The sequence below is a fragment of the Lampetra planeri genome, chromosome 33, assembly GCF_965212315.1.
Source record: "Lampetra planeri chromosome 33, kcLamPlan1.2.h2, whole genome shotgun sequence".
NCBI classification, from domain to species: domain Eukaryota; kingdom Metazoa; phylum Chordata; class Hyperoartia; order Petromyzontiformes; family Petromyzontidae; genus Lampetra; species Lampetra planeri.
Genome location: NC_136139.1, coordinates 63,999 through 124,946, shown reverse-complemented (window position 1 = coordinate 124,946; position 60,948 = coordinate 63,999). Strand labels below are relative to the sequence as shown.

Here is a 60,948-nt window from a genome sequence, read left to right as displayed (position 1 = left end):
GCTTGGGGCGCTCACCTATTGGCTCATTTGCCTCAATTCAAGTGCGTTTGCCTTAAACACATTCTTGTGGAGGGAGCTGGTAGGAACGTTGGGTTGCTCGGTCAATGGCAAGGGTCAACGGCGGCGTGGTGTATTCCGCAAATATGCCCGACTGTAAGGGCGGGCACAAGCCGGCGTGAGTAGGTTAAACGTTGAGTTTTATAAGGGCACCACAGGGTGACCAGCCCCTCCCCACCCCTCCCACCCTCCCCTCTTCACCCAGCCCACCCCTCCCTTTTTTGGATTCACGACGGACGGACACAATAATCCCCTGTGGGCTGGTGTAACCAGGAGGTTCCTACCAGTATATTATATATTTATGTTAAAAGGGAAAGGTGGAATTCCTCCTCCAGTCGCTCGCTCACGCCTCTGCCACAGCCTCCACGAGAGAGCGCTCTGGGGATATTTGGTCGACTTGCACACTGAACAGACGTCTTGGAAGCGGGCCCGGCCACACTTTACCCCTCCCGGTGCGCCCATTGACAGTGCTGGGCGGATAGAGGCACGAAAACTTCAAATCTAGAAAGAGGCAGGGAGGGTTCTTGGTGCGAGGAAGATCCGCGTGGGCGCTCTCCCCACCTAAGATGGCGTCACTCGGCACACGCCTATCACGTGGGCCGGCTTCTCGTCACGTGGGCTGCCTGCTCGTCACGTGGGCTGGCTGCTCGTCACGTGGGCTGACTGCTGCTCATCACGTGGGCGCGGATCGGTTGGTCACGTGGGGCTGAGAGCTGCAGACGGCGCTCGACTCGCGCTGCAAGGTAATCATGGCGCGCACCACCACCAACAACAACAACAACCATTAAACAACAACTACACATTACACACCAACAACTAGAACTACACAACAACAAGCATGAAACAACAACTACACAACAACAACCATAAAACATTTCGATTTAAAGCTTTCGTGACTGCAGGGATTCATCTTCTTGGTTCTTTCGGTAAAGTCACGTAGAATTGTTTTATTATGTTTTATTTTTATTATTTTATTACTTCCCTTCTACGTGACTTTACCGAAATAACCAAGAAGATGAACCATAAAACAACAACTACACAACAACAACTTCACATTACACACCAACTACTAGGACATGTGAAGGAATGACACAAATGCACACCGCGTATTCTCATTGAAAATAGGTCAATTTCAAAATATCACTGTCCTGGTCACAAAGCAAAGTTTGTGGGGAATAATATAAATTTTCTGTACTTTTGAGGCAAAAGCAATTAGGAAATAACACTACCCAGGAACAAAAAAATAACACATTTGTTACGCAGTGTAATTAATGGAGTGGATTATTAACGTTACTTTTGTGACCTGTAGGTATCCGGGCGCAGTGGTACGGGTACCCGGAGATGAGCTCACGGAGCACCACAATCCGTGCATTGACGGGAGTTGAACTATGACCCCCACTTATCGCACTGTTCTGAGGCAAAGTTCAAGGGAAAGTTTAACTTGCGAAATGTAATTACAACAGGGTCGCTGACAGTATATATATATTTAATCAGCACTGTACCATAGACGCGGCGATCTAAGTTCTATCCCTGGCCACGGCTAAGATAAGTGGCAAGTTAATTTCCTGAACCGGCTCTGGGTTCCACCCACGATGTATTGAGCAGCTGCATTGCACATTGCGGTGTGCAGGTGAAAGACATGGCGGCTGGCGTTGTGGTGGCGGTCGTGCTGGTTGCACTGGTGTTCATTGGGTTGTGGAAGTTGCTGGGAGATGCTAAGGGAGACAAAGACTTCCTCCCAGAGGGAGATGGATGGTGGGGTAAAGGCGAGCCATCTCAGACTCCTGCTGACGAGACAATCAGGCCCTTCAAGGTCCCATACTCACCTGAGACCATGCAGGTAATGCATTCGTGGTATATTTTGCTGATTCGGGTTGTTGATTAGTTCTGGTTTGGTAAGACACTTTGTACAATACTTTATTAAACTGGATTTAGCAGTTATGATTTTAAATGTTTTTTTATTACAAAATAAGTTATCCGCAGAGGTGTTGGTGAATCATAATGTGATGGTGAGATTGTTTAAAATCAGGAATTTTCTAAATAATGCAAAATCAACAATTTGCAAAGGGAGTATACACTGCCCTTGCCAACACCATGGCAGTGGGGAATGTAAATGTGAACACTTGAATGACAGGTATTCAGTGATTATCGGTTATGCTAGTTTGCCCAACAGCTTGTGTTTAGGTGAATGTGTGAGCTCTGAGTAACCTGCAGGATGTTCGTCGTCGCCTGGCATCGGTCCGTCTGGCTGAGCCTCTGGAGGGGAGTCGCTTCCACTATGGCTTTAACTCCACGTACCTGCAGCGAGTGCTTAAGTACTGGGCTGAAGAGTTTGACTGGGAGCGCACGGTAGCAGTGCTGAACAAGTACCCCCAGTATATCACCAATATTGAAGGTACAGTGTGATTGTGGTAATACTGGCCTTGGAGGCACTGAATTGTGAGGGGTGATTATTGTGAGTGCTTGCCATTTATTTTAGTCTTGCGAATCGAGGAAAACCGTCGCCTTCCTATTCATCAGGACCTCAATGGTGTCCCTCGCCATCACTTGAAGTCACGCAAGCACATTTGCACCCGTGTGCTTAAACAATGAGAGTTCAACCCCGATGAAGCTTGGAGAGCTGATTGGAGTTAAAAATAACTCGTGGACAAACACCTTATTGTGCAAGATCTCCGGTTTTGATCTTCCACAAATATGGTTCACTCTAAACCGCATTTGCACAAACTATGGCAGATACCTGATGCACAAATGGAAAATTAAAAACTCTAACATGCAACTGTGGTCACCCAGAACAGACCATACAAAAAAACGACGCAATGCCCGATCCACAAATACGTAGGAGACATCACAGCGATACACTCCACTGCTCCTGCCACGGTTATCTGGCTTGACCACCCGAATGTGAAATTGTAGTTGTTGCTATGCACTTACATCAGCTGCACGAAAGAAAAAGTAGATGTATGTTATTAAAGCTTTCAAGCACTTGTATATGTTTACAATCAAAAGTAAAAGTGCCTCCATGCTTTAATGGTTGTTGGACATTGGTCATCTCCTCTGGTGACATCTAATTGTGAAAATCGTACATTCTTTTAGTGGAGGCCAGTGTTTCCAAAGGACCACTCGCTATTGGTAGAGGGTCGGTTTGGTTATTACCAAAAGGAATATTTTTTGGTTCACAGGAGCATGCCTTGTCGATGCAAATTTTTATTGAGAATGAAGTTGCTTTCAGGTTTTGTGGCCAGGAAAGCCTCCACAGTATGAATCAACTTATCCTTGGGTGGCCCTGAAATAACAGAGACATGCCCCACAATCTCCCAAGCCCCTATGCAGTCTCCAGTAGTTGTATTGTCCGTGCTACAGGTTTGCAACATGAGTCACATTGGTAAATGCAAATACAGCATAATTACAATTGCGAAGAGATGTGGATAATTCAGCGCTCAGTGCTATATTTTAGTGATACATTTAATTAGCACCCTCTACTTGACTGGGATCACCCAAGCCCATGTAGTCAATTCTGCCTATTTCAACGTTTAACTGTGATGACCCATGACTCGTCTGTGTGGTGCACATGGTCAAATGCACGGAGCTTCGAGACATATCAGATGTGTTATCATGGTTGTAATTAGGTTTGGCATTTCCAACCGTCTGTAGAATTGCCAGTGCTCTTAAAATAAGAGTGACATTCTTCTGGCTTGGCTCTTAATACAATCATATACAGCATACAAGAAGACATTGTTGGCCTTCATTATGATGCTTCATTTCATTTGTATGAATGCTTCATTGTGACAGTGTTTCATGCGAATGTTAGGTTGAAGAATTTATCATTTTTTTGTTTAACTGAGCATTTTATTTGAAAGGAGCCTCACAAATAGGTATTGATTGCACAAAAAACAAGCATTGCTGGCAGTGTCAGGACTTGGCTTCTGAGGAAGAGGCTGCTTGACAAATTCTGAGAGGCCAAGGTGCCTTGCATTATTTAATGCATAACGAGTGGCTCAGATGCAGCAGATGGGTTTAGAGGGGATCTATAGTCGTCAAGGTTAACTCAGCCACCGTTTTATCCTGTTAAGATAATGATTGCTTGCATGAAACACTATTCTCCATGGCAGAATGTCTTAACAAGAGATGTGGTTTTTTTGCATGCATACCCAGGGATTGACGTGCATTTTGTACACATACGTCCTTTGGGAGTCCCTGAAAGTACAAAACCCAAAGTGCTCCTCATGGCACATGGCTGGCCCGGCTCCTTCTATGAATTCTACAAGATCATGCCACTGCTGGTTGAGCCGCAGGGCCCCGGTGCCACCGAGGCATTTGAGGTCATCTGCCCTTCCATCCCTGGCTACAGCTTCTCAGAGGCCCCTCATAAACAAGGTAACTTGTGTTTTTTATATTGCTGTTCAAATTAAATATGTAATAGTATTCCTCGGCTGTTAACACTACCAGTTGCTTTTAAGTTATGTTTAAAACTCCTATAACTCAACTCTCCCTGACCATCTTCTTGGTTCTTTCGGTAAAGTCACGTAGAAGGGAAGTAATAAAATAATAAAAATAAAACATAATAAAATAAAATAATTCTCACGACGTTTCGGCTACAACGCAAGCAGCCGTCTTCAGGTGAAGAATGAGACACTACCAAGCTAGGAGCTTATATATAAGCTGGGTTGGAGGTGGAAGAGCGCCTTAACAAAAAGAATGTGCATATGAAGAGGAATTTAGCATATTCATGGGAAATGCGTAGGAGGTGGGCGGGGGGGTTTAAAAGTCATTATGCCCATGCATTATGCAGGATCAACAGCACCAAGGGGGGGTGCAGGGAGTAGCATTAACAAAGGAAAGGAATGTTAATGATATGTAGCTGCAGTTACTAAACAACCACGTAGAAAACTAAAGTATAAACTACATAAAAAACTAAAGTATAAACTGCATAGCACTATCAGTATACTTACTATACTCTACAATAAGCTGAGTTACTAACAGCAAGTAATACATTACAATTCTACGTCGTAAAAATTATATAATATGCTTCCATCTAAACTTTATTCTCTTACATCACACGAGCATATACCGTACTATATACTGCCATAGATAAACCCAACATTAAATTATATACTGTATTGCTATAAACCACCCTATACCTTATACATTTTAATATAACACTATATATTATTCTACTCACCCTAATGTGTATCACACTGCTATATGTTTACTATACAATTACGATACTATATATTACTTTGTACATTGTATTAAGCATATAAATGTTATACTATTTGTTATTATACGTTCTACCATTGACCGTCGTGTCAATGGGTGAGTCGTGGTGGTTTATAGCAATACAGTATATAATTTAATGTTGGGTTTATCTATGGCAGTATATAGTACGGTGTATGCTCGTGTGATGTAAGAGAATAAAGTTTAGATGGAAGCATATTATATAATTTTTACGACGTAGAATTGTAATGTATTACTTGCTGTTAGTAACTCAGCTTATTGTAGAGTATAGTAAGTATACTGATGGTGCTATGCAGTTTATACTTTAGTTTTTTATGTAGTTTATACTTTAGTTTTCTACGTGGTTGTTTAGTAACTGCAGCTACATACTATTAACATTCCTTTCCTTTGTTAATGCTACTCCCTGCACCCCCCTTGGTGCTGTTGATCCTGCATAATGCATGGGCATAATGAATATGAAACCCCCCCACCCACCTCCTACGCATTTGCCATGAATATGCTAAATTCCTCTTCATATGCACATTCTTTTTGTTAAGGCGCTCTTCCACCTCCAACCCAGCTTATATATAAGCTCCTAGCTTGGTAGTGTCTCATTCTTCACCTGAAGACGGCTGCTTGCGTTGTAGCCGAAACGTCGTGAGAATTATTTTATTTTATTATGTTTTATTTTTATTATTTTATTACTTCCCTTCTACGTGACTTTACCGAAAGAACCAAGAAGATGAATCCCTGCAGTCACGAAAGCTTTAAATAAAAATCTCACTGACCATTGTTACATTATCTGTGTTAAATGTTATAAGGCACTTGAGTGTTTTTCTGTTTCAGCTATCTGCATTGAACTTTGCATTGTAAACACTCTCCCCTGTGTGCATGGAACTTTGTTGCTCCTGGTTCTGTTCTACATCAAAATTGTTTAATAGAGCTTACAATGCATGAATAATGCTTACTTGTGATAACCTAGGTTATAAGAGTTGTGTTTTTATAAACGTACTTACATCAGTGCTGCATGTGACACTTGATTCTGTTGTTTATTTCACCGTCATTCACTCTGTTGGTGTCAGTGTCACTCGTGGGGCCGTTCCCACCTTTCATCCTGCATTTTTACAATTCTCTCGTGTCCCATTATGCCGTTTGCTTGGCCAACCCATTCCATGTATGAACAATTTACAACTGGTAGATTGTAAAATAAATTAGCAAAACACAACGGGTTCGTTAAAACAATTGGAGATATTTCAGAGGGATGCAACTGCAAAATACTGCAGTGCATGTGTAGTGTCAGCGGAGCGGGAGACGAGATTTTTCAGGAGCACCTTATTTATCAACACCTTCAGATTCACAGGTCCACCCTCGCGCTCTCCTTAGTCCTCTAGCCTAGCCTTAACATAACCCTGACCGTGTAACACCGACGGCGCCGACCGAGACAGCCAACAACTATTTAGCGAAGACGGCAGCCACGAGCTCCCGCTCAGCTACCCGGCGCGGCCTGGCTCCGCCCTGGCCGTGCCTCCCTTGTCGAACCCACTCGCAGGTTCCAGGGGCTTCCAGATGGTCTCCCATGACCCTTGCCCCAGTTCCTTCGCCCTGCCGCCACACCCGCGTATATGTCCACCGCAGTTGTCGTTGCTGGAGAACAGACAGTGCTATCACACTACAAATGTATCTGAGACCGCTACTGAAGGCAGCTGGGCATCAAATGGATAGAGGTGGACAAGAGCATATTGGACTGCTTTTGAAAGTAAAGGGGGGGGGGGGGGGGATGTACGAGCCTGCTTTGGATATTAATGTGGTGGTGGTGGTGATGTGCAATGCTATCCCATATTGCCAGGATGGAAACTGTCGCTGTATCTTGTGATTGTGAACTATTTGTGTCGTTTGGTGTGGATGTGCAGGGTTTAACGCGTTGTGTGCAGCACGGTTGTTCTGTAAGCTGATGGAGAGATTGGGACATGACAAGTACTATGTGCAGGGTGGAGATTGGGGCTCCTTAATTGGCACCAACATGGCAATCATGCGACCTTGGTGAGCATCCAACATTTTATGATCATTTTGTGTACTCGGGCCCCCTCGTCTCAATAAGATTTTACCTGGTCTTAAATCGTGGAATGAGCGAGCGTGCTTGTGGCATGTATTAGTGCCGTTCCTTCATTCTTGTGGGGTGTACGGATACAGGTGCGTGAAAGGTCTCCACCTGAACTTCGTGACAGTCACAGGAGGCTTGGGACGTTTGCTGCCATCTGCTGTGCTGGGGCCTTGGATGCCTGGGCTTTTTGGCCTCACCCCTACTGACATCAAGAGAGTGTTTCCTTGCACGCAGTTGTTGAAAAACGTCCTCCTTGAAAGCGGATACATGCACATCCAGGGCACTAAACCGGACACTGTTGGTGGGTTGCCCCTTGTTTTTACTTTCATAGTTTCTGTAATTGTGCACGTTAATTTGTTGAATGGCATCCCAGTTTCTATTAAAACATTTGTATTACTTTGCAGAGTCCAATTCTTATGTTGCTTAATCGGTGATTGCAAGACAAACACCATTAGCCATGCACTTGTTGATTAATTAAACATCCAACTACCAGATTTGAAGTTTTCGTGACTGCAAGGATTCACTCAGTTTTTTTCGGTAAAGTCACGTAGGTAGAAAAATTAAAATAAATGAAAACTAAATTAAATCACGTTTCGGGCGCAAGAACTCTTGTGTTGCGCCCGAAACGTCGTGATTTAGTTTAGTTTTCATTTATTTTTTTAACTACGTGACTTTACCGAAAAAAACAAAGAATATGAATCAACTACCACTTTGGCAGTCGTGTTGAATGGTTTTGGAAGAGGTTTGCGATCAATATTTGGTTGTTAGAGGGAGGCCTTATCAAGCCCTGAATACAATAGTGCAACATGCCTTAGGCTGTATGGCATGGAGATACAGGATGGCTAATCACTATAACATGTCAAACCCAAAGGATTCAAATCGGTGAGATTCATAATGGAAGGCTTGGGAAAAAACCCAAGAAAATCAAGAAACGTAATATTGTGCATCAGCAATAGTTGTCACCACAATGTCGCAACTTAATAAACACCCCCATAGTAAATAAAAGAATAACTGTGGATAGTTGAGTTTTCTACTTGTTTCGCATAGGATTTAAAGTACGTAACCTTTGGAGCTGATGCTTACATGAGACCTGAACCAGGTGTAGAAGCTGCTGGTGAGACTGCAGTAAAGAGTGCCGAGTGTATTTTTTTCAGGTAAACAATAACTTGAGAATGCATTGCAGGACCATGAGACACTCAACATTGTGAAAAACTGTATCAAGGTTATCCTTAAGACTTGAAATGTGTGCTATAAGCAATGCTTGGCAGTTTGATGTAAACTAACATGGTTGTGCTGTCGTGAATTTTCATGTCCAAGTGTCTAACCAAATGTCATGGGTATTGTTACCATATAATTGTCATTCGTTTTCTGTGCCATTTCTATTTATCGTCTCGGTGTTTGATTTGAGGGGTTGCGCTCAGCGATTCCCCTGCTGGTCTGGCTGCTTATATGCTGGAGAAGTTCAGCACCTGGACCAAAAGAGAAAACATGGATCAGGAGGACGGGGGCCTTGAAACGTACGTGCAGACACAGGATGCGAGACCATTCACCATGTTCGGCATTGTTCTTGGAATCTGACTACAGATGTTATCATTTGAGGGCAGAATCAAATCCCGAACAGCTGCTATGGATCGAATTAAATTATTTAACATTTATGCTTCATATGGATTGAAATTCAGAAGCCACTGTCCATGTGGGCGTTGATGGGGTGTGGGCGTTGATGGGGTACGTCTGTTGTGGCACAGTTTGTTTGAGCTGGATGAGCTCCTGTGCATGGTGATGATCTACTGGGCGAGTGGCTGCATCACATCGTCCATGCGCTTCTACAAGGAGAACTTTAGCCGCAACATGTTCAAAAGTAAAGGCACACAGTAAGTCAACGCGTAGGTTTTCGCAACTAGTATTGATTCACAATTGCTTTTGTATTAGGCCACTAAATGATCTAATCAAATGTGTGCCATAACAATTCTCGTCTAATTACATTTGGTGGTAAGGGTTCTTCTTAAGCTTACTGGTGAGTGTAATTGGCATAACGCTGGTACACAATTTGGTCAGCTGTCAGGTGAAGGGTTCCTAATGGCACAGGTTTTTGTGGTGTTCAAGTGTGAAGTTTTTTCTCTTACTCCACATGGGCTTCCTCTTGGTTCTTCGGGTTTCTGTCTTTACTAAAAAAAACACACAATCTAGCTGGGATTGACCAAACATCATAAAGCGGGAAAATTACCTGCAAATTATACTCACTTGGGATTACACATAGCAGCATCACCATCTACTGCAGACATTTTTTTGCAGGACCCTCCTGAAAAGAGTTGACTCATTGAGGTTTTCCTGTAGAAATAAATGGTTTTGGACACATTTAATGCTTAATAACGTTTCTCAATTGCATACGTGCTTTATTATACAGAGCTATGTTCTTTCGCAATATACGTAGCCATCCGTGCTAATTAATAAATATTGCTATGGTGTTAACTGCATATTAGATGCTATGGTTTTGGTATAAATACCATGATATTTGATCACATTGGATAACTCCAATGTTGATTGCATTGACAATTGCAGGAGTCACTACGGTCCATATCAATGGCTCGTAGAATTCGAGTTTCGGGGAAGCGCTTTGCGGTGATGACGTGGTTGTTGTGCCCGACAGGATGCCCGTGTGGGTTCCCACGGGGGTGGCCGCCTTCCCCAACGAGCTCTTGCATGCCCCGCGCGCATGGCTGGCCTCCAAGTACCGCAGCATTGTATCCTACGAGTACATGCCGCGCGGCGGCCACTTTGCCGCCTTCGAGCAGCCGCTGCTGCTGGCGGAGGACGTGCGGAGCTTTGTCAAGAAGGTGGAGGAGCTTGCCGTGCCGCTATGAGTGGCATGGGAAGGCAGAGCCGCACGATGGCCCCCACCCTCTGGCAGTGCCACGAGACCCACATAGTGCCTTGGTGGAAATGGTATAATTAAATTGGCTTTCGTCTGCACACACTAATTACTTATGAACGCGGAGTAAGAGTTAAGGCTGCCAATCAAAATAATGTATTTTGTTTAGTATCAATGTTTAACATCTTTGTGAGTGCGCTTTAAAATACAAACGGAAAATGAGAATATTATATCAGAGCACACCTGTTAAATGATACTCTGCGGCAGCAAATATTGAATTTTGAGAAAGCATGTCTGTATTGAAGGTCACCATTGCCTCGCATGAGAGCCACAGGCCAGAAATATTACAATCCATCCTTTAATTATACATAACCTATATTAAGAATCGTATTAACCTATCCTGCATACTCTACACGTTATTTCTATAACATCTATATATTAGTGAAACTTATCAATGGGGATACAGTGTAACTCGATTCAATTCGTGAAAGTAACTCGTGCGCAAGGACACCCACTGATAAACGTGGATTACAGGAGGGCTCAATCGGCAGTTTCTTCCCTTTTATCTGTGCTGTTTTGGTGAGATGATCAGTAGCAGGCAAATGTGTGCCTTGGTCAGAATCGTTCCTCTCCATGGAATATCACCACTGGAAGGTAATGATGCGGTTCTCATCATCCGTGTCTCCAACTATCCCTCGCACGCTGCACTGGTTACCACTGATACATATTGCTTGCACGATTTGACAGCAGAATTTTGCTCGTTAATTGTTGAAACCACACTAACATGCAGGACTTACATGTGGTCTAATGTAACATTATTTTTTGGTGTTGTGCATCCCAGACTGCTCTGGACTTTTGGTTATTTAGCCATGAAGCTTAATTGAATAAAATGGAAAAAGTTACATTGTGGAAGTCATTTTAATTCCAAAGCATTTATATTTTTCAGGTGACAGATTAGTAACTGGTAATCCATGTGGCAGTCCTACAAAGAGATGTAACTACAAAGATGCAGATGGGGGCACTTGTGTAAAGTGGCTCTTACAGTAGACTGAGCAGCCTCTTGTGAACCCACCGAAGCTCAAACCACCAATGATTTTGTACATTTACAGTTGGCTTCTTGGGGACACTCTGCATTGTCCAGCCAAACTTTGATTCTCTAGAAATATTAACGTCATTTGCAGAAGACTGCAAGCAAACCTCAGTGATGCGGTTCATAACCAAACGTGCCAATCACACCTCCGATTAGCACGGTTAGCTATGTACGGTGCGAAAGAAGTTCAACAGTCAATAGAGCAACAGGGTTGTGGCGCAGTGGTAACACTCACACCTCACAGCAAAAAGGGCCTGGGTTCAATTCCCGACTCAGGCACCCTTCTGTGTAGAGTTTGTATGTTCTCCCTTTGGTCTGCATGGGTTTTCTCCCAAATATCTAAAAAGCACACTGTCACTGGAATTTGGTGACAGAGCAATGTTGCTCCCTGCTGCAAAAAACTTGACTGGACCCTCCTGAATAGAGTTGGAGACTTTCCTGGATAAAGGAGCTTAATAGTTTTGGCCATGCCTCAGCCCCTTTCACAGATGACTTCGATGACGCTGGTCTCCATGGGGATGGGCTGGATGCAGCGCTGCAGAGTGCTGGCCAGCACCTCGTCGAGAAGGGCATGAACCAGTGCCTCCTCGCTCACGAAGCGCCACAAGTAGAGCTGCAGGTAGTGGCAATCCACCTGGATCTGCTGCAGCCCAAACCGGCCAAACGTGCGCAGACGCACGCATTCCAGAAAGGTCTTCAGGCTGATTTTGATGATGCCTGTCAGCACTGAAACCTAGGTACAGCAGACAAAGTGCCGTTAAACCATGCTTTGTTGAAACACCGTGCGTCCGTATACAGTTTGCAGAATACGATTCTGATTGTCGATATAATTACAACACGAGATTTGTCTCTACACTTATTGAAAAAAGTAATTTTTCACAGGGCACCCGTGAGCATCAACATGATGACTCTCCACTTAGTCACTCGATGAAAACACATCCCATTGCTCTGCGAGCTTCACAAAATAGCAGCAGCACGGACTTGGCTTGGTTGGTCCTTAATCTGTGGCTGCCTCACGGCTATCACAGCCTCGGAACTGGCGAACCACCCTCCCTGTAGAGCAGAGTCTGGGCTAAGCCAGATCTTCCCATCCAGTAGGGCCTGCGCTAGGGACCATTCAAGGTCACTCCTTTGAGGTGCTCCACTGTCATGGTGGCCCACCACCCAACAGCACCACTGCACCACCCACCCCCTTCCGAGAGGAGCTGGAGCCGTGGATGCCCTCTGAGCGTTCCTAACGATCCGATTGTCGCACGTGCAGAGTGTGGCTGACAGCACCACTCCCTCAACAGTTTACAGTTTCCCACGAATTTTAAGACTCAAACAAATCTACCTCGGAGCAACATTGCCAGAAGTTGAACCATCAACTGATCTGCCACTTCATCACAAACACGTTTTATATCCCGATTGTAGCGAGTGCACTAATTTGGAAATTATGACGTGTATTTGATAAGAGTGCAATTTATGCCGAGGCATCTCAAGAGGACTTTACATGTGATCAGAGATTAACAAACGTTTCTAAGGCACCCCCAATGGCAGCTGCCCCTGTGGTTAAAAGGGGACTAGGCACCTGGCCTGCAAGTGTGCATTAGTCTGCTCGTTAGGAGTAATGATTGCTGTGTAATGCCGTTTGAGTAATCAAGGCAAATTAGACCCCGATGCCAGCACACACTGGGCTGTTTCAAAGATATCAAGGGATCTTTAACGTCCACTCTGACGCAGACAGCATGTATTATTATTAATTGGTTATGACCAATAAATATTAACCAGCGCAGCCGCTGGACATGAACTGCGACCCTTTGCAACAAATGGCGAATGTGCTACCACTCGGCTGTTGCTGTCGTTCAGAGCTGTTGCCATATCCGATCCTTGTTCAATACATCTCAATCATCTTTCCACCCTCAGGACAGATGTGTGCGGGTGCCACCATTTACAGAGAAATATCTGCCATCTTGCAGTAAAATCTTTAAAATAAGATTGCACATGAGTGCCTAGGTCGTGCCCCCATTAACTAGGCTAATGCTCACATTTATGTTGCAGGCTACGGAAACCCTCTTTAAACCCCCTTGTATTTCGCTTGGACACGTGTCTCTCATGCCGTAGAAATTTCAGAGAAATAAGTACAATGCTGCAAATCTCACCTTTGAGAACTCTACGGGACTGAAGATGTCCACACGTTCGGAAAACAACTTCTGAATGTTGCTTAGGAGGCTTGTGTCCATGGGTGCACTGAGACAGACAGGGAGGCACAGACAGGGAGACAGATAGGGCAGAGAGACAAGCAGGTACACCTTTATCTCTCCATGTAATCAAAATACAGTAGGCAAAGATCCAAACCGAGATCGTAGTGTGTGGGTATCGGGGAGTGTGTGTGCATACCTTGGTGTATAGCTGGGCGCGTAGCGAGGGGGTGGTTGCTGTAGTTGCCGGGAGCTGCTGTGAGCGGAGAATGCGCGCTTGCTGGAGTCGCTGCTGTGAGCCTTGCGCACGCCCTCTTCAAACAGCAACCCGACCTAGACCCATGGCACGGCTCCCTTCAACTTCAACGCTAATGACATTAATCCTATGGGTCTCTCAATGGACCCTCTGACGTTAGTTCTCTATTATTCAGCGTGTTTACCCAGCAAAGTCTCAAAAACACTTTTTTAGGAGGATCCTGCCAAATTTTTAGCAGTAGGGGGTTGCTGACGTAATCCCAATTGAGTGATTTGCAGGTAATTTGTTAGCAGTGGGATATTTGGCCAACACCAGTTTCATAATATGATTTTAGCTTTGGGAAGAATTTTGAGAACCCAGAGAAAACCAATGCAGAACAGGGGAAGAACATATAAACTCTTCACAGACAGGCACCCGAGTCAGGAATTGAACCCAGGCCTCCTTTCTGCGAGGCACAAATGTCACCACTGCACCATCATCCTGACTCCGACCTGCACATCGATGGCCGTGATGTCCTCAACCACGCGCTTCATGACGGCACGCACGTTCCGCGGCTCGATGGAGTGGACCCAGTCGCGTGTCTCCACGCTCTTGCGCAGCATCTGGGACAGCGTGAGGCCTTGCACGCGCACGTAGTGCGTGAGCAGCCGCGTGGCCGCTTCGCGCGCCCGCACGCACAGCGCCGACACCGACGTCATCGGGGACTCGTCCTGCGCCACCACAACCATAACACCGTGGACGGCCGCATTCAAAATCACTTGAGCTTGGCGGCACTCTGCACACAGTGCTGCCGGGGTCCTGGGCGCCCCGACTGGAACAGCTATGGCACAGCTGTTAGCAGCAGTGGAGACGTTTCCTCTTTACGCTTATTCCATGTTACAACACAAGAGGGTGTGCAGCATTGCGCATACAAAAGCTCTTGGCCTTATCCAGACCACCAGCTCAAAATAAATTGGCCACGTTCCGTTCTTTGCATTGGTGATCGGGATAAGGGCGAAAGCTTTGATACATGCTGCAAACCCTGTTTAATCTATTTGTTTCTGTCCATTAACTTTTGTGTTGTGATGGGTTCTCTAGTCAATTATAGATTTGAATTACATCTATTAGCAGATTACAGCAACGAGTTGCGTCCGTGACTAAAGAAGCCATGGCGTGTTGACTCCGTCGCACCTCCCCTTGCAGAGGGTCGAGCGGGCAGTGCCCCCACTCCCGCGCCGCACTACGGACAGCCCGACGCAAGTCCCTGTTTATCACACGGCAGCAAGGTCTCCGACGTCTCATCGCGGATTTCAGGCAAACGACACCGAAGGACCGAGCAAATGATGCAGGTCGGGCACAGCATGCGAGTCGGCGCTTCGGCTACGCGAGAGAAGCCCGGGTGGTACCTGCACGAGGAACTGCTCGTCCGTCAGCGTGAGGATGTAACTGATGGTGGACGTCTCGTAGTCAAGGCAGAGGCGCGACAGCAGCAACAGGAGAGCTGGAGGGGTGGCCCCACGCTCCCCGGGGCCCCCAGGGCTCCCCTCGCTGTAGTGCTTCCCCAGGGCACAGACGTGCTGTATGAAGCCCACGACCAACCCCTCCCGCACTCCCTGGCTGCAGAACTCGCCCTAGCACAGCACACAGCGGAGTCATCAGATGATCAAATAATCAGGATAACAGGGAAAAAACTAAAATCGAATTTTGCCTGACGATGGTCTTTTTGTGCTCGTTACACAATGTCGACATATAAAAAATAATCTTCAAATCACATCAAGACTGAGCGAGCGGTATTCTCATTCGGTTCAGGAGATGAACAAAGAGCGTCTCTGCAACGCGGTTCACGTGAGCTCACCTTGAAGTACGGTTTGACCGAGAACGTGATGTCCTTGGCACAGAACAGCTGCACCTCAGCCAGCACGGCCTTAATCTTGTTGAGAGTGGCACAGGAGAGCTGGGCCAGCAGCTCGGGCAGGCTGGGGCTGTCCTTTCCCACGAGGCGTGGGGCAGCCAGCGCCTGCCGTGCATCCGTCAAACAGTCCGCCAGGAACTCCTGCTCGTCGGTGCCACAGGGTCACAGCAGTGTCACAGCAGCGCTCCCACCGCTCCCCTTCTGGCAATGCGTGCCCAGTGCGGTTGTGTTGTGGGAGACGACAACTCCTAAAACTAGAATGTGCCACAAAATATTAACAAACCGTGAAGATGTTAACCTCAACTGCAAGTTGATGGGATAGCACAAGGCTTGACATCTCCTTTCATCACATTACATTTTTTCAGCTCAGTTGCTGAACACCAGGCCAATAGCCAACATTTTCAAGCAGCCAGCAACACATCGTACTATTACAGTTGTAATAGACGAAAAACATGCAAAACTTTCTTGAAGTGAGCTGAGTTTTAAGAGCTTTGAGAAAAGAGATGAGGGGGAATTTCAGTCAAGCAGCCTGGGAGAAAAACCAGAAAGAGAAGTGTGACTTGCAGTGTGGTGTGACTTGTGGTTGAACAGTAATGAGATGAAACGGTGTCAGGTAGAGCATCCTCAACATGGGTGGACGAATCAATGAGTGGGAAGAGTAAGGATGGTAACTGACTATGGGTGAACGAGTGACTGGAGTGAATTGGTGAGCGCCGAATCGTCAATCACCGACTGCTTTACATTGTTTCTATCAGATGAAGTGAGGTAGGAACTGGGTACTCAACCCAGATGTGACAGCAGGATTCCAACTTGAGTCAAGTTGTGCTTTGTATAACAGCAGCAATAATTGCTCAGAATTAGAGGCTTTGGCTCGGAGAATAAAATCAGGATTCTTCGATGCCTCCTTAGCCAGAATGGTAACAGTTCTTCTACGAGAGCTCAGATGAGACTGTTGTGCCAAGCAGAGAAATTGTGTTACAATGAATAGGACAAGTATTGCTCTAACGGGAGAGTTAGACGGTGATGCGGGCACCCCGCTGTTCCTGCGGTTGTACGTGTGAAATGCGATCTATGTGCAAGCGGCCGCGTGCAACGTGATGCGGCCGGCGCACGCTACCTCCAGAGCGCGGGCATACTGCTGCAGGCGCGCGCGGGCAGACCGCTCCACGATGCCCATCCCCACGGCCACAACGCCCAGCCCCGGGAGCAACCGCGACAGCGCCTGCAGGCGGCGATGGAATCGGTCCAACGCCCGCACCTGCAACACGGCGTCGACGGTCAGCAGTTTTACGTGGCAGGCAGGGGTGGCTATGGTGCGGACATCATGGCCACCACTCTCCGAGAACCGCAGTGCTCCTTACACATGCAGGGGAACACAAGTCAAGGAAGCGGTACGCTTTTAATTTTGGAGCTTTCGTGACTGCAGGAATTATTCTTTGGTTCTTTCGGTTAAGTCACGTCTAAAGATAAAATAATAAATTAAATAATAGCATATTACGACGTTTCGATTGCAACACAAGCAATCATCATCAGGCATAAAAGAAATAGCAACAAAAATCTAACTAGAAAACTATAGACAGACATACAAGCAGACAGACATCACAAGGACACACAGAAAGAGGACACATATCGGCACAAAGAGAGGTCGTTTCTGTGACGGTGCCTTAAATATAGAGAGGGGGGCGGGGGCGGAGAGAGGGAGGGGGCAGAGAAAAAATTAGCATATCAATGAGTGGACGGCAACGTGATGCTGCTGCAAGTAAGATGACGACGCGGCACGGCACGCAAGCTTGAAAATCAGGAGAAAGACACACTAAAATTAAATAACCTAGTAAAATATCGAAATGTAATGTAATGCAACACAGAGAGTCGGTCAACACACAATTAACGCATAGCCCGGTTGATTACGTATTTCAAAGCGGTACGCACCAGCAGTGAATTGTCTCCCAGGCTCTTTTCCTCCTTGATGCGTGCCTCCACCAGCTCAAAGTATCGCTCCATAAGCTCGTTCACAAACGCTTGCAACTTTTCAAGGGCTTGTGCCGAGTCCCCGTCGCTACACTGGCTGATGAACAGTTGCTGGAAGGAGGCGATTGACAGGCACATGTTGCTGATGAAGCCATTGCAGCCCCGGTCAATAAACTCCAGGATGTCGGTGGGTGGAGATTGGACATTGCCACTTTCCTCAAGGCTGCCCCCAAAGTTTCCCGCGTCGAGCTGCATCCTCCCTGCGTCTCCGGGCACGGACTGCAATGTCTCCAGGTCGCAGCAGAGCCGCGCACGAGCATGGGACAGGAACTCATCCCACAGGTGCGCTGGCGGCTCCCCGAGCTGCAGCAGCAGGTCCACACACTCCGCCAGCTCCTTGGCGCTCGCCTCCCTGTCCCTGCAACCCACGTGAGGTATCCACAGAGACCGGGTTGCGTGGCGGCCGCATTAAAAGCAAATATCACCGCAGTAATAACCATGCAAGGGGCTTTTCCACACACAACATTTTGATCCAAAGGCCCATGGCCCTTTTGATACCTGTGTTCTAAAAGTTGGCATGGGCAATCCCAATTGAGTAATAATTTGAGTGAGTTTCGTGCATCGTCTGTATCGCTAGTAGAGCGGCAGTGCAATATCTGCTGCACGCACCGGAAACGCTCATGCAGAGTATGCGCGAGCGCGGTCATGATGCTGGAGCAGTCGTCTTGGATGCCACGAAAGGAAGGCATGTGCTGGTACTGATGGAGCACCGCCCGCGCTTTGCTGTAGTAGCGTACTGCCTGACCCCACGCCGCCAGCTCGATGCACTTGTGCAGGCGTGCGGGAAGCTCAAACAGGAACTGCAGCTTGCGAAGCAGCACATGCACACCTGCGGGGGGCAGGTTGCAAGTCTATTTTGATGAACCATGTGAGAACTCCAGAGGCCAGGACAGTCTATTTGCAAGAGTGACCCGGGTTACCAATATGACAAAAGCAAAGCAAATAATCATAACAAAACCAAAAACAACTGCATCACATGAAGAACTGAAACTATTGGAAAAGTAATTCCCTGCAGTGCAATTCGGCTCTGAAAAATAACCTGCAGATTTAACACAGCACAAATTACAACACTAAGCTACAGAAACGCTGAAATTTAACAAATGTATGTTGAACTTCTTTCGCACCGTACATTGCCAACTGTGCTAATCAGAGTTGCGGGTGACTAGCGCAAATAGAGAACAACACGAGGCACGTGTTTAGACACCGGCACAGTGGCATGATAAACGTCACGTTCACCCAAATGCATTGTATGTAACGCATCGCCAGCATGCACACAGGAAGGCGAAGGCACGTAAAGCTGCTGCAATGAGGTCGAAGTTCACTTCTTAATCACGGCAATTATCATCGATCTTCCTGGCTGGACCACACAGCTCCCGTAGCTCTCGCACAGTTGCTACCACACAGTGTTGGTTCCAGGGCAGCTCTTGGAGCTGAGCAATTTAACGGCACGTGCGAGGAGCAAAACCCAGGCCCAGCTGGCTGCAGCCTACACCCGATTTGGGACTTGCGAGAACGTCGCATCCTGCGGCTGTGTGAAGACTTGGGGTGACGGAATACACGCAACGCACTGTCTGAAAGCGCTTGTTGGGCGAGCCCGCACCTGACAGCTTGGTGATGTGCTGCCGACGGTCCTGCAGGGTGCCGCTTATTTTACCACTGAACTCCGTGATGGCAGCCATGTTGGAGGTGAGGCACTCCATCTCATCCTCCATCTTCTTAAAATCGTTCTTCATTTTGCGAATTGTGTCTGCAAGGAGATGCGCGCACATTCTTGTTTTCGAAAGCGGAGTTCATCACTACTGGGGGAGCCTTTTCCAAGACTCCCTTGACACAAATCACACATTCTCAATGACATTCGTTTTACATTTTCCATAATAGCGCTTAATGATTGTTTTTTTTTACCTGGAACATGCGTCAGTAAATTCCATAGGAGGGAATCCTGATATAACCACCATGGAGATGAAGCGATGATGAGATTAGATAATTTACATAAGCAATATGGAATCGCAAAGACTGGCGGACGGCAACGACACGAAGACCTTGCTCCAGGAGTGGATTCACCCCATGGCTGCCGATGAAAAACAACCGAGTAACGGTTTTTTTCGTCTGATAGCCACATGTACAGCGTCAAATCATCCGAGTTGTGATACCTGACAGCACTTGTACTGTATATGCACGTTTACTTACACATGCTTGCACTCGTTAATCTCGGAGATAATTACTTTCCACAGATACGATTTATTACATGTGAAATAAATTTTGCTAAAATTTATAATTAAGTGTTCATTCCAAATCCCATGTTAGTAAACGGCCTGTGGAAGGAGAGTTCATAGAACTGCTTTAAAAAAAATGTAAGTGACCCTTGATACGTACACGAGGGGGGCGCTCTGTTCCACACACCGTGCTGCAGACGATGTGGGTTCGTGGTGAACTCGTTACAAGGCAGCTTCACAATCAACTCCTCGCCCCGTGATACGTGTGCATGCAGCACCGTGTTTAAATTGTTTTGAGTTACGAGCTCCAGGAATTGATGGATTGAGGTCAATGCACACTGCAGGGTGATAGCAAGAGCCCTGGTAAATTCTGCCCGCGTCTAACCGGCCGAGTTCGTCGTACCTGTGGCAGAGATGAACTTGTTGTAGTTTTCGTAGACGAGCGTCTGCATGTCGCTGTCCAGGGCTCGGATCTGCCGCACCATGTCGGCCTCCCGGCTCATCAGATCGGGGAGGCTGCAATCTTTCCGCAGCTGCACAGACGCCCTGGTGATTAGGACTGCACGCAGATCCCGACTCCACACCAACATTCAATACAATATCTGGTGATGCCGCGTTTGCAGTGATGCACAAGCACAAAACATATCACGAAACATTCGTTAATAAGACTGCCTTAAAACAATGTATATAATGTGACGTTTCGGGCCATGTTGAACAGAGGCGAGCAGGGTATCTCCTCTGGCCTTGAAAGGTTGCCGATGTTTTGCTTTTCAAGATGAATGCGAGGTTTGTTTGTTCCTCCACAACAAAGAGCTTCAAGACTGTCAATGCGAAACCGTAGGTCTCTCCCTGGGAGTCTCTAATGGTTGTCAAGAGACACTACCCCAGTAACCGCTAGGACCCTGGGTTCCAGTCCGGGGTCTCGAAGACAACTGCCCCCATCGGTTCTCGTCTCCCGTTTATCTGCCCCGTGTGTCTCCCGTCTACCCCATGGCTAGCTATCCCCGTGTGTCTCTCACCTACCCCATGGCTAGCTATCCCCGTGTGTCTCTCACCTCCCCCATGGCTAGCTATCCCCGTGTGTCTCTCACCTCCCCCATGGCTAGCTATCCCCGTGTGTCTCTCACCTACCCCATGGCTAGCTATCCCCGTGTGTCTCTCACCTGCCCCATGGCTAGCTATCCCCGTGTGTCTCCCTCCTGCCCCATGGCTAGCTATCCCCGTGTGTCTCTCACCTCCCCCATGGCTAGCTATCCCCGTGTGTCTCTCACCTACCCCATGGCTAGCTATCCCCGTGTGTCTCTCACCTCCCCCATGGCTAGCTATCCCCGTGTGTCTCTCACCTACCCCATGGCTAGCTATCCCCGTGTGTCTCTCACCTCCCCCATGGCTAGCTATCCCCGTGTGTCTCTCACCTACCCCATGGCTAGCTATCCCCGTGTGTCTCTCACCTACCCCATGGCTAGCTATCCCCGTGTGTCTCTCACCTCCCCCATGGCTAGCTATCCCCGTGTGTCTCTCACCTGCCCCATGGCTAGCTATCCCCGTGTGTCTCTCACCTGCCCCATGGCTAGCTATCCCCGTGTGTCTCTCACCTGCCCCATGGCTAGCTATCCCCGTGTGTCTCCCTCCTGCCCCATGGCTAGCTATCCCCGTGTGTCTCTCACCTACCCCATGGCTAGCTATCCCCGTGTGTCTCCCTCCTACCCCATGGCTAGCTATCCCCGTGTGTCTCTCACCTACCCCATGGCTAGCTATCCCCGTGTGTCTCTCACCTGCCCCATGGCTAGCTATCCCCGTGTGTCTCCCTCCTGCCCCATGGCTAGCTATCCCCGTGTGTCTCTCACCTCCCCCATGGCTAGCTATCCCCGTGTGTCTCCCTCCTACCCCATGGCTAGCTATCCCCGTGTGTCTCTCACCTACCCCATGGCTAGCTATCCCCGTGTGTCTCTCACCTGCCCCATGGCTAGCTATCCCCGTGTGTCTCCCTCCTGCCCCATGGCTAGCTATCCCCGTGTGTCTCTCACCTCCCCCATGGCTAGCTATCCCCGTGTGTCTCCCTCCTGCCCCATGGCTAGCTATCCCCGTGTGTCTCTCACCTACCCCATGGCTAGCTATCCCCGTGTGTCTCCCTCCTACCCCATGGCTAGCTATCCCCGTGTGTCTCTCACCTACCCCATGGCTAGCTATCCCCGTGTGTCTCTCACCTGCCCCATGGCTAGCTATCCCCGTGTGTCTCCCTCCTGCCCCATGGCTAGCTATCCCCGTGTGTCTCTCACCTCCCCCATGGCTAGCTATCCCCGTGTGTCTCTCACCTGCCCCATGGCTAGCTATCCCCGTGTGTCTCTCACCTGCCCCATGGCTAGCTATCCCCGTGTGTCTCTCACCTACCCCATGGCTAGCTATCCCCGTGTGTCTCTCACCTGCCCCATGGCTAGCTATCCCCGTGTGTCTCTCACCTACCCCATGGCTAGCTATCCCCGTGTGTCTCACACCTCCCCCATGGCTAGCTATCCCCGTGTGTCTCACACCTGCCCCATGGCTAGCTATCCCCGTGTGTCTCTCACCTGCCCCATGGCTAGCTATCCCCGTGTGTCTCTCACCTCCCCCATGGCTAGCTATCCCCGTGTGTCTCTCACCTACCCCATGGCTAGCTATCCCCGTGTGTCTCTCACCTACCCCATGGCTAGCTATCCCCGTGTGTCTCTCACCTACCCCATGGCTAGCTATCCCCGTGTGTCTCTCACCTCCCCCATGGCTAGCTATCCCCGTGTGTCTCTCACCTACCCCATGGCTAGCTATCCCCGTGTGTCTCTCACCTGCCCCATGGCTAGCTATCCCCGTGTGTCTCCCTCCTGCCCCATGGCTAGCTATCCCCGTGTGTCTCTCACCTACCCCATGGCTAGCTATCCCCGTGTGTCTCCCTCCTACCCCATGGCTAGCTATCCCCGTGTGTCTCTCACCTACCCCATGGCTAGCTATCCCCGTGTGTCTCTCACCTGCCCCATGGCTAGCTATCCCCGTGTGTCTCCCTCCTGCCCCATGGCTAGCTATCCCCGTGTGTCTCTCACCTCCCCCATGGCTAGCTATCCCCGTGTGTCTCCCTCCTACCCCATGGCTAGCTATCCCCGTGTGTCTCTCACCTACCCCATGGCTAGCTATCCCCGTGTGTCTCTCACCTGCCCCATGGCTAGCTATCCCCGTGTGTCTCCCTCCTGCCCCATGGCTAGCTATCCCCGTGTGTCTCTCACCTCCCCCATGGCTAGCTATCCCCGTGTGTCTCTCACCTGCCCCATGGCTAGCTATCCCCGTGTGTCTCTCACCTGCCCCATGGCTAGCTATCCCCGTGTGTCTCTCACCTGCCCCATGGCTAGCTATCCCCGTGTGTCTCTCACCTGCCCCATGGCTAGCTATCCCCGTGTGTCTCTCACCTCCCCCATGGCTAGCTATCCCCGTGTGTCTCTCACCTGCCCCATGGCTAGCTATCCCCGTGTGTCTCTCACCTGCCCCATGGCTAGCTATCCCCGTGTGTCTCTCACCTACCCCATGGCTAGCTATCCCCGTGTGTCTCTCACCTGCCCCATGGCTAGCTATCCCCGTGTGTCTCTCACCTGCCCCATGGCTAGCTATCCCCGTGTGTCTCTCACCTGCCCCATGGCTAGCTATCCCCGTGTGTCTCTCACCTACCCATGGCTAGCTATCCCCGTGTGTCTCTCACCTGCCCCATGGCTAGCTATCCCCGTGTGTCTCTCACCTGCCCCATGGCTAGCTATCCCCGTGTGTCTCTCACCTGCCCCATGGCTAGCTATCCCCGTGTGTCTCTCACCTACCCCATGGCTAGCTATCCCCGTGTGTCTCTCACCTGCCCCATGGCTAGCTATCCCCGTGTGTCTCTCACCTGCCCCATGGCTAGCTATCCCCGTGTGTCTCTCACCTACCCCATGGCTAGCTATCCCCGTGTGTCTCTCACCTGCCCCATGGCTAGCTATCCCCGTGTGTCTCTCACCTACCCCATGGCTAGCTATCCCCGTGTGTCTCACACCTCCCCCATGGCTAGCTATCCCCGTGTGTCTCACACCTGCCCCAGATAGATCTCGGGGTCGAAGTCAGCGCCGTCGATGTCGCAGGGCCCGCGGCTCTCGGGGGTTTGGGTGCCCGCCACGCCCGGGGCCTCTGGGCCGCCCAGGCCGTAGTAGCGCTGCAGCATCCCGTGGGCGGCGCGCCGCCTCGCCGCGCCCTGCTCGCCCGCGGCGTCGGCAGTTGACGCGGCCATGAGGAGAGAGACGAGGTGGTGGTGGAGGAGGAGGTGGTGGTGGTGGAGGAGGAGGAGGTGGTGGAGGAGGTGGTGGTGGAGGAGGTGGTGGAGGTGATGGAGGAGGAGGTGGTGGAAGTGATGGAGGTGGAAGAGGTGGTGGTGGAGGTGGTGGTGGAGGAGATGGTGGTGGAGGAGGAGGTGGTGGTGGAGGTGATAGAGGAGGTGGTGGTGGAGGTGGTGGTGGAGGTGATGGAGGAGGTGGAAGAGGTGGTGGTGGTGGTGAAGGTGGTTGTGGAGGTGATGGAGGAGGTGGTGGTGGAGGTGATGGAGGAGGTGGAAGAGGTGGTGGTGGTGGTGAAGGTGGTGGTGGAGGTGATGGAAGAGGTGGAAGAGGTGGTGGTGGTGGTGAAGGTGGTTGTGGAGGTGATGGAGGAGGTGGAAGAGGTGGTGGTGGAGGAGGAGGTGGTGGTGGAGGTGATAGAGGAGGTGGTGGTGGAGGAGGTGGAAGAGGTGGAAGAGGTGGTGGAGGTGGCGACGTCTTCCCGGCTCGGGCCCCACCCGGAAGCCGTGGCGAGGACGCAGCGAGACGCCCAATGCGCGGACCAATCAGCGCGGAGACTCCGACTCGCGACCCCTGACCCAAGGTGACGTCAGATCCTCGCCCGTGATTGGTCAACGCGTTTCCATTCGCCTACGCCGATTGGTTGACCTCGTTCACGTGAGCGTAGCGAGGCTCGGGATTGGGTCGCGACTTGGAGCTGTGAGCCGCACGTGGAGCGGAGACGAGGCGTCCAGAAGGAGGCCAGGAGGAGGGAGACGAGGAGGAGGAGGGAGACGAGGAGGAGGAGGAGGGAGACGAGGAGGAGGAGGAGGGAGACGAGGAGGAGGAGGAGGGAGACGAGGAGGAGGAGGAGGGAGACGAGGAGGAGGAGGAGGGAGACGAGGAGGAGGAGGAGGGAGACGAGGAGGAGGAGGAGGGAGACGAGGAGGAGGAGGAGGGAGACGAGGAGGAGGAGGAGGGAGACGAGGAGGAGGAGGAGGGAGACGAGGAGGAGGAGGAGGGAGACGAGGAGGAGGAGGAGGGAGACGAGGAGGAGGAGGAGGGAGACGAGGAGGAGGAGGAGGGAGACGAGGAGGAGGAGGAGGGAGACGAGGAGGAGGAGATGCGCGGGGCACGCGGATCGGGGGTGGAGCGCGGCCTCGCGCACCGCGTACGCGCCGTGAGACTCCCACTGCTCAACAGCACAACACACTTCTGCACGACACAACTACACTAGACAGTACTATACACTGCTACAATGTATTATGCTCACTACTGCACGATGTAGTTTGTTGAACTTCTTTCGCACCGTACGTAGCCAACAGTGCTAAGCGGAGGTGCGGAGGAAGGATAAGCTAAACAAAATCATTTCCAAAGAAATGAGTTATCCACCATTAACTCACCCACCTACAAACTGGCCCGGTTTCTGTCTGAGAGCCTGCTTCCTTTCACGGGCAAGACCACCTCAGCTGCACTGAACTCAGCTCACTTGGTTTCTCTAGGGAGTCTAGGACATCTCACTGTCTCAAGATGATTTACAGTCAGTTTCGATGTAGTCTCCCTGTTCACCTAGGTGTACCTGATACCATTGCAATCATTGAAGACTTGGTCCAACAGGGACTGAATACAGATGTACCAACTTTGGTAAGGCACTGCCTTACCAACACTTCACCTGGAATTGTACATTCTACAAACAAAATGAGGGTACCCCAATAGGTTCTCCCTTAGCGCCAGTGGTAGCAAATGTTTTCGTGGAGAAATTTGAGACGGATGCCATCCAGACATCCACCCTACGTCCTTCATTGTGGAAGAGATACGTAGATGACACGTTCGTCATCTGGCCACATGGCCTGCCAGCACTGAACCAATTTCTCAACCACATCAATTCCATACACCCATCTATCAAATGCACCATGGAAGTGGAAAAGGATGGCAAGCTACCATTCCAGGATGTTTTGACCGAGGAGAGACCTGATGGCTCGTTGGGACACTGTCTATAGAAAAGCCACCCACACGGATGCCTATCTAAAGCCTGACTCCCACCACCATCCAGCCCAGAAGAATTCCCTCATCAAAACACTACACCATAGGGCCCGTTGCATCTCTGACCATCATCACCTAGCCAGTGAGCTGGAGCACGTACACCAAGCCCTCAGGATGAACGGATATTCTGACCGTACAATCCGCAAAGCTGTCTCCCCAGCCACGGGGAGACAACCATCTGAGGCTCCAACCAATACCCTCACTTTGCCATACATAGCAGGGGTTACCAAAAAGATTTCCAAAATCAAAACAAACACAAGATCCAGGTTCATTTCAACACAGTACACAAAATCCGTGATTTAATCCCATATGTAAAGGATGTGATTCCTGATACGCAATACCCGGGTGTCTACAAACTGAGTTGTGGCTGCGGTAGCAGTTACATTGGGGAAACGAAGCGACGTCTCGGACCGCGTTCGTGAACACAGTGCAGATCTGAAACACGGTAGGACCAATACCTCTGCCGTTGCTGATCATTGTGTTAACGCAGTGGGCTCACACGAAGGTACTCTGCAAACCTACCGGCTATTATCAGAGATTTGTTCATGAAGCCATCCAGATATATAAACACAGTCACAACTTCAATCGAGAAGATGGGTACAAACTAAGCAATCATTGGAAGGACGTTATTAACCAGGTAAAATCTTAACTGACTGTTTCCATCTTACCTGCCTATGTCAGCTGTTATTTCCGACTCTGTGTGTCTTTCTCTCTCTCTGTGCATCTTTCTCCGATCTCTACTCCAGTGACCCGGGTGCTGCTGCGGGGTCCACTTTCTGCCCCGCCCCCTCCCCCCTCTTCTCTCTCCCCCCCTACTGCCGAGACCTACTATACACTACACTACACACTACACTACACACTACACTACACACTACACTACACACTACACTATACACTACACTATACACTACACTATACACTACACTATATAACCTCATGCCACGACAGATCTCTCGCCTACTTCAGCAGTTTTTTTCTTGCTGCGGTTTTCCCACCTGATGACGATTGCTTGTGTTGCGATCGAAACGTTGTGATCTATTATTTTTCTACCTACGTGACTTTACCGAAAGAACCAAAGAGTATGAGTTATACTACTCACTACTATACTATACACTACTACACACGACTCACGATATGCTCCACACTAATACACTATATAGTACTACACACTACTACGCTAACTACTACACACGATTAACAACATAAATACGTCTTAAACCATTTTGGAATATCAAACAAACATCCTTTCGGAAACACATCAAGGTGCACCTAGCCTGGCACAATCACCGTGGTAGCATCACCGCCACCTCGTTGCGAATGGTGGTTGTTGTCGGTCTCCCCCAGTACCTCACTCAGACGAGTCACCACGTGAGCCCGGAGGTGATCGCCACAGATCTGCAGACGCAGTACCGGTGAGTCTCGGTCCCTGTGGTGGCTGTGAGCGTGGTCCCCCCTGTGACGGCCATCCACATTTGATCGCGAGTTTGAGTCACGATTCCTGCCACGGGTACGCTTGTCTTATATAGTAATGTAGAAATTCACCCAATGCAGACGCGATGCCTTGAAAGGGTATCTGTTTTGTGTATGAACATCTTAACAGCTGTTTTATTGCCAGAAAGGGTAAAACCCTTATTTGTCAATTTTGGATATTGGCAAAAAGGTCCCATAGATATGACTGCTCAACCCGAGCTATAAGTGTTCTGATACTTGTGTAGTGAGCGACTTCCGAGACACGTCGAGTAGAAGGCTTCTTATTTAGTAAGAGCACACGGGGCGATACACTTTGTAACGCAGCTACACATGTTGATCCTAACACGCAGCCCATCTCCGTCATACACCACGCTAGCTGTTCGACGAGTGTAGCGGCGGCGACCGAGAATGTCTTGCAGAAGAACAGCCACATGGTCAAAGACAAAGAGATGACGGCGAGCAGCGACGCAGCCAGGACCCGCAGAACAGTCCCGAACCTCTGGCTCGGTCCCCCTTATATCTGCCCGGCGCGGCCAAGCGCCTCCTCTGGCCACGCCCCCTTTCCAGAACTGGTTCCCAGAGCTTCTCGACTGACTCTGCCCTTCACCTTTACCACAGATACGCCCCCCTTATAATAAGGCATTATGTAATGCAGCCATGACCGTAATTACCCCTACATGCCGGCAGGTGTCATCCTGTCATTACACTTGCATTGGCTTTGTACTGTTCCCCTTTGGCGTTCTCTGGTCCTACACTTGTGGTGAGACAAGGCGATAAAGAAGGCTGTCTGGTGTAGGCCAATCAGTTTCAGAGACAATGCGTATTTACTTAATTATCAGAGCGTGTTTGATTGCGTGTTTTTCCACGAGCATGTGTGGTTAATGCAGACTTGATGCTTTCAAAAAGGTATCTATGTATTTGGTGTTTGAACATCTTAACACCTGTTTTATTGCTATAAAGGTTAAAACCTATTATTTTAAATAATTTCAGTAATCATGTTATAATATAATCAGTTAACTTTACAACTGGATCTGGAATGCAGTGATAGCAAAAGTAGTTTGAGTGTTTTTGTAAAAAGGTGTTTCTTAAGTTGTTAAATCTTACCTTGTGCAAATGATGTAATCTCGATGCTCTAGGAACGACTATGGGAGACGGAAACGGACAGCATTTCGCATACAGGTGGAAAATGGTGGGTGCTGGGATCTTAGTTGCACCTTGGCTCTGACTCAAGTGTCATGCTTCACTTGAGCCAACGCTGAGACTGATTTACTCTCATCAAGGTGGTTGTGAGCCGCTCAACGCCGATGTTATTATCCTGTCCATGATGTCAATAAATCACACACGATGGAGTTCGATCTAATGATGGTGGAATAATATTAATGATGGGAATAATCATGTGGATAGTGTTGATGTGGTTGGTTGTATTTATGTTTGTATAAATGATAATAATGAGGCCACTTAAGATGGTGGCACTTGACTAGATCTACATTATTTGACCCTGGTGTCCATTGAAGAGAGACATTTAGTCTCAATGGGCTGTTAATTGGTTAAATAAAGGTGATTTCTCTGGATCCATAGAGCTAAACTGCACACTCCTGCAATTTTCCTTGGATATTTGTGTGGTAAGTGTGATGAGAGAAGGTGTTGCATCTATTCCACTGTTCCCTGTGAGAGGGTTGTCAATGTAGTATGTGTGCGTGGGTTCTGTGTGGCGCTAGTGTTACGAGCCATCGGCAGGGAGGACAGAGAAGAGGCGGAAGAACTGAGTCAGCTGGAGCAGAGGCACGTGGCGAAGCGGTTCAAGGAGAGTGGTGCGGGGTACGTGCTACTGGGCGAGCGGTTCCCTGGTCCTCCCACACCACCTCGCATGCACCCCCACGACCTCGCATGCACCCCCACGACCTCGCATGCATCCTCACGACCTTGCACGCGTCCCCATGACCTCGCACGTGGCACGCGCCCCAAGTCTCGCTTTCCTCAATGCAGTGCACATGTGCTGCAACTTCGCATTTTAAATGTACATTAAAAATATTTCACCTAGATAATCCCTTGCAATGGAATACTTGTTTGCAATTTTGTCACGTGTAGGGACTGTGATTGTCATTGTGTGGTGCCAGGCTTACGAAGCCACGGCAGATAATGTGTTGGCATTCCGTGTAGCCCGCGTACCGGGCATAGTACCAGCCCTAGCGGGGCTTGGGTGAGCGCTGGTCAGCGCGGAGGCACCGCGTACTGTGTGCGGTTCGGGCTCCGAGTGAGGGAGTGAGAGGGAGTGTCGGCCAGCCAGGGTTACGTTGGGGCATGATACGCCAGTTGACCTGCCAACACGTGACCGGATGATTTTGGAGGGGGGCCACCGGTGGAAGGGGGCCACTGGGCGGTCACGTGGTCTAAAAGAGCTCTCAGGGAGCCTTTGGGAAAGAGCTCGAGAGATCTAGAAGGTAGTCGGGGCGAGAGGCGGAGCCAGCACCAGCCCAGGCTGATATAACGGGGGCCCCGTGAGGGGCTCGGGGTTCTTCGTGTTGCTAGTGAAGAAGATCCACGTCGGGTAAAAGGAGCCTCTAGCCACGGGGTCCGGGACCCAGCTTGTGGTCCGGTCCAGGATAGCGAACCGTGTCTAGTTCTCCCGTAGCGTGGTGAGATGGGCATTCAACACCCAAGTGTAGATTGTGTTATGTTATGTTGATTTATTGAATAAATAGTGTTGATCCCAAGATAACGTCTGCGACTCAGTTGGACTCCCTACACATGCATAAGTGTTGGTCACATCACCACCGGGCTTGTGCCAAGCTATGCGAACCTTGAGGCTTTTACGTGACATGTCGAATGCTCACTGGCAGGTCAGAGGACAAATTCTGGTGTTATGGGTTAACTGAATGAAATGACTGGCAGATGTGCCACCTGTACGCCCCACTTTGCAAACATGCTTTGTTTTAAACACCTGGTGTGCTGCTTGATTTTGTGAGCGTCGCGTATATTTTATTAGAATACCTTCAGTGCATTTATTGTGCTTCCCATGCTTTGTCACAGGTGTGAGTCGAGCAGCAGCAGTAGCAGCAGCAGCAGCTGGGATGGTGCTGACAGCGTACATGAGTTCCCTTACCCGGTACTTGGCATTGCCACACCCTGCACTCACTGTAGTTGTTGGGGCTACAACGACGGGACCAAAAACTGAAACCTGCCAGCAGAATCTTTTAAGCTTCGTGCATTTGTTGTGCCGCATTTTGTGCTAAGTTACGGCGGAGGGATTATATGTTCGGGTGAAATTCTACATAATCACATGAAATAATACTTCTCTTTGTATAATATTGCTTTCTCATGTTTACAGGAGGTGAACTTGATGAATCGATCTCTGATGGATTTGTACAGACAAGGGGGGAGTAGGCCCACAGGCAGCGTGGAGGGGGCAGTGGCTAGGGGAGATGCGATGGCCGTGGAGGGAAGGCCGAGCGCATCGGCGCGGCCCCCACTCATGCAGGCAGCTGATGAGCAGCCTCCTTCGTCGACTGGCTCGGTGGTGGCGCAATGCCAGCAGCCCAAGGCGAGGTTTGTGATCCCGGTGGCTGGAGAGCAAACGGCACCGTCGTCGAGCGAGCACGGCCACCACCGGAAGGATGCGAGGCCTGAAGAAAGGAACACTCGTGCAACAAACAACGAGGGGCCTCTCGCTGCTGTACCTGCTCCCGGCTTGGCCCCGGGCAGCGCGAGCACTCCCAAGCATGACGGCGCCGGGCAGAGGAGCTTGTGGAGGGACCCCGTTCAGGTGCACCGATGCCTTCTCAATCGCACTGCCACGATAATACGTTTCACCCTCGCGTACGTCACATCTGTGAATGGGGAGAGAACCCATTACAAGCAAGCTGGAAACGCATAGATTAAACAACACGCAAAGATGTGCAGCATTGCAAGTTCCAAAGCTCTTGGCCTTATCTAGACCACCAGCTCCAAATGACTGTGTGACCACCAAACTCAAAAGCGTTGAGCAAACATGGCGCATGTGATCCACGCAGCATGGCGTGCACATTGCCTGCAGCATGGCGTGCACATTGCCTGCAGTGTGGCACGCATTGTGCAATTGTGGGCAACCCCTCTGTGGCACCTCTACTTTCCACATTTGCGGTAAAGTTTTCCTATAATTCACATGGTGGACAGGTTGTACAATGTTTGATAATAATTTCAATAAAATGAGTGTCAAATGCGTGTGCATATGCAAAAACGCATGCAGGATAATCTTGCAACAATAATGTGAACCAAAGTTCCTCGTAATGTGAGGATTTAAAATGTAAGTGCTGTGCAAATATGTCACTGCAGTGTTATAATGGCATTAACTATTGAGCAATATTTCTGCTTTACAGGCACAGGCATTGACAAATAATAACAAGAAGTTAAAATCGAATTCAAATAAGAATTTAAAACCTAAATCAACGCAAGATGGAGATGTGGATGAAGAAATCAAGAAAACGTTATTGGCGAAATCGGGTAAAATATAACATCAGCGCTCACTTAGAGCAGACAATTTCATTGTCCATTGCTTGTGATGCATTCTGGGATATTTTGGCCACTTGCGTGGTGTCTTCTAACTGTGCGTTTCTGTGCCCCAGGGTTCGCCAGACTGCAAACCTCGACCTTAAAGTTTGCAGATGTTGGGGGAAATGAGAGCATGCTGCTGGTGAGCATCTGTCTGCGAGGAGATGGTCATTTTACGTTCATTGTGTTTAGAGATGTTCCATAGCCCACGTGTTTGTGTAGCTCTATAGCGGAGTCGCCAACCAAAAACAAGAAGAGCCATATGTTTTATTCGGGAAAAAACTCTATTTCAAGAGCTGCAATGTATGTGAATAATGTCATGAAGCCGTCCCTAAAGAGCCGCGGTTGCTAACTCCTGGTCTATCATTTTGCGTGTCCATGGGGCAGCCAAATTTTGCCCTCAAGGAATTGGCAATGCATTTCAGTGGTGATTATGACTGTGTATTGGACTGAATCACCTTTCTGGCCAGGTGGGATTACCATAATAGAAAATCATTCTATTTCATGCATCTTCAATGGCAGTACAGTAAAACCTTGGATTGCGAGTAACTTGGTCTGCGAGTGTTTTTCAAGACGAGCAATTTTTTAAAATAAATATTAATTTGATAAACGAGCGAGGTCTTGCAATACGAGTACTGTAGTACGTACAGTATACGCTTTGTCTGCCGAGCGTCACGTGATCACAACTGAGCCAACGGTTCTTCTCTCTCGCTGCGGAATTGTGGGTAATTGTCTCCCATGCTCCGTCCTCGTCGGCGTGCCTCACTTGTATAGTCAACATCCGTGCGAGCGTACACTGTTTACTATAGTGTTGTGACCTCGAGCGTGTGCGTAAAGCATTTTTTTTATTTTGTGTCCAGGTGTAGTGACTGTTCTTTAGTAACTGTACTGCAAGTGAAAGTCGTCCTATACAATAACCCTCCTCTCCTCCCTCTCGTCTCCCTCACACCAGCCACAATTAAATTTAATTAATACATTTGATTACTTTATATTACATTTAAATAATAAAAATATAAAAAGGTATTTTGTATTAATCATTTTTTATATGAATACAGTATTTTTGGGTAGTGGAACGAATCATTTGAGTTTCCATTATTTCTTATGGGGAAATTCGCTTTGATATACGAGTGCTTTGGATTACGAACACATTCCGGAATGAATTATGCTCGCAATCAAAGGTTTTACTGTATTTGTTTTTTAATCTCATTCAAATGAATGGGTATTTAACATTGGAATCACCCATAGAAGAAAATCATGATTCCTCCTGAAATGATCCAGGGTAAAATACTAAGCTTGCACGGGCATGTCTGTGCCCATTTGCTGTATTGCCATGGCGTTGCCTTACCGGATGGGAATCTCGCACGCAATGCTATCTGCATGATCCATCGCCGCTCATTGTGATGTGTGTTTAGCATCATGACACACGGCTCTCTGCCTGTTCACAGGAGTTGTGTAAACAGCTGATGCACATGCGGCATGGTGAAGTATGGACGCACCTGGGTGTGAGCCCCCCTCGTGGGATCCTGCTGCATGGCCCCCCAGGCTGTGGGAAGACGCTGCTGGCTCAGGCAATCGCTGGGGTGGGTGTGCACGGTGCATTCACGACGCACTGGGGGAGTGGGTGGTGTATGGGGGTGTGTGTGGTGAATGGAGTTAGGGGGGTGGTGTATGGGGGAGAAATGTGTGTGCGGTGGTGCCTCTATGTATTGTATGTTAAGCTTATTTCGCACCGTATGTAGCCATTTGTGCTAATCGGAGGACTGAAATGATAGCCAATTGTGCTAATCGGAGGACCAGTCATCTCGGTCAACTCATGTCACCTGGGCCTGTCCTGTGACCTCCTGCTCGCAAGCCTTTGACACTTCACATGGCCTCGAAGTGCACCTAGTCTGGCACAATGTGCCGTGGTGACATCACCGCCACTTTGTGGCGAATGGCAGCTGTTGTTGTTGAATTACTTTTTGTGTTTAGTTTGTCCTTGTACGTATGTTGAACTTATTTCACTCCTTCCCCCGCACCTCCGATTAGCACTTGGCTACCTACAGTGTGAAAAAACTTCAACATATATACATGCATATGGGTGTGTCTGGGGCGTGTATGGGTGCATTTAATGTAGTTCTCCTCTTGCCTGTCTGTAGGAGCTGGACGTGCCGCTGATTCAGGTAGCGGGACCTGAGGTTGTGTCAGGAGTCTCGGGAGAGTCGGAGCAAAAACTCAGGGAACTTTTTCAGGTGGCTTCGGTGAGTCGTGAGCGGGGTTTACACTACTGGGGTGAAATGGTCGCAGAATGTAACGGTGGTTACAGGACGGATGTTGCGAGTGTATGGATATAATGTGTCGTAGCCAATACGATAGAATCCATATTTATTTTTGGGTTAAGCGATGAAGTAGCTTTTATATATTTCACCCCTAAATACTCTTCCGGGTGAACTACCTGAAGAAGTTAAAAGCAGTTTGAACGAAACGTTGTCGTACGTTAATGTTGAATTCACTCATGATCGTTCTTTAGCTACCGGTGAACAGGAGCTTTATTTGTCAGAGTTTGATGAATAAATTTGATTGTATAAATCATATCTTTGTAAATGTGACTATCTTGTCGGGTGGTGTAGGGTTGATGACAAGAATGTTGACATTACTACCACGTTGTCTAACCGAAAAACAAACATGGATCAATGAAACTAATTGGCCAAGCACTCCAATGCTGAATATTACCTGCACTTTACTCAACAGGGATTATTCAGGTGGGTCCTGCAATAATTTGGCAGGACTCCCCTAAGAATAATCTTGAGACTCTATTAGGCTTTCCTAGGTGCACAAGCATAAGCATTAAAAACCTACCTCCACACATGTTCTTGTGCTAATTAGCTAATCTCAGTCTTTATGTGATAGGAGAGTGCACCGTGCGTGCTCTTCCTTGACGAGATCGATGCCATCACTCCCAAGAGGGAGATGGCGTCCAAGGACATGGAGCGGCGCCTGGTGGCCCAGCTGCTCACCTGCATGGACGGTGACCCTGGGGGGTGGGGGTGCTGTGGGGAGGGATTATGCTGGCGGTTGCATGGGGTATATGGGACAGGGAATGGTGAAGTCTGTGTATTGAGCGCGAGCTAAAGTGAAGAATAATAATAATTAACGTGCTTTGTTTCCAGGCAATACAACATAACCTTATTAACCTTATTCAATTATTTATTTAACTGGATGTTCCCAGGCTGAGTAATGGAATATTTCTCAGCCAAATAACTCAACGGCATTTTTATGTAAGAAGTTGAAGTTCAATCTATTGTTCGTGGCACGTGACTTTGTGGCGGTGCCGGTGGTTGTGATGCGCAGGGCTGCACGGCGGTGGCGCCGTGCTGTGCATCGGTGCCACTAACCGGCCAGACGCGCTCGACCCTGCGCTGCGCCGCGCCGGCCGCTTTGACCGCGAGATCTGCCTCGGCATCCCCGACGAGAGTGCGCGAGAACGGTAATGAACGGTAATGCGTGTGTGTGTGTGTGTGTTGCACGCGCGGTGCGTGTGTGCGTGTGTGTGTGCGTTGCACGCGCGGTGCGTGTGCGCGTGTGTGTGTGCGTTGCACGCGCGGTGCGTGTGTGCGTGTGTGTGTGCGTTGCACGCGCGGTGCGTGTGTGCGTGTGTGTGTGCGTTGCACGCGCGGTGCGTGTGTGCGTGTGTGTTGCACGCGCGGTGCGTGTGTGCGTTGCACGCGCGGTGCGTGTGTGCGTGTGTGTGTGTTGCACGCGCGGTGCGTGTGTGTGTGCGTTGCACGCGCGGTGCGTGTGTGCGTGTGTGCTTGTGTGTGTGTGTGCGTGCGTGCGTGTGTGTGTGAGTGTTGCACGCGCGGTGCCTGTTGATGTTCTGATCCGGTTGATGGTCACGCGCGTGTCTTTGAGGAATATTAAAGCCAGGAGGTGCAATCATGTTTGGGCATTGATGTGTAGATCCCTAATGCTCTCATTCCACGTGTGTTTGCATTCCACGTGTGCTTGCTCGGTTTGTTGCATTACAGAAGAATGTTTCAATTGTGTGTCGTTCTATTGGTTAGGCTGTAACGTTCCTACCCTTTGCGTTACACCGCGCTGTGTGGAGCATAGGAGCCACCGTGTGCCGTGCTGTCTTGCAGCATCCTGCTCGTGCTGTGCCGGGGCTTGCGGCTCAAAGAGGAGTTCAATTTTAAGCGCCTGGCCCGGCTGACCCCGGGGTATGTAGGCGCCGACCTTATGTCACTGTGCCGCGAGGCCGCCGCTTCTGCGGTCAATCGGGCCTTGCATGCTGTCGACGGTAACTTGGGAGGATCAATAGATAATGGTGGAGAAGACATGGCTCCCACACAAAACCCTGCCGTTGAGCCTGACCCAGCCAAAGCACAAGGCCTGGAAACCTTACGTAACCAGCTGCCCTCCGCGAAGAGAAAGGCAATAAGTGACGAGGTGAGGTGGTTGGTGGTGCACTTTTATCGTCATTATTTAGTACAATAAGATGCGTGACATCATGACCTCACAGGAACAACCTATCAGATTTAAACTATATATTAACTAATGTGAATATATTAATTTATTTTCTCTGAACCAATATTTAATGGTTTATGGATTGTTTATTATAATTTCTCATGAATATTCTAGCCTGTATTATGATAGCGTTCTTGATTTGAAGCTTTCGTGACTACAGGAATCCATACTCTTTGGTTGTTTTGGTAAAGTCACGTAGGTAGAAATAAAATAAAACAAATCACGACGTTTCGATCGCAACACACGCAACCTTCATCAGGTGGAACAACCACAGCAAGAAAATACTGAAGTAGGCGAGAGAGCTGCCGTGGAAAGAGGTTATATAGGTAATGCCTTAACTGGTTGTGGTTGTTTCCATCGTACCTGCCGGTTTCCTTGCACCTTTTTATTCCCCCCCCCCGTGTCCCACACTCAGCTTCCCACTTCTAGCCCCGCCCACTTCCCCCCCAGCCTCACGTCCTCTCTCCCCCTAGCGCTCATGCAGCCCCCTCTTCCCCTACCTCACACCTCCCCCCCCCTCTCTACCTCCTTGCCTCCCACCTTGCCTCCCCCTGTCTTACCTATATAACCTCTTACCACGGCAGCTCTCTCGACTACTTCAGCATTTTCTTGCTGTGGTTGTTCCACCTGATGAAGATTGCTTGTGTTGCGATCAAAACGTCGTGATTTGTTTTATTTTATTTCTACCTACGTGACTTTACCGAAAGAACCAAAGAGTATGATAGCATTATGTTTACTCAAGCTTAAAACGAAGTGTTTGCAATCTTATAAATGTTTATTAATCATGTGTTTTTAGCCGCACTTAATTCATGGCTGTCGGCTCGATCGAAGTACTTTTACTCTGTTATGAATCATGACATTGGCTGTGAAAACCTTGTCTATTATTATTATTGCTGACAGCAGCAGTGCCCTTGTGTTTCTCGCTGCGTGACTTCCACCTGTAGGCGAGCGAGTTGGAGCGCGCCCTGCGCTGGCTGCGCGACCCCAGCCCCTTGCCCCCGGAGGTCCTGCACTGCCTTTTCCTCGAGACGTGTGACTTCGAGGTGGCGCTCTCCTGCGTGCAGCCGTCGGCCAAGCGCGAGGGCTTCGCCACCGTGCCCGACGTGACGTGGGACGACATTGGGGCGCTGGAGGCCATCCGAGAAGAATTAAGCTTGGCCATTCTGGTACTATTACAAGCCCGATATCTCAGACTCGGACTTTATTCAGCCAGTGAGGTCCCATTGAGCTAAGCAGCTTTTTTACAAAGACCGTTGGTAGTGGTGGCAGTCACAGCACATTGCAGGCAGAAAATGTGCAAACTAAGAGAGCAAAAACAAACATTACTTACATTAAACCAATGTCAAAGCTTTCTGCAAACAGGATAAACATATCGTGCTTAAACACAGAAATACCCTGCCACAGACGTATATACAGCCTTAGACATAATGGGGCTCAGCCACAATGGATATCTTACTGTGTACGTCTTCTAAGTAATGTATCAGCATTTGTTTGTTGACCCATGTGTGGGTGCCTATGCGTGTGGCTGAATGGGCTATAATCTATTGCAGAAGTGCTCTTTGATGTTGTTTCCTTTGCATCATCTTCCACCACTGATACGTCACAATGTCTAAACCGTCACTGTCTAAACCGTAGCCCAACTCAAATAATCCGCTGATCCTCTGGCACAAACATGGTCATTCACTTTGCTGTCCTGTGGAGAATGACAATCCCCACTTCTACCTGCTGCTTCCCTTACTCCCATTACACCATAGAGTATAATCCGTGATGCTCCATCGGATTCAATGTCCCTAGTTTCAAACTTTCTCACAGGTTGTGATGTTCTACCATTTCAGCTCACGAGCAAGTTTCTCAGGCTTCCCTGGCTTTCTTGATGAGTGTAATGTGCTGACTTCTTACTGTTGTAGTGTCCTATCCTGCTTCCTATCTTGCTGCTGATCTCGAATCTTCCTCTTCGGTCTACTTCTTTTCTTTTCCATTTCAGTTGATGTAATGCGAACCAACCCTGAGGCCTCAGCTGTCCAGGGAAGGCCTGCTCCCCACTTATGAAAGCCACCACAGTACCGGAGTGGACTGTGCAAATCTTGTTAATTGGGGTGGCATATGAGCCGGGTAGTGGCAAGTGAGGGGAGGTGAATGGGGCATCTCGCCACCAACACGATGTTGCATCTCTGCCTGTGCCAGCCATGTGGCTGTGGTGCACATGTCATGTGTTTCTATGGTCGAGTGGAAGGTAATGTGCAGGGGGTGTTCCTGCACATTTCCAGGCACCAATCAGGCACCCGGAGATGTTCCAAGTACTTGGCTTGACAAGCCCAGCGGGAATCCTACTCGCCGGACCCCCTGGTTGTGGCAAGACGATGCTCGCAAAGGTAACGCCAGATGAAACCAATATTCACAGTCAGGATCAACCAGGGTCTTGGCAGCCTCTCCCAGGGGTCATGGTAAAAAATGTGGGGAACAAGAGAGGTCAACTATCCTTTGGGCCTCACTATCAAGTAAATGATCTCCGTGTCACACACATGTGAGGTTGTGCTTCTCCATCGATGGTTCTGAGCTGGTAGGACGGTCGCTATTGACTTCCCACAGAGCTGCACTCATGGTATCAGCCCTAGAGGGAAATGAGCCGAGTTTCCCTCCAGCCCCGATTCTAACCCAGCCTCAGGAGAGTGAGATGGAGGCTCTCGTTCAGTACAACCAGCTGATCAGTGCATCGAGCACAAGCAGCGCGTGCTGCTCTTGGCACACAGCCTCCGTCACATAAACACTCTGAGCTGAATGTTTATTGGGTTAGGCCACAATTTCTGACCAAATGTGACACATTTTTTGGTGACTGCATTGGTAGTGGTGGTGCACAAGCACAAATAACAAAGAGTCTGCAGATTCATCGATAACACTGTCCTAATAGGAAATATATATAGTAGTCCCTCGGTCAACATTTATAATCCATTACACGAAAACTACTGTTAACGAAAATAACTGTTAATCGAATTCACTTCTAAGTTGAAAAATTTGTAAAAATCACCAAGCCTGCAAGAGAGCTGTTTCCACTGCCAAAACAGAAAACAATGGCATCAAAGCCAATCGAGGTCTAAACGTTCAGAAATGGGCATTGCTGATTGGCTGAGGCATGTTCAGCCCACTTACGAGCGCTCGGATTGGCTGAAATTGGCACCTGCGTGCATAAATTAAACATACTGGTAATCAACATTTTTACGCGAGTCGAAACCATGGAGTCCTATGGGAGGCGACATATCGGCATGAAGGGGCCTTGTCTGAAACGTCAGCTAGTCGATACTTTTCCTTTTATTGTAACACGATTAACAAAAGTAAGATTTTGACCAAATCTGTGTCGTGTGCGGCACCCGACGATCCTCAGGCAGCACCGTACTCACGTTCCTCTGCAATGTGTGTTGTGCGCGTGTGTTTCAGGCCATTGCAAATGAATCGGGGCTCAACTTTATATCCGTTAAAGGTCCAGAGTTGCTCAACATGGTGAGTGAGAAGGGTCCGGTGTGTGTACAATTGCATATGCAAGGACACACTTAGCGACTTGATGCAAACCTACATATTAAGCTGACTTTATACAAGTTTGTCGTCGCTATGGCGAAAGTTTAATGCACGTGTCACAATTATTGAAATTTTCCACAGTTGTGCATTGGTTTTGATGCAGATTCTAAGCTGTGGGCATGCGCATGTCAGCATCTGGGTGTGACTTGTGTGTAGCATCGTGAGGCAAGACGCAGAAAGAGACATGTATTGTCCTCAAGTGTGGTGGTCGGGTGTCTGAGTGGTGAGTGAGTGTTGTTGTGACCCGCAGTGTTGTGGTTAAACATAGTGTAGATGAGACGAAACAATGAATGTCTGGTGGAGGATCCAATGAGTTAAGTGCACGGGAGTAACCATAGTAGTAGTGATAGAAGAGTGATAAGGGGATAATTGACTACGAATGAGCGTGTGAGTATTGAATCGGTGAGTGCTAGATTATCATTCACCCTTACTGTTCTGTTCAATCCTTATGAGCATGTGCTGTAATCACCAAGATTGTTCCTTACAGCACCGGCTTGTGCATTGTGGCTTTGCTAATGAGCGTGTGCTGCGGGTGTTGCATGTGAGCAGTACGTGGGGGAGAGCGAGCGTGCCGTGCGCCAGGTGTTCCAGCGAGCTCGCAACTCTGCTCCGTGTGTCATCTTTTTTGATGAAATCGACGCCATCTGCCCGCGACGCTCCGACCACGAGGTGAGCGCACTCCTGCACCTTGCGCTCACCCGGTTACCAGGGTTTGTCTAATACAGTCGTATTGCGTTTTACGCCCGTTTACGTAACGCGATTTTGGAATAGTGCGTTAGATTAATTTACACTTATTTTTGTCATGCGCATAATGGTATTGAAATAACGTGCTCCAGCTAATCATTAGTCAAGCAGAAAAATGTAGTCGCGATGCCTGAGGTTCAGTATGACAATAACAAGCGTGGGCAGCATCAGCATCTCTTCCCGCCCCATTTTGAAGATCTTGTCCGCGTGAGCTTTGCCTTGTGCACGCATTAGCTTACCAATACATCCGGTAAATGTCCAGCTACATCCAAGGATGCCTCCAAATCTTTTTTGTTTCACTATTTGTTTATACGTGTATGGTAGTATTGTAATATAACATGTACTGTAACCAGTGAAATATGTAGACGTAAGAATGAGGTTCGATAACATGCTCTCCCTAACCCCAAACATTTCCTTTATTTCTTTTGGGAAAGTTACGTTTAATTTACGCGATTTTGAGTTTGCGCCGTTTTTCAAGAACACAACCCCCGCATAAAACGAGAGTTAGCTGTACACCAATTATAATATTCACTCTTGATGGAGCGCCCTTTCTGCTGGGGCATCTCTATGCTTGGCACGCGATAAGGAAACTTACATAAGGTCTCATCGCAAATATTTTAAAGGGCACGCCCATTGGCAGCTGTCCCTGCGTGACACAACGTGACTCGGCATTTGCCCTACAATCGTATCATCACACTTTTGGACGCCCCAGCGTGTCGGTTGGCGCTTTGTCACAAATATATTATGAGAAATTACCCCACCATCTCGAGTTCGAATCCCGTTGACAGCAAATATCAGTGAAATATATCTAAACCAGTCCTGGGTCTCCCCTATGTCGACTTAGCCTCAAATGAGTACCTGGTACAGTGTCTAAACATCAGCATTGGGGAGACAAAGTCGGTCGGGCAGTTGTGGTGCTGGCCACCCACCTCCTGGTGTGCTGTGCTGGCCCCCATAGGCGCTCGCTAACAGCACTTGCCTCTACAGTCTGTTGAAGGCTATATGGGGGATCTTTGTTGTTCTAGTCAGGAGCGAGCGTCCGAGTGGTGAATCAGCTGCTCACAGAAATGGACGGACTTGAGGCTCGTAAACAGGTCTTCATCATGGCTGCCACCAACCGCCCTGGTGAGCGTTCCACTCTAGCACCATCGACTGTAAAAACAAACCATCCACAATTCGGTTATATTATAAAGCATAATCTACTTATCCTGCTGACTTCTTTGGCAGTTTTTGCATGCATTTGTAATAATATTGCATAATCATTAATGAATTTGCAATACTATCACTTGTCTAAACATGTGAATGTAACTGGTATTGGCCAAACATCCAAATGCTGTAACAATCACCTGCAAACTGCAAATTTCTAGATTTGAAGTTTTCGTGACTGCAAGGATTCATACTCTTTGGGTTTTTTTCGGTAAAGTCACGTAGGTAAAACATTTAATTAAATAAATGAAAACAACTAAATAAAATCAATGTGAAATTAAATCAATGTGAATTCATTAAATAAAATATTTTCTTTTTTACCTACGTGACTTTACCTAAAAAAACCCAAAGAGTATGAAACTGCAAATTGCTCAGTTGGGATGACGCGTAGCAGCAACCTTCTTCTCGAGGAAGTCGGTGGCACTAGGAAGCTTCTCCCGCGTGGCATGTGATGACGAATTTGCAGCGTTACCCCGGGTGATCCCAAAATCGGTAACCAGCAGTGGGAGTTGTTCACGTGATGTCATGACATGATTGAGCCGTGTTTGCGTGCGATTTTGTCTGCAGACATTCTGGACCGCGCGGTGCTGCGGCCTGGCCGTCTGGATAAAACCCTGTACGTGGGGCTGCCCATCATGGCCGAGCGTGCCGCCATCCTGCGCACGCTCACACGGGTACCCTGCTCATTCTCGCTCGCACTCACCGCAGCTGTGGTGAGCAGTTCACTATACTTCACCACGCTGATTAGTGCCGGTTGAAGGGAATTCATTGTCTTGCATCTCGTCAGAGTACCCGACGGGTATGGCTGTCTGACCAGTATGGCTGCTCAGGTCTGCATGGCACGAGCATCTTCCCCCATGGCGAGGCGGTGTTCCGGTTAAGAAGGGGAAGACTGATTGATATTGTCCCCCATTAACCCAAGGGAGGTGGACCAATGGTTCATTTTGCAATCCCATCCCAGCCTACACCGTCCCTGGGGTCTGTAATGCGTCATTGCCCCTCTGTGAGGCCGCCCCCACCCACACGCTGTTGTCTGCTAAATGTGTAACTTCATGGCGTCAAGCCTGGTAGACCTTGCACACTGGTGGTAATGTACTACTACCACATGTTTATTTAGCTTTCTTAACGAACATTAAAAAAAATACGATTCATCCATTCGTATTTGTGGGTGGGAGGGTGGTGCAGTGGTAACACTTGTGCCTAAAAGCAAGAAGGGCTTAGGTTTGAGTCCTTACTTGGTCATCTTTCTGAGTGGTGTTTGCATGTTCTCTCCCCTGTTCTGCATGGGTTTCCTCCAGGTTCTCTGATTTCCCCCAATAGCTAAATAAAAATGCAATCTAGTAACTGTATTGACCAAACAGCCCAATGCTGAAAAATGACCTGAAAATTACTCAATTGGGATTACACATAGCAGCAACATCGTCCCCCGAAGGGAGGACCCTCTTAAAAGAGACTTGAAGACTCGGTGAGGTTTTCTAGGTAAACACGCATTAATAATACTAGTTTGTGAACAGTAGGACATTATTGACGTACACATTTCATCCAGATGTCATCCTTCAGGAGACCAAAATATGCAAATAAAAGATAAATAGCTCCTGGGTTAAATACACAGGCTGTGTCGTATGTGTCTGCATTCTCGTGAGTGTTGCTTGTTGGCTGTGCTTTTTCACCACGTGCAGGGTGGGACTAAACCTCCTCTGGAAAAGGATGTGGATCTAAACGTCATCGCTGGAGACAGCCGAAGTGATGGATTCTCGTAAGTGCATCACCCCACTGCCATCGATTATCTTGACCACCAGTAAGCACCTAGCTTGGTTTGTTCATGATTCTCATAGTTACATGAATGCTTCCACATTTGATTACTATTTTTTGCCAAATCAGATGTTGAACAGAATTTGATTGCAAACCTTTACCAGTTTTGTTGTCCGTGTCAGATGTGTTTTTAATATCAATGCAATGTAAAGAATGAAATTTATGTGAAAAAACAAAGATTCATCTATAACGATGTTGAATAACAATCTGGTCCACTCCTTCCACCCAGGGGCGCCGACTTGCAAGCGTTGACCCGCGAGGCGGCCATTGGGGCTCTGCGGCGCCACCTCATGGCTGGTGCGTGAGTGGCTGTGAGATGACCGCTTGGCGGTAGAGCGAAGGGCTCGCGATTGGAAGGTTGCGAGTTAAAATCCTGGTTAGGCGTTGACTCGGTCCATTGTCCCCCCTGGGGTTGATAAAATTAGCACCACTGTTTGGGGACGTTAACAATGGTTGGGGTGTGGATAGACTCGCCCCCACCATAGGGATAAGAAATTTCCACCCTCTGGCTCACGGCTGTATACAGATGAGCACTGGCTCAATACTCATTTGAGGAGGAAATCGCTTTGATCACTTGGAAACATGTCCATTTATAAATGTCCCCCGGTGTTAGATCACTTCGCCCCATATCATTCTTTTAACGATTCACAAATTGTGACGCAGTTTTTTGGTATATTTGGATATGCGGAAAAGCAGACAAGCGAAAAGGCATCCAGAACCGGTGCTAATAAATGTCTGAGCTTTATGGCCTGATATTGGGATATTTGGAAAACTCCATTAAGAAGTGTTTATACATGAGGAAGGAGACAGGAGGACCCGGTGAAAACCCATAGAGATGGAAATGAACCCACTTGCTGCACTGCCATACTCTGGCAAGCCAGGAGATGGCGACCTCGCACCCTGGCGGGTTTAGGAGTTTCACAAATGTGTGTGATCCACCAACCCCCTCGCCTGCCATCACGAGGAATGCAGTGGCCACTCCTGTCCGCTCTACTGCACCTCAACCTGGAATCCTATATTGGTTGCCACACCCATATGCGCCCGATCTTGCCACATCTCCGACCCTCAAAAGGTTTTGAACCTGGATAGCACTTGGATGGGCCTTGCAGAACAGATGCAGAGGGGGCAGGGCAGTGAGATACAGTGTAGCTCTGTGCTTCGATGCCCTTGCGTCTCTGCTCCCTCACCAACCAACAAGGAGCAGCGTGATGAAGTTGTGGTCTCATCACACCCACGACCCGCACCTCGTGAGGAGGCCATCATTCGGCAGTAGAACGACTAAAATGGTTGTGCATGTTCATGGTACCATACAACTCCTGGTGTTACCGATCTGGAGTGTTAGAAAATCCCAAGTTACAGTTAATCGTCTTATCCGGCTTCCAACATTTTCCAACGGTCCTCGGCCGATCCGGAAAAACTTGCAAAACCGCTCCAAAGGCTTTACCAGTCCAGCAATCGGTACCATATGCGTGACATAAAAATGTAGCTATGCTTGATTTGAGTGTCAAATATATACCAGTACATTATACACGACATAAAACAAGTTAATGAAAATACTGCACGCATATACATTTTTCATGACTAATAACTAGTTATACGACCATATAATTTACAGTGTGATCCGGTGAAAAGTGCGTGTAATTTGCGATTGTCATACATATGGAAACAAGAGCGTACATAGATCACCGCGTGTAGATTCTTCGAGATTGCAGTGGTAAGTACGGGACAGCAAATACAGTAACTTTTAAAAGTATATTTATTATTCTTCTTGGTTCTTTCGGTAAAGTCACGTAGAATGGAAATAATAAAATAATACAAATAAAACAATAAAATAATTCTCACGACGTTTCGGCCACAACGCAAGCAGCCGTCCTCTGTCAGAAAGACAGCGTCTGAAGACGCTGTCTTTCTGACAGACCTGTTCTTCATGACTTTACCGAAAGAACCAAGAAGATGAATCCCTGCAGTCACGAAAGCTTTAAATCTAAATATATTTATTATTGTTTATATGTATGTTTATGCCAATTTCAAATCCTAAACAAATTCAAAACTAAAAAAACATTCAGACAACACCTACAAACAATGTTGTTATGCAAGAAGGTGTAAAAAAAAGCCATTTTAAATAATGATGTGATTATCCTCCGTTTTTGACAATGGCTACATGTTCAGTTCTTTTGAACTGGTGGTCTAGATAAGGATTTTTGTACACAATGCTGAACACTGCTGCATGTTGACAAGTGAGAATTGTTGTATACACAGCGCTGAACACCACTGTGTTCACAAGTGCTGCCTGCCTGACGGAACCTGTGCTCCCTTCTTTGTTCAGGGGTGAAGGCAGACACTGAAATCATTGTCAGCAGAAAAGACTTTGACTATGCATTTGAGAAAGTGAAGCCTTCAGTCTCCAAACAGGTAACATCCTTCTCCCTGCACATCCTTGTTTGAATTTTACACCGAGAAAAACAATGTTCAAGAAGTTAGCGCCGCTGTTTGTATCATGGGAATATACAGTTGCTTGATAAGATGGAATAATACTGGTAGGAACGAAGTGGACCAGACCACCGTTCGTCCGTCCGTCCGTCCGTCCGTCCGTCCGTGTATCAACATCGCCCCCTACTGCAAACACTTGGCATGACCCTGTTCGACAAGATGGCCGCCCGCTCCCCCTGCGATGTGTGAATTAAACAAGATGGCCGTCGCTTCCGGCGCATCACGGCAAAACTTTAAACTTCGCTTCAAAATTACTTTACTGAAACGCAGCACGTTTTTAAAAAAAATTACTTTACTGAAACGCAGCACGTTTTTTTTAACACAGAGACAAGAAACATTTATTAACACAGAGACGAGATACATTTAATCGCCTTATTTGTGCACGAAAAGCACGGCGCGAGGCCTAGTGCGGCAGGCTTCGCGAGGCCTAGTGCGGCAGGCTTCGCGAGGCCTAGTGCAGAAGGTGGTGGTGGGGGGTGGTGGTGAGGGCTGGTGGGAGGGGTGGTGTTGAGGGTGGTGTTGGGGGGTCTTTAAATCTCACAGCGTTTCTTGTAAAAACAAACACTTTTAATTAACGTTACACTAGAATACAGTAATTTTTTCTTCAACTCCTCTATACCCGGTCGATATCCCTGTACCGGTACTAAGTATTATTCCTACCAGCCCACCCCGCAGGGTCCTGTTTGGATGTCAACTAAGAAGTTGATTAATTTGACACGTAGGTTTCTGCAGGCAGTGTTACGCTTACTTGGGTTGTGAGGATTGTTTCTTCCATTCACCAGTTAACTGAAAAATAACAAAACTGAATTATGAATCATAGAGTGGAACCAAATGTTGAATGTATTTATGTTGAACTTCTTTTGCACCATACGCAGCCAGCTGTGCTAATTGAAGGTGTGAAACTAATATTCAGCATACACTAATTAAATATCGCAGTCGTGAAATGATACCATATTGAGTTATAGATCCTTTAGCGTCTTCTCAACACTCGTGTATCCTCCACAGCTCTCAGGAAAGCGAACCATGATCATTACCGTACAGCTAACCACGTGCGGCAGTTTGGATGTGAAAAACGTATTTCTACCATTGACCACACAAACTACCTTGCACACAAGTAATTGTGTTTATATGGAGTTACATAAGATTATATTTATCTGATGAAAGTGTCTGGAGTTCTCAACTCACAATTATAATTGTTCATTTTCAAGATAATGGTTGATTCACCATAGTTTCCCTGTGGAATTGATCAAGTGAATATTACTTTGTTGGAAATCAACAGTGATTGTTCTGTGGAGAGACTGACCCTGGTATAGGAATGTGCAATTTCCACCGCTGGCTCAGGAATATCATCAAAGATGAGTTGGAAAACACCTGGTTCTCACCTGGTTGTCGGGAGTAATGGGCGGGACATAACCCAGACAAAACTAAAGCGCAAATGACACAAAACATATTTAATTTTGTCTGTGTGACGCGTGTATCATTTACCCATCTAAAATTAGGGTGAAGACTTGCAATGCGCCCATTTTTGTTGCCGTTTAAAATCATCATTTTACTTGCTGACTTGTGTCCGGTCGCTTGAGAACCGAGTTCATGACCCCCGACGAGTGAGGAGCAGCAACTCACGGTCGAGCCGGTTTGCAGAGAGAGATATCTTATCCAAGCACAGATGTTCCCCCCAAAGATCGAGGGTTCGCTGTGCTTGTGCTCTTTTGCGTTGAACTCGTATTTTAGTTGCATGCACAGCAACATGTGTACCTTCTGTTTACCTGTATATTCTGTGCTGGGTAATAGTTTAATGTCATATACTTTCTGCCCACAGGATAGAGAAGTGTACGAGCAACTGAAGAAATCCCTGGTTAATGTGTAACGTGTGCAATGTTTGAAATACATTTTCATCTTTTACATATGCACAGTCATGTACATATTTTACGTGGGTGAAAACTACTTTCGTAATAAAGCTGCTGTTACACACGCACGGTGCTGTGTCGAGGCTCTTCACGCAGATACAATGGCTCGGAATGCAACGGCACCTCAACCAAAACATTTAATTGCCTTTAAAATCATTCGTATTCCTCTTATGTTATTTTTTAATCTTCTAATACATGTGCTTGTTCTAAATATAGTGTTGTAAGGTCACTTGTGCATGCAGTGCAGTGGTCACATGACATGTACACAAGGCACATGGGCAGCAGCCCTGCCTTCTTACTATTTGTGAGTGGCCCACTGCCGCTTGCCCACGACCTTTGCGTGTTGTTTCACCTGCGCACATTCTGCTGTTGCGGTGGGGTTTCGTCATTTTGCGTTTGAATGATTGTAAGCGTTCCACGTCAAGGTGAAGGGGACGTTGCGCAACGCCCCCTTCTTATTCGCGAGGGACACGTTCCGGAGATCCTCGTGAATATCAAATTTTGCGGATAATGATATTGGTCCGTACAAACATTTTAATTATCTTAAATATATAAATAAGCTATTAAATACATGAACATTACCAAAACACCTTTATCTCATCAATTTATCTCTCGTTCCATTCTCGTCACTTTATTGCATAACATTATCATCACTTTCATTCGATGCCGTTCCAGATGCGACACAGACAGTCAAAATCGTGGATAGCAAGTTCGTGACGAACGAGGGAAGACGACTGCATGACGCGTGTTTACCCAGGAAAGCCTCGCTGAACCTCAACTTAGGGGCCGTCCATAAATGATGTCACGCACCTAGGGGGGGTCAGACATTTGTGACGATGTGTGACGAGGGGGGGGGGTTGAGAAATGTGACGTCATATCAAAATGCGCAACTTTAAATATAGACAACACGTTCTACTTAATAAATATTTTCTCCTACAACATCAGAGTGCAGCGCCACATTAAAATACGCACTACAATGACAATAGTTTAAAGCCATTTGAAGCATGATAAAAAAAATTTGGGGGGGGAAGAGCTTTGTGACGTCATATTTGAGGGGGGGGGGGGGTCTGACTTTGTTACGCCGTGTGACGAGGGGGGGAAGGTCAAAAATCGTCCAAAATCGCGTGACGTCATTTATGGACGGCCCCTTACCGGAGGGTCTTGCTGATTTAACGCAATGTTCCGTTTTTTTGTAACAGCGTTCATACAAATTGCGTCTCGCAGTCGCTGGCAACGCAGACGGCTGGAAGGTGGCAAGCCGGAGCTGACAATTTCCCAAGCTTTGCAATCTTCTATGGTTGATGTTTTCGTGTTTGTATTACACGTGGGAGGAAACGGGAGCACCCGGAGAGCACCCACGCGTGCGAGGGGGCAACAGCAATCCACACAAGTGATGTGATATTCTGTTAGTCCGTGCCTTGATGTACCGCCGTCTCGGGATAAGCCAGGGTTAGTGCACCTCGACGCCCACGGGGAGGGAGTTTCGCAGCATTCGAGCGATCGGCCAAACCGCCTCCAATGCAGGTGGCGTGCCTCGTCACCGCCGCCCCACAGGGAGGGGCGATGGTGCTGTGTAAACCCAATTAAGAAGCAGATTATTCTTCAGCCTTGGGATGTTTGGCCAATACCAGGTATCTCCCAAGAACTCGGAGAAAGTACCTCAATAGGCGGAGAATATACAAACTCTAATAAACAGAAAGGCGCCCGAGTACTCAACCAAGCAAAGAGGCGCTTTGCTACGAGGCGCATTGCCACGAGGCATGGGTGTTAGCAGGCTCGTCTCGACGCGCTGCCCGTAGCAGGGATTGGAGTGAGTGCTGTGATCACTGTGCCGGCTGGTCTCTCGTGTGTTTGTAAAAGCCTGCGCCCTGTGTGTGCGCGCGGCTGCCTCGCGTAGACATTGCCATGATCGCTGCTGGGTCCACAGCAGAGTGGATGCACAACACGTGGCTCCTTGTCACTCATCTTCCCATCGCCCCCACCGGCTCTCTTCCACCACCACTTAGCCTCACCCCCTCCTCCACTCACCTCCACCACCATCCACTCCCTCCACCACTCACCTCCACCCACTCCCTCCACCACTCACCACCACCACCCACTCTCTCCACCACTCACCTCTACCCACTCCCTCCACCACTCACCTCCACCCAGTCCCTCCACCACTCACCTCCACCCACTCCACCACCACCCACTCCCTCCACCACTCACCACCACCCATTCCCTCCACCACCCACCACCACCACCCACTCCCTCCACCACTCACCACCACCCACTCCCTCCACCACTCACCACTACCCACTCCCTCCACCACTCACCTCCACCCACTCACCACCACCCACTCCCTCCACCACTCACCACCACCCACTCCCTCCACCACTCACCACCACCCACTCCCTCCACCACTCACCACCACCACCCACTCCCTCCACCACTCACCTCCACCACTCACCACCACCACCCACTCCCACCACTCACCTCCACCACCACCCACTCCCTCCACCACTCACCTCCACTCACCACCACCCACTCCCTCCACCACTCACCTCCACTCACCACCACCCACTCCCTCCACCACTCACCACCACCCACTCCACCACTCACCACCACCCACTCCCTCCACCACTCACCTCCACCACTCACCACCACCCACTCCCTCCACCACTCACCACCACCACCCACTCCCTCCACCCACTCCCTCCACCACTCACCACCACCACCCACTCCCTCCACCACTCACCACCACCACCCACTCCCTCCACCACTCACCTCCACCACTCACCACCACCACCCACTCCCTCCACCACTCACCTCCACTCACCACCACCCACTCCCTCCACCACTCACCACCACCCACTCCCTCCACCACTCACCACCACCCACTCCCTCCACCACTCACCACCACCACCCACTCCCACCACTCACCTCCACCACTCACCACCACCACCCACTCCCTCCACCACTCACTCCCTCCACCACCCACTCCCTCCACCACTCACCACCACCACCCACTCCCTCCACCACTCACTTCCACCACTCACCACCACCACCCACTCCCTCCAGCACTCACCTCCACTCACCACCACCCACTCCCTCCACCACTCACCACCACCCACTCCCTCCACCACTCACCACCACCCACTCCCTCCACCACTCACCACCACCCACTCCCTCCACCACTCACCACCACCACCCACTCCCTCCACCACTCACCACCACCACCCACTCCCTCCACCACTCACCTCCACTCACCACCACCCACTCCCTCCACCACTCACCACCACCCACTCCCTCCACCACTCACCTCCACTCACCACCACCCACTCCCTCCACCACTCACCACCACCCACTCCCTCCACCACTCACCACCACCCACTCCCTCCACCACTCACCACCACCCACTCCCTCCACCACTCACCTCCACCACTCACCACCACCCACTCCCTCCACCACTCACCACCACCACCCACTCCCACCACTCACCTCCACCACCACCCTCTCCCTCCACCACTCACCTCCACCACCACCCACTCCCACCACTCACCTCCACTAACCACCACCCACTCCCTCCACCACCACGCCCACTCTCCCCATCCCCGCCCTTGTTTTACGACGTCACGTGACGCGTCGGGAAGTCGGCGCGACGCTGACTCGGTGAGACGGGCACAGAAATTTCTTGTTCATGTTTTTGTTTGTTGCGGTTACACCCGATTCAAGAGCCGAATGGCTCACAGGGCTACACCTAATAAATGAACTTGAACCCGCAGCGTCACCCACACACCGACTCGGCAGAGCCCCTGAAGCCGGAGTAACACGTCGTGCTGTACGTGCCTCTCTACCCAAGAGGGCTGCACCAAGTCAAAGGGCTCTTTTCAGGAGGGTGCTGCACTGGGGATGTTTGGCCAACATCGGTGGCATCGTCAAGCGAGTCTAGTTGCCATTCGCTTTTGGGACCCGCCCCGTCGCGGTGGCCCTGACCCCCCACGCCTCTGGGCCCAGACCGTGGCTCTGCTGAACCCCGGGGCCCCCGGGGCCCCTGGGGCCCGGTGCGTGGGCCTGAGGCCACGAAGGGACGAGGGAGGGAGGAGAGGCGCTCACACAGCTCCCAGGCGAGTGCAGAGGGGAGGCAGTCAAGTTAGACTCGCGAGGCGACTCGCTTACACATCGAAGCTCGCCTCGCCACCTCGCCCACCACCCGGTCTCTGCTGATTTCTCTTCCCTCTCCACTCCTTAATCGCTCATTGCCTCCCCCTGTCGTGTAAGTTTGTTGAACTTCTTTCGCGCCGTACGTTTAGGAGCAACCCGAAGGGAGGCAACATGGATATGGAGAAGGCCTCTCCCGTCAAGGGGACCCCAGACGGAACCCCTGAAGGAGGACCCCCACTCGTGGCTGTGTGTCAGCTGACCAGCACGGACGATGTGGACAAGAACGTGAGAGCGTGCGAGGCTCTGGTGAGAGACGACGCCACGACCTCTGCACCACCGCGGGCGTCCGAGGGGCCTCACAGCAGGGAAGGGCTGAAGGCGTCCTGGGTTTGATTGCCCACCCGGGCGCCTGTCTGCATGGAGTTCGCGTGGTCTCCCCCTGCTCTGGATGGGGGGTTTCTCCCGAGTGCTCCCACAGCTAAAATCTATAAATATGAAAGGGAAATTCGTGAATGTGTCTGTTCGAAATGTTTAAGATACTTCCCAACATACAACAAACTTGAAAATTGGCATGTGGGTAGCTTCCAGACTACACAATGCAAAAAGTATTAAAATAGACTTTTGTATTTGGGGAGCGGGGCTCGCATTAATGGATATATTTCACACGGCAAGTTAGTGGTGATGTCACATCTGTGACGTCACCCGCATGCGGCAGCCTCACGCGGTGTGCCTGCTGACGTCACCCCCCCCACCCTCCGCGTAGGCCGTGTATTAATCCAAGCCAAGAATCCAAGTCTCGGGCCAAGCCGGGTAGTAGTAAAGCTAGAAAGGGTATATGATGGAACAAGTATTTGCCAAAACATCTCAATGCTGAAAAAACACCTCTACATAACTCGTAGCAGCGAATACTTGGCAAGACCCTTCTGATATCGTCTGACTCGGTGAGGCTTTCTTGCTTAATAATAATTAATTAATCAACCTCCATCATGGTTACCGGTGCCATGACCATTAACACCATCAGTACCATTAACACCATCAGTACCATGAACGATGTTCGCAATATTGCAATCAACTTTATCCCTTGAACAAGATCATTATTACCGTCAAGACCATTATCACAACATTATTTTTGTGTTTAGTTCTTCCTCCACACCTCCGATTAGCACGGTTGGCTACGTACGATGCAAAAGAAGTTCGACATTGGGCATACTAACCGTCACGATTATTTCTGCAGAACAGTATTCGACTCTACAAAATGGTTTACAATGCATTGGATATAATACAGTATACAAATAAAAAGCAACAGGATGTGAGATCAATACTCAAAAACGCTTCCATGTTATACTGGGATCACATGACGCAAGTAACAGCATGGGGCATAGAAGAGGAGTCGGACGAGGAGATACTGTTCCCCGAGTCTATTCATAGAAGCATAACATTTCGGAACATGGGAGTAGATTAATAAATGCATGAATATAGATGGAGAAGGTATGAGCTATTTCATATTTACTGATGACGTGGAGGAGCGTGGCTAGTGAAATCGGATAAGGTGATGGCCAGAAATCGAGTAATGGTCGGAGAGGGGGATGTGTTGATGTGCGTGTGTGTGAGTGCAGGTTTGTCGCGCATCTGTGAGAGGCGCACGTGCCGTGTTTCTTCCCGAGGCGAGCGACTTCCTCTGTGGGAGTGGATCACAAGCTTCAGGACTCACTCAGAGTCTGGACGGACCCATCGTGCAGGCCTTCAGAGACATGGCTAGGTACAGCCCCAAACCCGGCCCTGCACAGGGCCTGCACAGGGTTTGGCTATCTGGGTGTGTTGTACACTCCAGGCAGCATGAGGTGTGGGTGTTGAGTGTTGTATTACAGGTAACATACCTGGGCAGTGTGCTTATGACTAGCTCTTTTTGACAGAAGAGGTTTCACTCAGAATCAGTCGTGTGGAATCACTGGCGGAGCCAGTGGAGGGGGGTGGCACGTGCCCCCCCCAATGATCCGATCGAAATCCCTAATTTCGATCAGATCATTGGGGTTTATTAGTAATAAATCGGCATTTTGCGACCCCCACTATGACTGTGTAACATATTATTACATGCCAGGGACTCTATGAGATGATAGGACAATAGTCTGAGTCCATAATTGGCAATAAGTAACGGCAAAGCAGTTATTAGTGACTCACAGAATTGTGCGCAGTTGCGTGTACAGTACACGACTTCCCTGAAGGCATTCCTTCAGCGAGCGCGATGCCGATCACACAAGGTTCGAATTCGACCCTCGATCGATGGCAGCGCCATTGCTACACACGCGTCGAATAAAAAGCAAGGGACAAGTCCTTACTTACTAACAACTATCATTTTTCATTGCTGGAGGAGTTGCCGCCCTACCTGAAAATCCTGGCTCCGCCATTGTGCGGAATTATCTTTTCATCGGCTGCGTAATGCTGTATGGAAGCTACCTGGTCGGTCGCTCCACACGAAGAATCAGGTCTTCTTGGCCACAGTCATGCCCTCCCTTCTCTAAGCTTGTGAAACGTGGACCCTCTAATGGATCATCTGCGCCGGTTAGAAACATTCAGGCTGGCCTGCCTACAATCTATTCTGGGTTTAACCAGGATGAATTGTGTGAGCTCACACATCCTTGAAAGATCTGAACACATTCCCATCAGTGAGCTCCTCCAACAGGCAATACTTGGTTGGCAGGGTCATGTAAACCGCATGCTCAATCACCACCTGCCCAAGCAACTTCATTTTGGCTGGATAGAGGGGGCTGAACGGGCACGACACAGGCTGGAGAAGAGATGGACTGATGGCTGTGCGGTCTGATGTGGAGCTTAGTGGACTCGCCGAAGACTGGTACCAGCGGTGTCAAGATCGGCCTTCATGGTGGAGGCTGGCTCATGCAGGACACTGCTGGGCAGTTGGAGACAGTCGCCCTCAAAGAACAATGGAGGGCAGAGGAGCAACGCTCACAACAACGAGAGGAGTGCCGGGTGGATAAAATGAATCAAGTTGGCTCAGTAGGGGGTACAGCTGGTGCATATTCTAGTCATCTCAGTCAACCCTTGGCACCTGGGTCTGTCCCACGACCTGTCAGCAAGCCTTTGATACTTTACGTGGCCTCAAAGTGCACCTGGCCTGGCACAGGCGCCATGGTGACGTCACCGTCACTTAGTGGCAAATGGCAGGTATTGGCATTACAGGTACCACGGTGTGTGTGACTGTATGGTGTTGCATTATGATCTTGGGGTGTTTGGGGTTTCCGACCCTTTCCTGACGATCAGCAAGGAGCTTCATAATCGGCAGCGCCAGATACAGGTGTGTGTACAGAAGTCTGAGCCATTCCCTTGGGTGCAAGAGGGATGTCCTTTGGCTACTACACTACTTAACATGTTCAATAATTATTACTGATTTACAAAGCATACATTTAACCAAGTTGAATTCCCATTGTCATATCTGGGGTGGAGCACCCAGTTCCTACTTCATTGCAGTCGGAGTGATTGATAATCCAGCACCCACCAATTCACTCCATTCTTTCACCTCGTCGGTCAATCACCCCCTCATCACACTTCTATCACTATAACAATACTCTTCCTGTCAACTTAACTCATTAATTCCGACTGTAGGTCACAACACTTCTCTTTATACTTGTTCCCTTTCACTGCTGCGCAATAGAATTTCCTCCCATCGTCTATTTTTCCATGTTCGTCTTACTTTGCAAAATATATATTTTGCAACTTAGATAGTGATTATTCTTTTTTATTGCATGATGTTTTTGGCCTTTGGGCTTGTGCTCAGCAACTGTGTTTTAAAATTAGATGTCTGAGTGGATTGTGAGAGGAGCTCACGGAGCCTTAAAAACATCTGGAAACATTCTCATCAGTGAGCTCCTCCGACAGGTGAGCTACGTTAGCTGGGTCATGTATCCCGCATGCCCAACCATCAGATGCACAAGCAGTTTCTATTTGGCTGAATAGATGGGGCTATACAGGCGTATCACGGGCTGGAGAAGAGATGGGCTGATTTGGTACAGGAGGATTTGAAGCTGAGTTGATTTGTGGACGACTGGTACCAGCGTCCCCTAACCGTTTGGAAGAGGCTAGTGAAGGATGCTTCATGGCAGTTGGAGGCAGTCACCCTCCAGAAACAACGGAGGGTAGAAGAGCGATGCTCGGAACAATTAGCAAATTGCCAAGCAGCTAACATCTGGGTCCGAGAGACTTCCACACTTCACGTGGCCTCGTATGATGTGTTACAGACAGCACGGGGTGTGGCTGTCTGTGAGTGTGTAGGTGTTGTATTGTATCATGGTGTGTGTGTTGTGTTACAGGCGGCATGGCGTGTGGCTGTCTGTGGGTGTGCATGAGCGGGGCCCCACGTGGAGCGAGGATGGTCGCGTTTACAACTCACACCTCCTGCTCGACGAGCATGGTGAAGTGACACTTCCATTAACGTTGTCAGAGCCTGGTGATGTTAGATAATTGTTTAGTAAGCAGCAAGGTGGCTCAGCGGTAGAGTGAGCGGCTCACAATTGGAAGCTTGCAAGTTTAAAACTTGCTTTCCTCTGGGATCTATAAAATGAGTATCACTTTGTGGGGAAGGCAACAGTGGTTGTCCATGGATAGACTTGCCCACCCCACAGGAATGTGGATTTTCAACCACTGGCTAAGGGTTGTAAATGGGATATGATCACTGCCTCAATCTTTATTTGAGCAGGAAATAACTTTAGTAACAGATGGGCGTTGTGTAGGGTGTTTTTGGTGGGCTGTTGGTTAGGGGTGGAGGTGATTGTGTATGGCTAGAGGTATTACGTGGTGATGTTTCGGTGATATGTAGGAATACCGGGTGTGGTGGAGGTTTAATGTTGGGTAGGGATCAACATATTCTTTGGTTTATTCGGTAAAGTCACGTAGATAGAAACATTATAAAAATTATAATAAAGTGAATCAAAATACCACGACGTTTCGATCGCAACACAAGCGGTCGTCGTTAGGAAAAGGGGTTAGCCTCTAAACGCAAATAGTTTTTAAGGTTTGGAGATGGACGTAGCCCAAGTGTATCAGCAGCACCAGCAGCATGGGCGGGGCAGCAATGCCAATGCAGCAACAATGCCTATGCAGCAACAATACCAATGCAGCAACAATGCCAATGCAGCAACAATGCCAATGCAGCAACAATACCAATGCAGCAACAATGCCAATGCAGCAACAATGCCAATGCAGCAAAGGGCTGCCAGGAAATCACTGCACCCCGCTCCACACACCATACTGCTGACGGTGGAGGTTGATTGACAAGAAACGTCGTGATATTTGTATTCTTTTTATTTTTATTATTATTTCTATCTACGTGACTTTACCGAAAGAACCAAAGAATATGAATTCCTGGAGTCACGAAAGTTTTAAGTCAAAATTTAGGGATCAACAGTTCTTGTTTTGGGATGGAGGGTTAGACTTGTAATCCTGTTATTTTTAGGATTAATTCCAAATGTTCAGCCAGCCAAACTAATACATTCTAACAAATTAAAAATACAAATTACAGAATAGAGAAAAACAAGCACATTACAAAAAAAACATGTACAAACATAATCAAGGTTCGTATCATGCAAAAAAAGCTGTCTTTCACTCGAAATAAAGACACGTAAACCTCAAAATATATTTGGAATTATTTTTGGACGGTGCCTGCTGTTCAGGAGAGGTGCGGGCCGTGTACCGGAAGACGCACCTGTTTGACGTGGACCTCCCTGGGGTTGTGCGACTAAAGGAAAGTGACTACACGCTGCCCGGACCCTGCATCGCCCCACCAACAGCTACACCCATCGGCATGGTAACTACACCTCACCCACATCTGCAGCTGTCACCGTGGTAACAACCGAACTCTTCTGAGATGAGGAATGTGTCTTGCCCGCTGTGCGGTACGTGCAGGTCGGGCTGGGGATCTGCTATGACGTTCGGTTCCCCGAGTTCTCCCAGCGACTGAGGCAGAGCGGAGCCGAAGTGCTGACCTACCCGTCCGCCTTCACTCTCACCACGGGTATGGCACACTGGGAGGTGAGTGCTCACTCATGGGGTTATTTGATTTTCCTAAAATATATATATGATCCAGAACAAAGACAAGGCAAAGGCATCTTGCTGACTTATGAAACGTAACTGGGCTTGGGTAGAATGAATGCTGATGAATGAAGAAGCAGTAGCCAATGGAGGGGGCATGCCACGGGATGCCTATTGCGGAGATGGAGCAATGAAATCATACCCTTGTGCACGAGCTAGCTAATTACATTGCAAGACTGAGAGATGTGAATAGATCATGGATGATAAATATGATGTCTTCAAGGTGATTTCCTGCTGAAGCGAGCATTGAGGCGGTGTCATTTGTTGTTTACAGCAATGAACCACTTGGTGACATGTCCACATTCATATGGCGGAGGCAAGTCTATCCATATAACAACCACTGTTGACTTATCCACATTGGTAGTAGTTTTATTGACCCTAGTATGGTAATTGGCTGAGTCAACCCCCAACCAGGATTTGAACTTGCAACCTTGGAATTATGAGTCACCTGGCCTATTGTTGATGTTAACGTTGCTACATATTCATACAGGTGACCCCTGACTTACGACAGCTAGACTTGTGACCCCCCGCTTTTACCACCTTATAGTAAGACCCCCACCATAACGACCAAAACTCGTATCTACGACCGCCTAACGACTGCTGCCGACGTCGAGTTGATTGGCGACGATTCTGCGCATTTCATGCACCATCAGGCGACGAGTCTGCGCATACCATGCGCAGACTCGTCGCCTGATTCCGCTGCTTTGCTCTTCCGTCGTATGCGTATGTACCGTATAGCCGTACAGTATAGCCCGACAGTCTGCAGCTCCGCCTAGAGCGAACGCATCTCTTTCGCAACGCTCTTAATTTTTTTGTTAATTTTATAAAAGTTTTATAGAATGTTCACCTTTCACTGTCTGAGAAGTGGAAATATGATGCACCTGTTTGTTTTTACTGAATAAATGTTAATAAAAGTTATGTTAAGTTACAATAAATGTTTGTTCGGGTTATATAAATGTATTTTGGTATTTTTATGGTATGTAATGGGTTTCCAGAAGGGGGGAACCCCAATGTATAACATTGCACCCATGAGAGGTGAGGGTTCCACTTACGACGGCTCAAATTGCAACCTTCGTCCAGGAACCAATTAGGTCCGAGGTGCGGGGGTCGCCTGTACTACACGACATTTGATTATTGTTATTATTGCTCTTGTTTACCCAGAAAAGCCTCACCGAGTCCCAAGTCTCTTTTTCAGGAGGGCCCTCTAAGTTTTCGCAGTCGAGGGTAACAATTGGTATGTTTCCCATCTAAGTAATTTCAGAATAATATTCACATTTGGACCGTAATGTTGGCACGCAATGGGCTACCTTGTTTGAATAACATCTTTAACGTCCAGCACCTTGTTGGGCACCTTCATACTATTACAAGTTATTGTAAAAAATAAGAAAATACCTTAAGTATTTGGAACAATCATTCACTGTCATAATGAAGATTATTAAACAAAATGTTGAGCCAAAACAGTCATGAAATTAAGAACCAAAAAAAAGACCAAAAAACCAGGCCCAAATCTGCACATTGGAGCCACAGAAACCCTGAACACCAGGGTCCAGTATTGAGAGACCGAGTGAATGGTCACAAACGATGTGGCACACCAAGAGGAGTGGACATTCACCAACAGTGGGTGAGCAACACCTTGGCAAATGTTCATGTCAAGCGTTTTCACTCGGGAATGTTCACGTCTCTGTACCGATGTCCCCATCCATGTCTCTGCACGTGCCCAGCCACTCCTGCGAGCCCGTGCCATTGAGACCCAGTGCTATGTCGTGGCCGCTGCCCAAGCCGGGCGCCACGGCGCTCCCCGCGACAGCGCGCCCGCTCCACGGGTGTCGTTCGGCCACGGCGTCGTGGTTGACCCGTGGGGCTGCGTGGTGGCACAATGCGGCCACGGCAACTCCTTGGCGCTGGCAGAGGTGGACACAGGCCTCGTGCGGAACGTGCGGACATCCATGCCTGTGCATGAGCACAGACGCCACGACCTGTACTGATGACTCATCGCAGCGCACCTCACCACAATGGTACCTGCTGGAGCACAGCTGCCACAGCACTGTTGCCACGCGCTTGACATCGTACACACATCGTGGCAATTGCCAAGCCACAGCATATTCATGAGCACCGTACACCTGTTCGCCATTGTTTGTCATGCCCCCCCCCCCGCGTGTGCAGCTCCGCCGCCCCCTCAGGAGTGCGGCCCAGCCCCCCAGCGCGAGGTCGGGACCGTCGCGGTGGTGGTGGTG

The 60,948-nt window shown here is 48.8% G+C and overlaps 4 protein-coding genes across 6 annotated transcripts in view; 3 read left to right on the top strand and 1 right to left on the bottom strand.

The window, feature by feature from the left end:
- The first annotated feature begins 664 nt into the window (after window positions 1-664).
- On the top strand, window positions 665-11,143 carry EPHX1 (epoxide hydrolase 1). Of its 2 annotated transcripts, XM_078609865.1 has the most exons (9): window positions 665-800; window positions 1,688-1,897; window positions 2,272-2,452; window positions 4,210-4,431; window positions 7,182-7,311; window positions 7,462-7,673; window positions 8,781-8,889; window positions 9,118-9,243; window positions 10,020-11,143. In XM_078609865.1, exons 2-9 carry the CDS (start codon window positions 1,697-1,699, stop codon window positions 10,231-10,233), a joined length of 1,395 nt encoding a protein of 464 aa, XP_078465991.1. In that variant the 5' UTR covers window positions 665-800; window positions 1,688-1,696; the 3' UTR covers window positions 10,234-11,143. The 2 variants fall into 2 exon arrangements, with proteins under 2 accessions (XP_078465991.1, XP_078465992.1); XM_078609866.1 differs by lacking the exon at window positions 9,118-9,243.
- On the bottom strand, window positions 9,714-24,763 carry VPS51 (VPS51 subunit of GARP complex). Its single transcript, XM_078609863.1, has 12 exons — window positions 23,978-24,763; window positions 20,303-20,432; window positions 19,287-19,433; window positions 18,296-18,515; window positions 17,588-18,044; window positions 16,776-16,916; window positions 15,602-15,799; window positions 15,153-15,377; window positions 14,259-14,477; window positions 13,711-13,844; window positions 13,473-13,560; window positions 9,714-12,064 (listed from the first exon to the last, which is right to left on the bottom strand). The coding sequence occupies exons 1-12, from the start codon at window positions 24,170-24,172 to the stop codon at window positions 11,804-11,806; spliced, it is 2,415 nt and encodes an 804-aa protein (XP_078465989.1). The 5' UTR covers window positions 24,173-24,763; the 3' UTR covers window positions 9,714-11,803.
- A 140-nt stretch (window positions 24,764-24,903) lies between these two features.
- NVL (nuclear VCP like) lies at window positions 24,904-48,537 on the top strand. The gene is made up of 23 exons (XM_078609862.1): window positions 24,904-25,374; window positions 27,582-27,649; window positions 28,844-28,896; window positions 29,426-29,525; window positions 30,738-30,813; window positions 31,036-31,470; window positions 32,063-32,186; window positions 32,309-32,376; window positions 33,680-33,814; window positions 34,373-34,474; window positions 35,124-35,241; window positions 35,565-35,700; window positions 36,356-36,662; window positions 37,685-37,906; window positions 39,008-39,112; window positions 40,173-40,235; window positions 40,860-40,979; window positions 42,080-42,179; window positions 42,828-42,934; window positions 43,940-44,016; window positions 44,302-44,369; window positions 46,399-46,484; window positions 48,382-48,537. Exons 1-23 carry the CDS (start codon window positions 25,318-25,320, stop codon window positions 48,427-48,429), a joined length of 2,775 nt encoding a protein of 924 aa, XP_078465988.1. The 5' UTR covers window positions 24,904-25,317; the 3' UTR covers window positions 48,430-48,537.
- Window positions 48,538-52,042: 3,505 nt separating this feature from the next.
- Window positions 52,043-60,948, top strand: part of NIT1 (nitrilase 1) — a 9,141-nt gene continuing 235 nt past the window's right edge. The window contains exons 1-8 of one of the 2 annotated variants that reach the window (XM_078609859.1): window positions 52,043-52,120; window positions 52,762-52,918; window positions 54,229-54,371; window positions 56,938-57,038; window positions 58,297-58,430; window positions 58,529-58,654; window positions 60,436-60,729; window positions 60,878-60,948. The exon at window positions 60,878-60,948 is cut by the window's right edge and continues 235 nt beyond it. In XM_078609859.1, the coding sequence (XP_078465985.1) occupies window positions 52,784-52,918; window positions 54,229-54,371; window positions 56,938-57,038; window positions 58,297-58,430; window positions 58,529-58,654; window positions 60,436-60,699 (903 nt within the window). In that variant the 5' untranslated portion in view covers window positions 52,043-52,120; window positions 52,762-52,783 and the 3' untranslated portion in view covers window positions 60,700-60,729; window positions 60,878-60,948. Of the gene's footprint in view, window positions 52,576-52,761; window positions 52,919-54,228; window positions 54,372-56,937; window positions 57,039-58,296; window positions 58,431-58,528; window positions 58,655-60,435; window positions 60,730-60,877 lie in introns of both variants that reach the window. The other variant, XM_078609858.1, reaches the window with a different exon arrangement.

Coding starts and splice junctions, on each gene's coding strand:
- EPHX1 (XM_078609865.1), top strand. CDS start 1,697: ATGGCGGCTGGCGTTGTGGTGGCGGTCGTGCTGGTTGCACTGGTGTTC. Junction 1,898..2,271: donor ACTCACCTGAGACCATGCAG/GTAATGCATTCG, acceptor AGTAACCTGCAG/GATGTTCGTCGTCGCCTGGC. Junction 4,432..7,181: donor AGAGGCCCCTCATAAACAAG/GTAACTTGTGTT, acceptor GTGGATGTGCAG/GGTTTAACGCGTTGTGTGCA.
- VPS51 (XM_078609863.1), bottom strand. CDS start 24,172: ATGGCCGCGTCAACTGCCGACGCCGCGGGCGAGCAGGGCGCGGCGAGG. Junction 19,434..20,302: donor CAAGTTCATCTCTGCCACAG/GTACGACGAACT, acceptor ATCTCCTTGCAG/ACACAATTCGCAAAATGAAG. Junction 18,516..19,286: donor GCACATCACCAAGCTGTCAG/GTGCGGGCTCGC, acceptor TGCCCCCCGCAG/GTGTGCATGTGCTGCTTCGC.
- NVL (XM_078609862.1), top strand. CDS start 25,318: ATGCGCGGGGCACGCGGATCGGGGGTGGAGCGCGGCCTCGCGCACCGC. Junction 32,377..33,679: donor GAAATGAGAGCATGCTGCTG/GTGAGCATCTGT, acceptor GCCTGTTCACAG/GAGTTGTGTAAACAGCTGAT. Junction 42,935..43,939: donor TCCTGCGCACGCTCACACGG/GTACCCTGCTCA, acceptor CACCACGTGCAG/GGTGGGACTAAACCTCCTCT.